Source organism: Anopheles bellator, chromosome 1 (assembly GCF_943735745.2).
Source record: "Anopheles bellator chromosome 1, idAnoBellAS_SP24_06.2, whole genome shotgun sequence".
NCBI classification, from domain to species: Eukaryota; Metazoa; Arthropoda; class Insecta; order Diptera; family Culicidae; genus Anopheles; species Anopheles bellator.
The window spans coordinates 36,320,312-36,392,400 of NC_071285.1; the positions used below are offsets into that span (position 1 = coordinate 36,320,312).

Genomic DNA, 72,089 nt, shown 5'->3' on the forward strand with positions numbered 1-72,089 from the left:
GCATACGCTCCATATGTCGCCCAATGTGCATTTTCTGTTTTGCCCTGTAAACACAGTACGGACACTGGAACTGTGGTTCCTTACCACATTCCCACTTCTGGTGGTTTCGCAGCGAAGATTTCAATTTGTACGTTCTACCACAGTCCGGACAAGCGAAACCATAACCGGTGAACTCGACAGGACAGTGAAGCGACGAGCCGCCGCTACTATGTCTACTGTTACCACCGCCGGTTGCACCGCTGCTGCCAATACCTGAACTACTGTCATTATTATTGTTGGTATTACTGTTGTTGTTATTGTTGTTGATGTTTCCAACAGTGAGTCCATTGTTGTTGACACCAGCACTGCCACCCCCACCAATGCCGGAAGACGACGATGACGTTAACGAGGCGCTCTTCACGTTCACCGGGCTAACCGAGAGGTCGCGAGGAAATATCAACGGATGATGTCCCTCGTGAAATGTCGTCACAAGAGGCAACGTGCCACGAGCTGCGTTGAGTAACGGTAACGAAAGGCGTGCATCCAACTGGTCCCAGGTCAATCCAGCCATTTTTGTGATGCTTAAATCTTCCGCTACATGTGCACCGCGTTTAATGGAAGGCAGTAGGGCCAACGATGGTGGCATCGAGTCCGGATGCGGACGCAAAACCGCACACACACACAAACACATACAAATAAAGGGTCCAGCGAAGAATTCGCATAGCCAAGCACAGTTTTAGGAAGTAATTCAAAGAAAACACAAAGGCGCAAACACATCACAGAAAAACAACATAAATCACATAACGAAATACACACACACACACAACGTATAAAAAATAAGAGAAAAAAGAAAAAAAACATCAATTAGAATACGACAAAATAAACGATCAGTGCTAAAGACTAGTATATAAAGGATAGATGAAAGGGGCAAAATATGACGAAAAGTACATCACAAGCACACAAACAATATCAACCGAATGCGATTGTGTTGAACAGCGTTCCATCTTATTTTCGACAAATTAAACAAAAAATAGAAATCAAACAAATAAACAAAGCAAATATTAGTGCCATCCTCTAAAAACCCTAAAAACCAATAACCAATCAATAGCAAGAAGAACAATAAGTATTGGTTTTGCATACTTCATCAGGAAAACTAATCCAAAAAGCTAACAATTATTGCTCTTGTACCAATTATCTTATGTTGTTGAGAGGTATCAATAACTTATGTCACGATAATTAGTTCTATAATCGATCAGCCACCATATGCTGAAAAGCTTTGTAAATACAGCGATGGATTAGTTTGCAGCTAACTTATCAAATAATCTGAAACAGAAACAGAGAGGAAGGTTTAGTTGTGAGCAAAAACAAATGCGGAAGCCACGTTCATGACAGAATGTATCTTATTGTGACCGTAAGCCTAAAGTGTATACACTGAAAACTTGAAAAGCATACAACAAAATTGTTATTTTTGGGTGATATTTTGATATTTTGTAGCGTTGTACACTGCACTTGGTACAGATACGTTTTATAAATGTTGCTCAAAAAGCTGCATTTAATAGAATCCTACAATACGTAAGCTTACAGATACTTTACTCTTTAAAATAACGACGACAATCAATGGGGGGTCCAACAAAGGTTTTGTAAATGTGCAACAGGAACCAAACCAAAGAAATCATCTTTGGCAAGTCATTTGACGTTACGATATCTTATGGAAAAGTATTTTCACTGCATTATGACAATTTCCAAAAGTATTGTAATAATTTAGCTTAATCATATTATTAAAATCAAACGCCCAGGAACTATCAAATTTTTAAAAGATGAATTATAGAATGATAAGTTTATATCATAATCTTAATTATAAGAAAACAACCAAACAAAACTACTAGCAATATACAGTATACAGTATATTGTATTGTTACATATTCCTTTTAATTTTATACTTTCTCAGTTAAAAAAATTACTTTTGCAGTGACTAAGGCACTAATTATTTTGAATAACTTTAGCCTAACCTTCAAATGCTTAAAGATATTGGTATAGCTTGTATGCTACAGCCACTATTTTGGCCTTTATCAGAAATATCGCTCGGCGGAGGTTTTCATTTCAATTCAATTTTTAATCAATGAGGCGCGACCCGCCATCAAGATCTGAATTGTTAGCCTTATCGTCTACAGTGCGGACTGATGTGCCACTACATCGCTACCGACCAGATTTTGATTGTCGTTCCGATTATCTTCCAGTTCTAATTGCACGAAACACTCTTCACCGTGTTTCAATCGGTTGTGCGTTTTTAGGTTGTGCTTGTATTTAGTAACGAAATCGCAATACGCACAACGATACTGTGGTGTAACGCCGCACTCTTTGCGCTCATGTCGTTTCCAGGTGTATTTAGTTCGATACATTTTGCCGCACTGACGACATCTGTACACCGTCACCTGAGATGATTGCTGTAGCGGTTGCTGTGAGCCGCGAATAGTTCTGCTGTCGCTGCCATCAACATGATCATCTTCTCTACCGCAAGCTTGATGGAATTCGGTTTCCAAAAATTTCCATAGAAGCCATGAGTCATCTGGAGCATCTTGAGTCCTGGACGAATCCTTATTATTTTTTTTGCTGAACTCATGGGACACATTAGAGGGAGGAACTGAAGCAGTAGCTGCAAAATTCGCGATCGCCGCCCGTGTTGATGGGATAAGGATACACAGGATTGTAGAATATAGTTGATTTGAGGACCAGGATGTAATGCGGACAAGAAAGTGGAACGTGGGATAAGGGAAGAAAAAGAAAAATTTTCTTTTAATTATATGACTTTCTTCTATTCTCATTCAGCAGGTGTTTGCTGTCATGATCCCAAGAACACAGTCAGCATTCACTGAATCCAAACACATCCATTTATAATAGCCATTCATGTGAATATTTTTGACTTCCAGACGGAGCATTTACCTGAAAAAGAAGAGAAAAGTTATGTTAGAAAAGCATAATAAGAGAAAAAACCCTTCCTAAAAGAATAAAACTGGATGATCTGAATGGTATTAGCATCAGGAAGGAGGAAATGGTAATTGTGAAATAAATGTGAATGGACCGATGGGCACACTAATAGCATGAAATCGACAATGAATGAGGCCATGAGACAGCACATCACAAACAATAATCACATCATCATAGTTTTATAACCATGTTTCTTCAGCACACACTCGACCGGGCTCGACACTTCTCTCTCCCTCTTTCTTTCAACACACACACATATCCTCTCAACACACTCACACACATTCTCTCACACACTTCTATTGTTCCAAACATTATAACACTTGTTCCTGTATTACCAGCGCACACATGTGATATTTCCCAACGTGTTCCCTTCGGTCAATGCATAAAAAAATCAGCATCAAATAAAAATAAACATCAATCCGTGGCTTGTTCTAATAACTCATTCTTCGTTTCCAAATGGGTGTGTGACTTATGCAAATATAGGTTTCTTGTTATTACTTTACTTCCACTACATAGATAGTTCTATACTTTTCGCTTCCGGGTGTTCCAACGATGTTTGTACACATTACAACTTACGCTTACATTTGTGAATTTATGCTTTTGTTTTCATAAGTGTATGTTAATCAAATAATGTTTTCTCTTTGCAATCTATCGCTTTTACCAAATTGTACATAGCAACGCGCATCGAAGTTGCCCAATATTTCAGATTTATAACAATAATCATTTAAAATATCTCTGTTTTTTGTGTTTGCATCTTTTTAACTATTAGCACATGTCTGCGTACTCCAATAATCAGAATTAAGCCATCTTTTTTTTTAGTTATTCACATCCACGTTATTTGGCTTCACTTTGCTGTTTATAGATAGTTATAGCATAGCATCGTAATGTAAAATGTGTGACAATCACTTTATACAAAAAATTATTATGCTCACTTACGCAATCCGAGACATAATTGCGCTGAAAAATCATATGAATCCTAAAATTACTTAATTCTAATGTTTGTACTCATCGAGCACATGACATTTGATTTTCGCTTTCCTTTTTTCCCCAGTTTCCAAACCATTGTGTGTTATTTTCACGTTTGTTTTTTTATTTGTTTTATATAGTTCCAAAGGTTGGTTCTAATTTTTTCTCTTTAGTTTTTTTCATGAAGTTTGCAAAACTACTCTCATCGTTTCTTCGTCACTTTCATTGTTTTGACTGTTTTTTGTTACGAAAGCGATCATTTGTTTAATCAGTGGTTCAATTTTTGTCAATTTTTTACCCTTAGCATTTGTGGCAAAACAAAGATTGTACATATTGAACGAAGAAATGATTTTTGTTATCGAACTTTTCTGTGGTGATATCCATAAAATCATTTCACAATCTACAATAAACTGTGCAGACGTTCCAATCATACACAGTATTGTAATGCGCACCAAATTAAAACTAAATTCCAGAGTATCAGAGTCGTTAAAAGTTCCAATAAAGTACATTGAGAAAACATCACCACTTCTTAATACCTTATGCCGGCTCTAGATACCAATAACCACACTGCATTTTAAACGTACAATTATTACAAATTTAATCTACAATTATTGCAGGTGCATCTGGTATGATGTGTATGTATCGTATAACGATAAGTAGATGATTATAAAAAAACAACTCACTTAAATGCTGTCTGTCACAAAGTATAATGTCCACCAAAGTATTGAAGAAAACGTCTGTAGTATACTAAAAATTAACTTATGCATGAAAAATCAGGCTTGACAAACTTCTAGAAGCATGAAAGCATGTGTTGCGTTTGCGTAGGATTACCACACCAAACAAAAGGAGAAGCTAACTAATTAGCTATTTACTAGAGCTAACGCAAGCCTGCACACAAAAACACTCACTTCTTATATGTATCATATATAGGTGGATTAATAGTAAAATACTTAATTCTTTTAAAGACTTAGACATTAGTTACACAGACAAAACGATTTAAAAATAATGCAACTTTTCAATCTCTTTCACTGAACAGGAGAGACGAATATTTGCATAAATTTGGCTCTCACGCTTGAAGAAACGCTTTAAATAAATGGCAATATCCTTCGGATACCTGAATCTGATACTAAAAACGGTTGCTTCAGCCAGTTCGCACAAGATCGATAGAAAATATGCAACATACGTCCATCAAAACCCAGGATAGGAAACTGACTCTGAAAAGTGCCACAACCTTAGAAACGGAAAATTACACGTTTCGAAATTAGGAACCCCCATAAGCTGTAGACAACTGTATGGCCGGGAACCAGAATTAGAATCAAAAACTATCGGCAAACCCGACATTTCTTGTATGAATTGTTTCTTCACTAACCTGCTGTGAGATGTAGCTTGAAGTTGCGTGTCAATAAAAGACAAATTTTAAAATTGGTCGTTCGATGAGTAAAACTTAATGTATCACTCAAATGACAGCCCTATCCTTAATAGTGGTCATGATCGCGCATGAGTAACCTAGAAAATCGGCACTCGATGAGATGATATACATACTGGATTTGTACATCAACATACTACCAACAACACCGCAACATGCTACAAAATCCGACAGGGAGAAGAGGTACACAGTGATGATTTGGCTTACATGGAGTCACGTGACTTGTTCGATCTACGGCGACTCTCGAGCTGAGGCATCTCAGCATGATGTTTACGTATGTGCACACCTAAATTACCCCGCTGTTTTGCCTTGTAGGTGCAATATGGACACTGGTGCGACGCTTCCTTGCCGCCACATTCAACGTTTTCGTGGCGACGCAAGGTCGATTTCCATCGATACCGCTTGCCACAATGCCGACAAATGTACTGTCTCACCTCGCCTTCATCGGTGTCGCTCACCAATGATGACTCGTTTACAGTGTACTCGAAACTTTTCATGATGTTTGTGTTTGCAAGTAAACCGTACTTGCTGTCGACCACGGTAGTGTTCAACAGTTTGCCGCCACTGTTATCCAATTTTCTGACCTTCATCACCTTCGACAAGCTCATGTTGTCCTCATCGTCTGGTTCCTGCAGAAGTCCATCTTCATCTTCGTCCATCAGGGGATCGTCACCGTCATCATCGCTCTGAGATCCATTATTTTCCATGTCCGATGACGCTTTGCTTGAGGCAACAGCGACAAGAGCCGGTGGTTGTGACTGCTGTTGGTGACTGACACTGATGTTCGTACTGGCCACAGCAACCGCGTTACTGAAATTGTTCTGAACCTCATCCGACAGATCAATATCGTCGATGACGGAATAGTCTAGCTCGTCTATCATCCCCGGTGGAAAGTCGGCACTGTGGGACGTGTTTGAACCCGAAGCTTCATACTCATTCACTGAGTAGCGAGTAACGGTACCGCCACCGACCGTTGCACCACCACCTGCTGTACCAGAACGCGAGCTCAAGGCAGGTGGCAAAGGAAGCTGATGCTGGATGGCATTGATCGTAGTTATGCCTGCCGCTCCGCTCGTGCCAGTAATTGTAACGTGCTGCTGTGGAGACTGAACAGTGCTCAGTTTGCGGGACAGTGAAAAGTTCAGCAGCGGTCGGTCGGTGACAGTGAGCGTCGAAGTCGTCGGAGCAGCTTCCTGTAGCTGGATAGTAGATGGAGTGACTGTTGGTATGCTTAAGATTGGAACAGTTACTGTGGACGAAAGCACGCCAGTTGCGGTCGCTGCTCCGCTGGAGGTGTAGGGATTTTTCGCACGTGAGTATTTGATTCGTGGATGACCGAATTTTGCGGTAGAACTAGCACCCATGGAGGGGCTGGTAATCTTTTTCACTGGTAGGTTAATACTTCCGACCCCACTGAGTTTAACTTCGTCGATATTGTTACCACCACCAGCTTTGGTGGTATCCAGCTTAACGATCGAAATGGTCGTTCCCGATCCACCACCACCGGTCGTATTTACTAGCGTTGCCCCACTAGCAGCGAGAGACGTGGAAGCATTACTATTGTTACTACTACTGCTGACGATCCGTTTGCCAACAATTCCCGGAGATACCGCAACAGCTGCCTTTTGCGTAGTGCTCGTTGTTTTGATGGGTAAGATATCTACACAGGAAACGCAAGCGAGTCACCAGGGACAAGGAGTCATTTTTTTAGGTGAAAAGAAAAAGAAAGAAATAGAAAAAGAACATGAGTATATTTAGTCACCCATTTCTGTCGCTCAGCATTCGAAAATGCTGGCAGCACCTGATGCACACAATCAGCAGCAAACACACACGCAATGTAAACATACGCTGCAACGTGATACCGTCCCTGCCCTTGCCGCAAAAATACCGACACAGTTCTTTATAGAGAACATTAACTGCCTTAATTTAGTGCAAATTGTACTCCAACTAAACTGGAATCGTAAGCGCATAGCCCGTGGAACGGGGTTGCCGCAATTGAAGGTTTGTTGCATATAATTAAACATACATCTTATAACCTCCACAACATTGGTAAAGACAAGGAAAGGCAGCACGCTGCAATACAATACTAGCATCTCTCATCATATCGCTACAATATAAAATCGCTGTCGTAAAAATATATGAAGAGATTGTAATTTGTAGAGTGTACTGTGCATGTAAGTGTGTAGTGTATTTTTTAACTGAACTGAACATTGTATGGTAAGATGAATAATGTGAAAAGAAAACTGTAATTCACATAAACATAAAGCGTTCACTTCTGAATGTCAACACCCAGTTTTTACGATACTGTTGTAAATTCATAACCCATACATCCTAAAACAGACTATCAATAGTAGTGTAGTGATCATAAATAGTGATAGTAATATCATTAGAACCAATTAATAATAACAATAAAAATCGGTAGTTGGTCAGGCGGGATGCATAACGGTAGCGGGTTATTACGCCTATATATGAAACAGATTTACCACACGAGCTCAGTTAATAAAATATAAACAGAGTTAAGAAAAGCAAACAAACACGCATCACACCAGAAAAAATTGAAATGAAGAAAACTACTTAAGTTTTATATTAGAGGTCTTATCAGCACGCATTAAAAATAGTTGTTGGCATAGAGACTACATCTCAAAGAAAGGTTTAAGAATGGCGAATGATGAAACTAGTGATATAGCGGAGATGATAAATGTATAAATGATAGTATGAAATTCATATAAACCAATTTATCTTAAGAGTAACCCAAGGTAGAAGAGTCTAGTCATAAGAACGCCACACCGCCGAAATTAACACCCGAAACGAAAAAGGAGAGAAAAATAAACAACAACCGGTCGGAGTCATGTTTTATTTTGTCACAGTCACGAAGTAAAAAAAATATAAGACACCACCATGTATTAGGAAGAAAATCGAGAGAAACAAATCTGGTTTATGTAAGAAATCACAGTAGTGGAAAAAAGAACGACAAGAGCGAAAACCGAGGAAACCACCAGAAATTAGTAATAAATAGAATGACGAATAAACATACGGTGTACCCCACACAATCCCTTTGGGACAGTCACGTTTCAAGTACATTCGTCGTACGAACATCATACTGCAAAAGATTATTTGATTTTTCACAATCTAAATGGTACCGTCACTTTTTGCTTAACCATCCCCATCCGTGAAACCATATTAATAAAATGATTAATTTTAACAGAAAGAAAAATGATTATTATAACCCAACGATTATCCGGTAACCAAATAGCATTGAATCATATCATACATCTAAAATATTGCACATCAACATCACTGTTCAAAGTAATTGGTTTCCATTAACTGAAGTGCTAGGCCGGAAACATTTGCTGACCACATTCACAAGAACGACAGCTTCAAAAGCAATCATTTCATGCTCCAACTTAAAAAAAGTTGGAACTATTAGGACAATTTAAAAAGAACGGTATTATGCATTAAAATATAAGATTGATATAAAAATGAAAACTAAATCAATTGAAATCATTATTGCTAAATTGAACTGATGCTTTATCATCATTTGCGATGATGGGTAAAAAATATAATGATGTGTGATGTAAGATGTGTGTTTTCAGTGTGTCGCGTGATTCCACCTATGGTGGAACCGATTATCGTGAATAATTACTTTCACTTGCATTTACCTTACCGCACACTGTGCGGTGCGTGTAAAGCACAAACGAACATTACACAAAATGCAACAGATTTATGTGTTGTGTAAAGAGTAGTGTGAAATTGTAAGCAGTGTGTTTTTCTGTTTTTGAGCAACCATTTTATGACCTGTCCGATCACAAAATTCAGATAGCGAAATAAGAAATGAGATTAGGAGATTCAGAGAAATTTCGTTTGCATTACCGCACTCATCGAATATGTACGTCGTAGCCGTGGTACCATCAGGGTGAAGTTCCGTTTGCTTGATAATTTTTTCCTTCTTCAGCAGATCCTCAATTCGCATCGTATCAATCACGGCAGTGGCGTTCGTGGTAGCGGTGGTCAACAAAGTTGCCGTTCCTGCCGATGTGTTTATCCGCCTCACCAAGGATCCCGACGCTGTTACCGTAGCCGTCGTTGATGCCGGCACGGACGATACGCTCGGTGACGCCGTGAAGAGGATGTAATTGTTATCCTTCTTCGTAACGACGATGTTTTTGCTTTCAAGTAAACAGTCGTTCAGTACGACAGGGGTAGCGTGGGTTAGGAGTGTTGTCGATACGTTTGTGCAATCATCTGTCGTAACGCCAGCAGTTTGAGATACGATATCCGGTGATACCATATGACCAGATTCATCCATCATAATCTGAGAAGTTGATGATGGGTGTTGCCTTTCTGCTTGGCTTTGACGGCATTGTTGTTGCTGATGATGAAGTTGTTGCTCGGTCGCACTAGGAATCTCATCCTCTTCCATCAACAATGCGGGCTCTGAGGTGGTTACCGTGATTGTTTTTATTTTCTTCCCGCCTGTAGGTGCTATGGCACCAAGTCCTCCGACAATCGTCGTTTTCGTGCCTAAGTTGGATCCGGTACGCTTTTGAGTTACTACAACAATTTTTCGTTTTCCTGCAACGAAACAGAAAAAATCAGGGCCCATTAGCGAATATGCATCTTGTAAAACACCAATACCTCACTACACAAATTATTACTACTTCGTAAAGTCTCCGTGATATGTGTATGCGTGAGTATGGATATCTTTTGCGGCCGTATAGGTAACTAGCACTACCCATAATTACACGCCACTGACGGCTCTTCAAAGTTACAGCTAAACTTATGCCATCGCATTGCCGAAATTACTTCAAATATGTCTAAGTACCTGCAGCATGGATGGTGAGTTTAGTGCGCAAATACAATTTTTGTAGAATGTACGATATTTTAATGTATTTTGTATTATTGAATTTTTAACTGTACATACAATTCATCAGCAAAGATGAAACTGGAATTCAGGAAGTGCAACACAGTTGAGACTTTGAACGAAAAATAACTTACAAAGTATATACAGTTACCAAATAGTATAAAAAGACGATAACATTGTAGAACATTCATATATACAGTGAACAGCGTTTGTTTGGAAGCCCGGAACGACAAAACAACACAACAAGAAGCTTCTTCGAAATGTTTTCTTTAAAAGATAATCAACCAAAATTAAAAGTAACAAACTTATGGCTTAACATGTGTAAACTAACTGTAGTTGCACCTATCAATAAGTAGTGCTGTGCTGATGATGAAGTTAAAAAATGGAAAAGTTAGACTAATTTTCTACAGCGTGTACATTGTGTTTAAACTGATACTATTTTCTGGGTTATTCAGTTTTTGCCAAACCAATGTCACTTAATTACTTATCAACTACGTCGCTAGAGTCCGTCAGTATATAATAAATTAGATGAGTAGCAAAAATATTATGCATAATACAACACTAGTATGGGATAGCAATTGAATATCGAGTATGGAGGATTGACCAAATGACACAAATTAACCGTAAATGAAACAGAGCAAAAAGAATACGATAACACGTCTGACACCAATATTAACGGCTGGTGTTGTGATCAGTAGCGCAACGATACAGAAGCAGTTTATGTTTTTTATGTGAAAAAATCATCGTCAGTGATCCTTGTGATCCTTAAAGCATAGGATAATGATACCCCTAAAAGCCAACCCCAGAAGTGAATATTTTCAATGTAATTTATTTTCGTTTCGAACGGAACACATACCCCGAAACATTACCGAAACAAGCCAAGCTGGACTCCTGATGACAAACTCTTCGCTTCATGCGACTTATGCTTGCCTGTTTACAAACGCATGCTACCCTTCGTTATATTTTTACGCTTTAACAGGATCTCCGAACAGGAGTTCCCACCACTCACACTACATCATAACTTCGTGATTTTGAAATTTAGGAACAATTTTCTGTTAGATAGTGCGCCCCTTGCCCTTGAATATTGAATCGATGGAGCAAACGAATGTGACGCTGCAAGTGATTGTTACGCTTAAACGGCCTGTGACAGTGTTGGCAGATGAACATCCGTTTTTGGCCACACTCGAGACGACAGTGGCGGCGCAAATTTCGAAGCTGAGAATATAGTTTTCCACAATTGTTGCACTCGTATGGCGAACCCTCAACATGACTTTTCGTAACCTCTCTTCCTTTTCCCACTGCGACAGCTGTGACGCTAGTTTGAAATACTTGTTCATCATCACCCATTTCGACGGTAGGCTCGATCAGCAGTTCTTTGTAGTCGCCCTTTACGGTATCGAAAGAAGAAGCCATCGGTGAAAGTTGATCACTCAAAACCAGATGTTCCTCAACTTCGTTTAAATATTTCAGCATACCAACGGAGGCCACTGACTGGTACTCGCCATCTTCTTGCACAATCACGAGCACATACGACCGGACGCCGCATCGGAAAAAAGAAAAGAAAACAAGAAAACGATATTACCGATTAGAACGATTATAAAGAAACCAGCATACGTTTAAGCGTCAAGCAGGTTTTTACTTAAGTAGCAGCAGTTGTAGAACGAACGAATACAAACCGTTACCAACACTGTCTACTGGCAGTCAGTGAATCGTTGTTGCTGATATTGGTAGTGAAAATAGATATAATGAGAAAAGCAGGAATTTTTCAGTTTGTAATAGAATCACACAAAAAGGACGAGTAAAAACTATCATGAGCTAGCTACAGTCCAGCTTACGCGATTTGACATATAATGAAATTAGAAAAGTTTTTAAAAATTCATCATGAACATTCGTTAAAAATTAAAAAATTCTAAATACACCATTTCAAAGGAAACTTGTTTCTTGTCTTGTCAGCTATTTCTGTATTCCTGTATTTTCCGTTCAGTACTATACACTCCATCACACTTCGTGTTTCACAATTTACAAAACGTTTATCGAATCAATTGTTTGATTACTCCGTTTTAATTTTTATTAGCTTCTTGTTGTTTTTTGTTTTTTTTTCTCTCTCTATCTCTCTTGCTCGTTGGAAGTCTAACCTATGTTTCAACTTTTCAAACACAACAATAACAACTAGGCACCAGACACGAATGCCTTGAGGTTTTGATAAATATCACACATTCTACTAGGTTATTATGTTTGGTCACGTGTAAGAATCGCCATCTGATGTTGCCTTTCCGAGGGATGGATAGCGGGACCACGTAAAACGCAATCAAACCCAGTAACAAACGCTACCATGAAGTGTATTTCAACAACAACCTACAAAAATCGGAACTATGTTGGCACCTCGGAGCGTGGTGGGGCTCATTGAAGTTTTCACTTATCGGCCTAGCCAGATCGTATTTTTACATCACATTACTATTGGTTGGTATCCGTGCACCGTTGGCTCTCTCGTCGTTTGAAAGCCAATTCGATTAAACAATAGTTAACAATAAATTTTGTTTTCAAATGATCTTTTGAATTTCCTGCTTACTCACCACCGCAGACGTGCCTTCGTTCTGAGAACCTAGTATCCGGTGGCCATTGTTGTGGAGCAAACCACAATCTTTGCCTATATTGCACCTTCACAGCTTACCACCGTTTATAGCACAGCGGGAAAATATGATATGCTGATACGGGGTGCAGGTATCTTCTATAAAAGCCAAACCCCAAACATATGCAATACTATACGAAACCGACGTTGCATTGTTACGTGCAGCTAACGCCGTGTTGTTACTGGCATATTTTGGTGCCGTATTACGTACACCACAGCATCAACAGTAACTAGCACACGATCAGTGCAACGTTTCGAAAGACAAATTCTAATAGTAACAGAATGGTTCCACCAAATCGAATTCAATTTGGTTCGGTGTACGTGTAACCATTTTTTAAGTATAGTTTACGGTAGCAATCCCCTTGGATCAATTCAACAGACTATCACGACAGCCATTACGACGGTCGTGAGTGTTATCACCATCGCAGCCAACCACCACCATCAACATGGTGTCGTTTATTATGCTGCTGTTTCGTTTGATGATGCTGCTAGAAATAGTATTTGATGCAAACTCCAGACTCTAGATGCCGTTTAAGGTGCGATCCTTGAGAGAAAGCCTTCCCGCACATGACGCACCGAAACTTTTTCATTCCTCCACATTCATATCTGTGGATTGAAGAGAAAAAAAAAGAACTGTGATCAAGTAAAATCGAAACAAACCCACCCGAGGGCGTAATGATCGCCGCAAGGGCGAAGCACTGGGTGTGGACAAAATCTGACGAAGTGCAAACGAAATAGTTCAAAATTAGCATTTCTTACCTGATATGCCGTTGCAGAGAGCTAGCGTCCTTGTAGTTCTTATCACAACTCCGCCGTGGACATTGGTATCGCCCATCAGCGTTGAGAAATTTAGACAGATCAGAGAACTTTACGTTGTACAGAAAATCGTTTAGCTGTATCAAACTTCGTCTTCCGCTGTCGATGTGCGTACCACTGCCACAACGAAAGCGACTGTTTGCAGGAGCACTGGCTACGGTTGATGCTGCTGCGGCAGCCACTATTGCCAGTTCCTCCGCCGTCCCGGATGATAGTACGGATGACAACGGTGCTGGTGACGGTGTTACCAAACTACCTGCATGAAAAAGGAATCCGGAGGAACCATTTTCAACGATAACCTTTTGCGCACAGTACACACAGACACAAACACAACGCAGGTAGTGCACATGGCGCTTAGAAACACTAAGGGCAAAGTAACGGAGGTAGTGAACACAACAATACACACACGCGCGCGCGCACACAACACAGCCAAAACATTATTAAAAGAACGTGAAATTATGAATTACTGGACTCTTCCGGTTCCGCTTCTTTAGTTTTTTTAATGAAATAATTTGCTATCGATAAAGCATTCGGGAAAAAAACTAATAATAACTTAAACAAACATTGACAATGAGTCACTATGACCGAACACGCACTCTACGACACAAGTATCTTTTGTTTAATGATGATTTTGTACGTGCAATGTTCCTCTAGGTGGCTGAGAATGTTTTGCTGTTGAACGCATAGTAAAGCACTAAGCAAACGTTTTTAGCTATAGCTTACGGGGCCTAGTATTTTGTTTATGTTTTCATCTAAAAGTGTAACAAGCGGTAGTGGCTCCGCTAGCGAACAAACAAATGAACTAAACACAATCAATCAAAAACACGCACGAAACAATCGCAAAAACGTAAAGTTACGGACGAAAACCACACGCCACCAACACACATCATGCGTGCGCACAGTACGCCTCTGGGCCCTTCTATTTTGAAAACGAAAACGGACACATACACTTTGAGAGACGGCGCACGGGAGCCCTTTAAAATGGTGTTTATGGTTTACAGATCACATGAGGTTTTAAAGTTCTAGCCACTATTAGCACTTCAATTTCGATCTCCGTTTGATTTAGTTAGCTTAACTCGTTATGAACTGATCAAGCGAGCTTGATCAATTCCGACACTGCGCTTGCCGACACTGTGTAGGAGATTATAAGGAAATGATGATGATCGAGAATGTACTGCTAAACGTAACACATGAATTAAATTGAAAGAAAAAACAATAGGCGTAGCTGAAAACGAAATAACTATGTTAATAAGGTCACTTGTTGGATGCAAGCCGTTCATGATTATTTGCCCCACACGAACAGAGACTAACGAACTCTTGTGGGTTCTCTTACTCAAAAACCCAGTATCGCAGAGACATTATACAATAATGCTCTCCTAGCGAATATGTAGCACGAATGGAAAATATTGACCGAAACTAGCAGATTACAATGAAAAGAGGTACAGGAACAAAATAAAAAGACTTTTTTGTGCTGACAATAATTACATTGGAATTTATCCATAAAATAATTTGGCTCATGTTTATTGGTATGGTTTCTCGTGTCCTGGGGCGCATTTTACGAACGGTACACACTATCCAGTTCCGTTACTTATCCGTTCCTACTAAGCACTAGCATCAATATTATTAAAACGCGGCCCAAGGGGAAAACACAGAAATTAGTCGCTCTATATAGCATCGAAACTTAGATCACTAACTGAAAGGTAAAACGAATGAAAAAAGATCGTGTTGTCGAGAGTACTCTGATAACTGACGACAGCGAATTCCGTAATCGGGGAGGTCTCTTGTTATGGTGGTGTTATGGTCGTGTTATGGATTCATATGTTCGATTAGTGTTGACAAAACTACAGCCGATCATCAGCATTTGCAAAAGACCATCTTCCCCATCGTTTTAAGCTTGCGGCTACACAATCGTTGAATGCCGTGTGCCGAGGCATATTCGAGAACCGCGTTAAATTTGAAAGAAATTATGTACTGTTGTCTAAGAAAACCCGAATTAATCACTAGAGAGGAATAAAACTCCACTAAAATATGGCATACTGTTTTCTCTGGCCGACTCGTCGACGCGTCGCAAACTAAAATCTACTTTAAATGGTTCGTTTGATGAAAAAATGTCCAAAAATATCAAAGTTTCATATACCAAAATACAACAAAGATCGCGCAGCGTAAGTACGCATGATCTTTGTCAGCCTCTCATTCGCGTCACCTTACTGAACCTTTTTTTTCGTCAAATTAAACCTACCATCCACAGTCAGACTTAAAGAAAATGGCATCTTTTTTAGTAATTTGGTATGGGTGTTGAACTGGCAGTAACGATGACCTCTGCTGCTGCGGTGGCAAAACTGCGCACATACTACTTATAGGTACAATTTGTTTTCAAGGCTCAACGAGCAATATTTGTACTAGACGCACACACACCACGTTGTGCACCTTGAGGTATTTGAATTTTTTATCACGTATTGTTGTTGCTCGAAATGATCGTACGAAACAAATGGGTTAAAGAAAATCCAAAGAAAATGCACAAAGCTTTTGGGGGGCACGATACCACACACTTGGAGAGTATTATGAAAATAACTTAGGACATTGCAAGACGTTTCGTTGTAAACGAACAAGTACAGATCACTGACCATCTTACACCCGCACCGTGTGTAATCTGATCAAACGATAAAATTCGCAAAAGAAAAACAAATCGTAGAGTGTAGTGATGTACGTATGAAAAGGGAGCTAGACCCAAAGGTGAGATCAAAAGGATGAAATCTCCCGTATCGCGGGTCGGGCGCAAAAACTTGAAAGCACTCGAACCGAGTACTTAGTCACCGCCACTCGCCCCAAAAAAGGCGGATGGGATCAACCATTAGTGTCATCTCACAGATGGCGCTCGGTGATGCTTTTACTGCATCGGTGCGGGGACATTTTTGAGCGCATAGTCGAAGAAGAGATTCTTAAAGTTTTGATAAATGGAAGATTGCGAGGTCACCTGTTCCATATCTTCCTGCTTCACCATGATTCCATCGACAGAGAATTTCCCATCTCCACTATCGGTAGTGCCTTCACCCCCGTTAGCGGCGGCGACGGCCGCAGCGGCCGCTGCAGCGGCGGCCGCCATCTGTGCTATGTCTCCGCTGCCAGCTTCTGCAGCCAGCTTGGCAATACTAATATCTTCGTTCTCCGTACCACTACCGGATCCGCCTCCGGCACCCCCTGGTTTGACCGGTCCCGGTTCCATCTGAATGCCGTGCTTGGACAACATGTGGCGCACTAGGTGATACTTGCGGCGAAATTTGGAATCACAGTGATCGCAATGGAACCGAGGCGGTATCCCAATGCATTCGTCGCGCATGTGTCGCTGCAGGTGCCGCTTACGAAGGTAGCTTTTGTCGCAGACCGAACAGCGGAACCGTTGTAAAGTCACGTCGAGAAAGCTACTGTACAGCAGACTAGCCGATGGTTTGAAATCTACAACACACGATGATGGTTGCGCGCACGTTCGTTCCGATGGTAGCGTTGTTGTCGATGATGATGATGATGATGATGATCATGATGATGACGATGATGATGATGGTGGTGGTGGTGAAGATCGTTTGGTGATCGTTATGATTTTTGCGAAATTCCAACGTGACCAAAATATTGTCCGTGGAAGGAAAGTTGCCCATAAGAACACAATAACCGAAATAGGAAAGGAAAGAGAAGAAAAAAAGAACAAACAAAATGATACCATCGATAAATGAATGAAAAGATAATGGAAGTAAGAACCACGTTTCTAGCGCGCCTAAACACACTTTCAGCAAAAGGGGTACGCCGAGAGTGTAACACACAGTTGGTGGTTCGTTACTATTCCCAAACAACCTACTATAGGAGGTCTCAAAAACTATCTCTCATCTGCTAACATTGCTTATACGCTTACTGCAGGCATCAAAGACTAGTTTTGATTATCGAGACACAAGGACTAAACAGTGTGTCCAGAGCTGAGACGACACATAATGCCCTACAGCACCGAATCCTAACTATACAGAATACGGATATGAAAATTAAGGGGAGGTAAAGAAAAAACAAACAGAACAAAATGTTTACAGTGATGAAAAATACGGAACTAAATCACTACCTACATTACATCTGTATTTTTTCTGACAACTAAAACACATATCATCTAGGCCTCTAGGGAGATCCGGAAGCATTTCTTTGAAATTGTTTCGTATCCCTCATCTAACAAACAATTACGGAAGATGCAAAACACGTATACTATGAGAGTAACACATTTGTATATTTAACCGTGCAAACAAAAGAAGCTACAGAGTAACGATCACAAATTATGAACGAATTCCGGTTCCACCGCTGTATTATTCTTCTATCATTGCTTCAGAGACAAGTGGACAAAAAAAAACAAGAAAAGCCAGGAGTGAAGATGAATGAGGATCATTATTATGTCTGTACTAATATACGTGGAGCAAATGTGTAATACTTTCTCATTTCGGCTTTATTTTTCTCATTTTTAAATGGACCGCCCATTCGTATATACAAAACGCACCTTCACGATAACATGACACGACATAACGACATTTGTTAATTCTGTTTCATTCTCTTAAAGCATCGTGGCGACATAACAAATAAGGCGAGAAATAAATCCCCTTTTCTCTAAATACACAAGCAGCAGGAGCTGCACCCATGGATGGGCACACACTTGTTATACACTTTTCTTGTGAATGCCATGTTTTTGCTTGAGATGAAGCTTCAAATCATACGGCCAAGAACAGGCAAACAGACAATACTCGCAACGAAAGAGTTTGCTACAATTTGCGCTCCGTCTCGACGAGCTGGACATTAGCAACCCGGATGCGACCGTTATCCGACCAGCAGTAATACCAACGGGCTTCTCCCTGCCTGTGATGCCACCGATTTCACATGTCCTTATGCGTAGGTCAGTTCTGTGACCGAAAGTGGGGTGCTGTTTTTGGGCACCATTACTGCCAGTGCTGGAACTGGTTGCGATCATTGAGTTGCTGTTTGCAACGACTGCCTGCGTACTACTACTACCGGCCGCAGCAAGGTTGAAAGAATCAGAGCTGCGACCATCGCCACCTCCTCTGGCGTGGCACACGCACACGTTTTGGGAAGCGGAATTGTTTTTCATAGAAGAAAAGGGGGACAGAGCCTGGGCCGAGCTGCAGTAGCATTTAGTATATCGTCGTTCTGCTGCCACCAATGCATCGCAGGATGAAGTAGTCAAGTGGGAGGACGAGGACCCAGTAGCGCCGCCACCACCACCATCGACGAGTGACGACACTGTCGGTGGGAATGATATTGGCTGCGATAAGGATGGTGGTGGCGATGGCAACGATAGCAACATAACCTCGGCGCCCATTGACTCTGGTAGCATCGGATAGGAGGCAGACATCATGCCGGCAATTGCACCTACCGGAGAGAAGAAGCAATGGAAAAACCCCGAAGGGCTTTGCGTAAGCAACATTACTTTTCGTTTGCAACAGTACACATTTCGAATTCGCCCTCCAAGCGAACTGTGAAGATGATTTTTGCTTATTCTGCAACAGCCAAACACTGTCGCATACATTTGTTTCTCTTTCTCAGTTTATCTTCCATCCATAATAATGTTAAAAACCAAGTTACCAAAAAGTGGACGCATGTTTTCAGAAAAAAGAATCTTAAGTAGAAATTTACTTCCTTCCAAAAGACACCAACACATTATAAACAAGATAAAAATAAACAGTGCAAATGACGAAAACGAATAATTAAAAAGAAAGCTCTCGATTTAGAAAAGATAAAAAAAACCATATATAAAACAACCTTATTATGCTTGTTTCTGCTTAGGGACACCGAGGCTACCCAGGATCAACTCAATACATTCGCGCCAGAAAACACCGTTTGCAAAGGAGGATGGTGTGTGTGTGTGTGTGTGTGTGTAAAGTTGTGAGTGTGTGAAGATGGTAAAGTTAAGGAACCACCACGATACTTTACAATACAATGTCACATTTATCTGGTAACTGCACATTTTCCGGCTGCTGTACATGAAAAACAATGACTTCGTTCTTAGCCTTTTCACGTCTTTCCGTTCCTCGTTCCTAGTTCTTCTAGTATAGTTTTGTACATGATAATACGATCCTCTTTCATAACCTTTTTAACACTAACGAAGCAAACAATAGATCAAAACTGTTGGAAGGAAATCAAAGTGAAAACACGTTTTTCGAGGTTTAACTTAAAAATGTTTTTATTCATTAATCAACGATTACATTTGTTTTGTTTTTGAACTAGTATTTAGGTGTGGTTAAACGATAATATAAACAGCCCCAAACACAAAACTTGTTTGCCTTGGAGGCTTCTATTCAGTCACAATCATCAGGAATATGGTATCGATTGGCATAAGCAAAAATATGAATATGCACAGTTCCCAGTTGTCATTATGTGTTTAACCCTTAATATTTTAAATTAAAAAGTAGGTCTCAAAAGTTTTTCCAAACAACCACTTTCCCTCGTTAGTCTCATGTTCGAGGAAATAAGCCTCTCTATTGCTCCCCCGGCGGACACATCAAGACCCCTGACAACACCCGGGCAATGGACCAGCGCTGCTGTACATTCAAAGGACACCCGGTGCGCCCGGTGCCCCAGGTACACCAAGAGCGGCGGCACAGTGCGACTTCGTGTTAAGTAGATGCGCTTTCAGAATGTCTTTGCGGGAAAAGCGCTTTCCGCACCGGAAACACCCAAACTGCTTGGCCACCCCGCACTCGTACTTCATGTGCCGTTCGAGTGTGTACGAAAGAGCATAGGCCCGCGGACACCGGGGACATTTATACGATGATCCGGTGGCGGTGGATGATGAAGAGGATGAGCCTAACGCTGTTGCCCGTGGACATAGCGCATTGGCATCTGCCGCCGCCGTTACTGAGGCGGCTGCCGCAGCTACGGCGACGCTACACACGCCGTTATTACTACAATCGTCGTTGTCGTTGTTGCCGGTACCGGTAATGTGCGTAGCTGCTGACGACGCTACCACTGCTGCAGCTGTCCGCAGTGTCGTGGTTAAAAGACGCTGGGTGCTGCCAGCCCGCGAACACACATTACTGAATCCACAGACTGGCGACATCATTAGGCAGGATGGCGCACGCTCCAAAACTGTAAATAGAAAGCAATCGACACGCACGATCGAAAGAGAAAAGAACGAAGCGGATATAGGCCTATAGTCACGAGATGCGAGCATGGAAATTCTCAAGGGGATACCAAAAGTAGAAAATCATACTAACGATGAACACAACAGAAAGCTGAGAACGGATTGGTTCGGGAGAAGAAACAGAAAAGCATGGACAACTGGCGCGACCCACAACGCATCGCGCAACCAATCGCGAAACAGATTTCTCGAAATCCTCCTAACCAAACGACGTCACTATCGTATCAAATCGTAAGAGTATCAAAACAAATTTTCCAATATAACCTTGACCTGAGGTTTAATCAATTTTAAATTAACAGCTTCATATTATCACGAAACATACAAACGTCGAATACAATCAAGCATATTGGCGCCGTTTTTTTCTTGTGCAAAGGTCAATAGTTAATACGCCACCCAACTAACGATCGATAAGATCAGTCTGATCAAATTATCAAGGTGTGCATCGGGATCCTGATAAAAATAATGAAAAAGACCTTCACCAGGACTTAACTAGCCAGAGAGCACGATATGGTAAGTGTCCCGACCAAACAGAAAGGAGTAAAGCAATGGGGTAGATTTTATACAAATACATAGGTGGGCGCGCACGCTACCTGTCTCTCCATGGGTGGTGGGTGGAATGAACGCTTTCGAAAGCATGATGGGGTTTATGAAAACAACAATGACTCTGTTGTGAGATATTTTCACAAAAAATATGCACCACAAAAATGAACGCAGCAAACAATTTATGAACGCACGTTAACTTCTACAGTATTCTTATGCAACTAAAACTTTCGTCCGTTATCAGAATAAAGCAATGGAACTAATCCACCAAAAATAAGTTATCAATGGCTTTTGAAAGAGACTAACATAGGACGTCGATTTTCAATGTGATATTTACATAGCGTTTCCATTTTATCCAACTAACGCCGTTTGTTGTTTCGGTTTGTTCAATATTGCTTTTTTATTCACCGTAAAATTTTCATAAACAGCTTGGTTCAACTTGAAACAATTTTAAAGAGTTTATCTGAAGTATACCGAGAATTGCGCATCAATAACGCGATGACCCCTCGATCGATCAAGCTTTTTCGAACAAACACTATCTCTAACTTTACATTAAAAAATCCGAAACCTAAAAAATAATTGACGTATTAGAGATGACAAACAAAATACAATCTATATCAGACAGTGTGCTGCTGTTTTCCGAAAAGGGTATTTTAATTATACCAAAAAAAAACGTTATAGCAAGAAAGGAACTGGCAGGAAAATCTCAACTAACAAACAAAAAGTCTGACGCGAGCATACTGTCGTTGTACGGGCAGAGAAATGAATATGCCGATACACGCAAAAATGCGAAACTTACTATTGCAATAATACTCCTCTCCCAGGGACACTTGACAGTAATATCAAAATTATGTAAAAACATCTAAATAGGTTTATGAGCGAAGGATTTTCCAATTATCCTCAGCCCACGGATTTAAGACATCGTTAACCGCAAATGCAAATGCCCGTACCCAACTAAGCCTGGCGCAAACGATTCACATTCGCGGGGCTTGGCACAAGCTAATGATCAATAAATATCAGCTTCATTTGATGCAAAAGCTTGACGCAACAATTGGAGACATATCTTACGCGGGAACGACTCCCCCACTGATGCGTTGCTCGTTGTTTAATGAACATTCCATTCCGATCCCTCCTTTGCAAAAAGGGCACACTTCCATATGATCACATATTGAAAGTTGGCTTGATTTGCACGAATAATGCTAATAGTCCTCACTAATTTATGTTCAATATTAGCATACACTTTCTCAAAAGCACTAGCGGATCAACGCTGTACACTGTTGATTTCGTCGTAAATAAATTGGACCATACGCAGATGCCGCCACTTCGGCCTTAATTCGCGGCGTGTAGATAGATAGGAGGGAAACTTTGGTATGCAGAGTTAATAATACAACCGAAATAACAAACTACACGCACAACTGAATATGTTCCTCCAAACAAAGTGGTGTCAATAGTTCCATTCCGTCACAAAAATCTAAAATCAATTTAGTGCACATTAAGCATATTACAAAAATGAGAACAAACGAATAAAGCATAAAACATTGCATGAAATATTCATTATGCTGAGCAACAACAAATGTTACTTTGCAACTTATCTTCAATGATTTGAGAAGCCTAGTTTTTGAAAAACACAAATACTCAACATTAAAAACAGACTATTTTTTAACATTTTTGAACAAATTTAAAACGATTAATTGTTTTTTTTCCAATTTATGCAAAAGATGAACATTTGCAACAATCATAACTAAATGTTTTATCATATCCAATATGGGAGGGATACACATTTTAACATACATGTACAACAACTTCAATGAAACAATTGAATTCCCATATTAAACCATTCAAAATCTCTCTGACGGCTATCGGTATTACTCCGTTTCTTATTACATCGACATTTACCCATGGATTCTTGAAGCAAATAGTATGAAGAACCAATATACTTACACTGTTTTGTTTCATTGCCGGAAAATGTATCTTCCAGAACCAAAACTTCCCAGGAAAAGCCAACGAAGATGTTGAAATTACTTGCAATTAACTGGTCTCACAACACATTCTTTGTCCACTCATTATTCGCATACTCTCGAGCTCTCACTCTCATTCACACGGAAAGCCCTTCAAAAGTGCAATATTCATAATCACGCATCGTCACACACAGCAAATTCATTCATTCAGATACATCATAGCTATGGGCAGATGCTTGGGGGATGGATTTTAGTATCATTCAATCGGCAGAATCATAGAATCATTCATTCTGGGGTGTAGCTACAACAAAACGCCCTGAAGAAAACACTAATCGAATTGAGCTCAAATCTGGGATCGATATTGCTACCATTTCTTACGAAAATAAAGTATGCAAAGTAAGACCATCGGGTAAATGTGTCTTACGTTAAACAATGCAATGGTCACAATGCAACTAGATAGATCTAGAGCGTGAGTGAGTGCCACTCATTCTTCAAAATAAAATATCGCTCCACGTGAATTGGCAATTTTTTAAGACAACGAATCGAAAAAGATGGAGCTCAACTGATAGTTTGGAAGCTTAACTTTGCTACGGGTCCAATGGAAACACGTGTGAAAATTATAGTGATTTGATGTCGGATTCTAGGAATGAAGGATGCTTATGCTGGGATATTTACGATGAAATAAAACACTATATACTAAACTTAAATTTACTATGTCGGAAAAACCTCTCTCCCAATGCAACGATACTATTGCAGGGAAAGAACTACTTACCTGCCAACATACTACCCCACCGCCAGCAAACCAACACACAAAGCGCACAATAAACGAAGAATCAGCATCTCTCGCATGGCAGCATATATTACCAAGTCACTGAGTTCTGCCTGTGTTGCCACTGACAGACGCAACGCTTTGCTCTTCTCCTCAGCAACGGAGATCCGCCATAAATGGAAATGGTGTAAAAGAAGCAAGAAACACAAAGTTACATTCTCTACCTTTTCGTGACCATGAAACGGTGTGGCATATTTTCGAGATACTCGAGTTACAGAAATTTACAAGAAGTGAGTCGGCTTTCGTGTAGACTCACGTTCAAGTAATAAGAACAATTGATATTTTATGCGGAAGACTATTGAAAAAGATACATGTTCTTCACAACAAGTCATTTCGCCACTGCAAGGTTTCTTGATAAGTGTGTGTTTTAATATATTTTGTAGTATTTAATAAACTCTGACAAGATTAAACAATGGTATGCCTCGTTCTGTTCAACACCGTCCTTTTAAACCTATCCAAAAACGATCATGAACGATCGAGTCGCGTATGTGTTCTCCGAAAATGTAAAGAATGTACACCCTTCTTCTTGCAAGTATGAGAGTCCTGCCCCCTGTTTGTGGTACACCATTTGCATTCTAAAGCTTACCGTGATTTTGTGGCGCTTCCGTTGCTGATCGACAGAGCGATTGCGCCCGAGATTACCTCACTGCAAATTGATCACAATTTGCAGCTACAACCAACTTGGGAAACAGGCATACCATATTTTGACGATGCTGATGACGACGAAAACGATGGTGATGCTGAAGATGGCGAGGATGATTATACTGGTTCTGCGACGACGACTGCACGCATATATCCGAAACGATGGATTTTGGCGCCAATGTGTTGGACGGACAGGTGAACGACCTCACACAAAACTGGATAACTAATCACTACCACCGTTTCACCAAACACACTCTTTAGGCACACGGAAAAAGATCACTTTGACTCGCGCTTCAATAATTCACCTTCATATTGCACACCAACACACACATACAACCAAACACGTCCGCTGCACATTTGGACTGGAATTGACAGAGACTCGCGACAGGCTTCCGGCAGGGACCAAGAGTGTGCATTTGATTCCAGCCACTCCATCACGTTCTCCTCTGCCGTGCATGAGAGGATGTTGTGCGGTTGGGCGTGGTGAAGGGCAAAAGGATTCATTTGCATACTCTCCCGACACCCGACCGGAACACCGGTATATTGACAGCGATGATCGACACGCGAAAACGACCGTTCGTCTTACGGCGAGGTATAGACACGAAAGTAGGAAACAAATCTTATCGACAGCACTCACGCAGCGCACGCGAAAAACCGGTTTCGTCTTGTCCCGAAATTATTTTGACCGAACGTCCGACCGAACGACCCACTCTTGACATTTTGACAGATTTGACAGCTACACACCCGGTTAACGATTCCCTTGCGAAGTGGATAGATACAGAGAAGAGAATATGCATGTAAAACGAACGACATGGAGGCGCTGCTACTCAATTGCACCGCGTGTGGAAAGACAACAGGTAAACAGTCAACGAAAGGTAGAGGAAAACCAACATTAATGAAACACTGGAACGAAGAAGAAAGCAATCATATTATTTTCTGGGCCACAACATTACCCTTTTGGTGCTAAACTTTCAACACTCATTTTTGCACCTTTCTGTAGTACTTGCTTTGATAGTCTATTCCTTTTTCTGCCCGTTAAGTTATAACATCGAAACAGAGGTAGAGAAATGCATTAGGGCTTTTTCCGAAAAATCTTGGATTACAAACACGAGTAGTGGACAACAACAGCCACCAATGATAGAGCATCGCATTCAATACAAGTAAAGAACGTCCCCCAGATGCCCAAACAAGCGACACAAGGTCAACTCCTGTCACAAGGTACACTATGTCCTCAAGAAGGAGAACCCAGGAAAGAAAACATGAATCGAAAAAGGTCTTTGGATACATTAATATTGTGGGAGTGGAACAGCAATAGTTATCACAAACACTGCACAAAGTGTTTTATGAACTGGAGAGCCGGTTGTGACATGGCTTTTTAGTGTAATTTAAGTAATTCAAATTTTGTTATTCCTGTGTAAATACAGTCGAGTAAGAAATAGCACGCAAAGAGACAATGGAAATGGTAATAAAAAAGCGTAGTGAATGATTTTTTGGGCAAAGGTGTTCATAAACAAAATACCAATCAGTATTTTTTTTGATAAATATGTTAACAAATTGATGCAAAACAGTGTGGCGCATGCAACAATAAAATATTTAAAAAATAAACAAAAAATATCGCAATAATACGGTTTTGTTTCGTGTAACTTAAAACTAAAGTGTTAAAAGCAAGGACGGTAAGAAATAGGGGGTCAGGGCAAGGGTTTATATCAGGTTAGAATAGTCTCAGGGCTTCGCTATCGGAACCAGACTCCATCGAACATAATGAGGCCCTGTGGGTTGTTTCGGAATCGTTTCACTCAGGTTCCGTGCACGCAATTTCCATATTGTTGTTGGTATGACATTTTAGTCTTTCTCCACAAACGAACACAAGCAAGTGATCACCTTTCTAGGTGACGCACAGGTTCGCGCTGTGGTTTTTATAACGATGTAAGTGGTAAAATCAAACAAACTAATAAAACAAATGGCCGACGATGAATGAATGGATATGACACGACAGAGTGGAGAGAAAGGCACGCGGGCGCACCCACACACACACACGCGCGTTAAGAACACAAGGAAAATCCTAAACAAGTGTGGCTTTGAAAATTACACATTGGTGAAAAAATATTATGTTTCTTTCGAGTCAATTTATATCTACGACGGTATTTTAAGGTGCGACATACCTTCACAAAGCATGATAGGAATTCTACGTGGGATGAACAACGACGACGAAGACAGCGACACACGACGATACAATTACGACGACAAACCCCGCTTTTTCCTTCACCATATTTGGAATGCAACAGGCATAGTAATAAATACGACAACTACCCAAAACCGCCACCTCACATGACAAAATACATATCTATGCAAAAGCAGCTAAACCAAGGCAGCGCGCGCTGCCCGTGAGAAAGGTTTGTGCGTCTTGAAAAGCATCGTCTATTGACCCCGATTGAGATTGAGCGGCACACACCGTTGGTTTTCGGCCACCAGTGACAATCTTCTTTCAGCAAACAAATCGGAGTGGAGTGTGTGTCGATGATAGAGACGTAGGTTAGGAAGAGTTTAATAGCGCATAGAAAACAAAAGATAGGGAAGCGATGTCAGAGAGAAAAACAGGAGCATAGAGGAGAGCTGCATAGGAATTATTTTGGGGAGTTACGGGACACGGGAATAAGAGAGGAAAATCTTGAAGCGTGTGTGAGGTGAGAGGTGATCCTTCACAAAACACGATAAGTTCACAATTAAACTAAACAATACGTTAATGAGATAAAAAAAACTAAATCTTATTACTAAACTAATCATAATTCTAGAGCAATACTGCAAACACAAAAGAAAAATAAGTTACACAACACTACACAATCACCAAATATAGCAATAATAGGTAAAATTTAACACGGTAAAAATAAATGAAAAATACAATCGCCGAAAAGCAATTAAGTACTTCGATAACACAGCAGATAGAGAGCCCTGCACACTGAATGGTTGAGTGAAATGTCTGCTTATCATGTAAACTTCTTTAGCCGCCCAGAAAGCCGCATTTTATTATATACGTTTGTTATGAAAAATAGTTCTAAATTTGATTTCGTAGATAGACATTTTACTCACCATTCAATGTAAGTTTGACTAGCAAAGTAGGTAAATATATGGAGTGGAAGTGAAAAACAAAAATTAACAAACAACCTACATTTAGACGCGGTTTAAAAAACTTCTTGCGCGAATGGCATATTTTTGATGGCAATTTTATAGCGCAACACAGTATTGAGGACGAAAAAAGCAAGAGAAAAAACAATTGCAGCTAAATATGACCACAGCTAGTCTATTATCGTTTAGCTTAAAAAGATCATTGTTTCCTAAACTTGTTGTTCCTAAACTTGAAGCACCAGCTAGCACCCGGCGGCTTCGACTTCCTCCATTGGACCGATGATGCGATGAATCAACCTGTGATTGACACACACGATCGTTCTTTTTCCTTTTTTCTTTTGAGCGTTTGATTAAAACTTTGCCTGATGCAAAACATTGATTTCAAAACCATCAATTTAAAATTCATTTCAAAAGCATCAACTTAAAGAACCGGGGGAAGCTCATAAAGTCGCGCCACAGGAAATTAGCACTAGGCCGCCGCGAGAGAGCTCGCTCCAATCCTATTTTGTAACTAACCTGATTATTTCATGGCATGTATTGAACATCACAAAAAAACGCCAACTCTCTCGAAGACATTATTAGTGGCGCTACAGTAAACATAGCCTCACAAAGAATAGGAGAGTGCATCGTGTACCACAGAAAAACAAACTACCATCACGGCATCTTCTGTACACCCGCCGCACACTATCACATTTTGCGCGCATTTAGCATCAGAGCATCCCGCATGGAGCAATAAAAATAAATACCCCAAGTGCAAAAAAGGACAACGAGCAGTAGAACCCAACCCTTAAAAAATCAGGCAGCAGCCATCGCAAACCATTGCGGAGGCGTAAAATCCGAAGGAAATGGAGAAAAAACAGTACACCAGTGCACCGGTCATCCCCGCGCACACGGTCCGCGCCACAGCGACCGAGCAACAAGATGAACAAGACCCGGATTGGGCGCGACGTTGCTGCTAGTGGATGGATTATAAAATAAGAAAAGCATGTTTCAAGGGAACAAGAAACGCAGCTCGTAAATGTCACAAAAGAGCATACACCAAGAGAAGGACCCTGGTGTGTTGTCTGTTGTCGCGCCCACGCGCGTAAGTAATACACGCGGCGGGACGGACACACGAAAGCGTCAAGGCAAGTTCAAGACTCATGATTTAGCTCTGCCGATGTAGCACAGGAAGCGGGAGAAGCGATCGCGAGCGGAGGGACACGAATGTGACCTGCGCGATACGTCAAGTATGGCGAAACACAAAATCACCCACACATTTGCAGCCCTAGGCGTCGCACACGATGGCGCGCAGAGCGTACGAAATTCGCGCGTTGCATCTCCATCTCACCACAGCGACGCACAATGCAACTTGCTGTTCAACAACTGCAGCAAACAACCCCTGCCCACCATGGTCGTCTTGAGTGACTTTAGTGAAGGTTATTAACACCGATCATTTATTCTGCGCGCCCTGCCGATGCTTCTCCCCAATTCTTCCCTCACTAACACACTAAGTGCGCCCTCTCTACTTCGTCGTCTTGGTTTTTACCCCGCAGCTCACGTCCATTTGCGTTCCATTTTGGTCAAGGTGGTGTGTCTTTGCAGCCGTTGACAAGACCGACTGCTCACTGGGTGTTCGAAATGGAACACGAGAATGTGATCATAATACACAAAACATGCAAATGGGAACTAAGAGATAACTCTAAAGTACTGCATTTATCTACTTCCAGAGGATGGAGATGAACTATTTTTTAAACATGAACTTTGCCGTATCGAAGGTGGACACTAAGGACAAGCTCCTGTCACATGACAGAGATCCGAAATCAAATTTGGATAGCATACTGCTGTCTGCGTATTTCGTGGGTTTATGAACCTAGAGAGGGTTGGCCGTTTGATTGTTTTTCTGAAAATGTACAATTGATTTTCTCTTGCTTTTCTGCTACCACACTACATTGCGCTCCTCCACTGCTACGCACACTCAACTCGCAGTGACCTAAGCTTCGTCAACAAAGTATCGTTGTTATTAGTTTTTATTATTATGTGCATAGCCTCTTCATGTTGGTTATCAAGAACAACCGCACGGACGGGTGTGTAGATATATAGTTAAATCTATAAAGGGATATTGCTTTTTGTATTTTTCGCTTGTGTTGCATGTGACTATACTTTTTAATAATATTCAATTTTGCAAGTTATAATAATCAGAATTAAAAAAAACAAACAAACAAACTATGAGAGATAGAGAAAGAGATAACAAATTTACATATTTTGGAAAGACATACGATCCATAAAACACTATCCGAGAGAGATTTCTGTTAGAAGTTGACACTTCTCCGCGAAGAGTGTCGTGGTCAAGGGAATGCGCGCGCAATTACCGTATGTTATGTGTAATAAAATAACTCTCAACCGCAAAAAGGGGACAACTACTACGCCTTCAGTTTGCTCGCTAAAGGGGGCCCTATGCATTAACAATCGAGCGCCGCGCGTGTGTAATGAGCTGCGCGCGCGAACGCGCACTCGATGCTTGAGAGGTACACACCACGCCACAAAGAAGCATGATGATTATTGGTTTTGTTTCTTTTTAGAGGGCGAATTATTCGCGAATCATTAAGCGATTTGCATTTCAACCGTCTGCTTATTATCATCTATCTCTCGTCGTTCCAAGCGTATGTGCGGGCGATAGTTGGCGTTTTATGCATCGTAAATCTTGACCAATTTGAAAAAACGGAAAAGCTCGCTTACCTTGTGCGTCTCGATGTTGTCCACCAGCAGCGTCTTGAGCGGCAATAAACGCTTCGTTCTGCTCACGTTCCAACGGCCATTGTGCATACCCTGTTGGAGGTGCATTTTTGTGCAAACGCAGAAACGGTTACGCGACCATTAAAAGTGCCGCAGCAGGATGTGATGTGTTACAATAAACGGTCGTACGTAGCGCCGCGACATCGGATTTCGAAAAAGAGAGAACCATAAAATGTAAGATTAGTTTCCCTTCGTCAGTGCGTATTCAGAGGTTATGGTGTGTGGTGCAACATAAACCCACGTTCGGAGACGCTAAAAAATGAAAATAATCACACTACCTTGACTAGATACATCGCCACCGTGGCTGGGTCCGGGTTGGTCCAATTCGTCCAGCAGCTCTTCATCGTCGAGCGTTAGATCTTCAACATTCTCATCTTGTACGTCGTCATACTCGTTTTTCGGCTCGATCAACAGTTCACCAACAGATGAGGTGGAGGTCTTGTGGCCACCCCCGCCATCTGCTGCCTCTCGGTGGTGATGGCGGGAGGATTTCACCGAAGAAGCACCGTCTCCGTCATGTTCGTTGTCCGTTCCGTCATCGTGCTCGGTTGCAGCATTGCTGGCTGGGCCGCCGCATCGTTCGTCATCGTCGGAAGACTGTGAGGCTGCTGCAGCGGCAGCGGCAGCGGCTGCGGCTGCTGCCTGTTGCTTCTGTAGCTGCAACTTGAGCACCTCGGCGGCCTTTCCTTGTTGAACGGTTTCAGTCTTTTTCATAGCGGCGGCTACAGCCACTGCGGCGGCTGAGAGCATGTTTGCGCTGCTATTGCTGCTCGCGGCTCCGACCGACGACGTAGTTCCAGTGGCTGCGGCGGACGCACCGGAGGCACCGCTGGTGACCGCAGCATTCGTGCCAGACGCCGTGTGAATTGAATGTGATGAGGAATTCGAATGCTGATCATGATTATCTATGGAACAATTGACCGATAAAAATGTTAGAATAAAACCATTCTTTGCACATAATATTTATGAAAATAATAAACATATTTATTTGAAAATTGATTCTGCCAAAAGTTAGTTCTTATCATACATGTTTCCTCACACTTTACACGATCGATAGAGGCAACGACACAAAAGCGCGCGGTAATCAGTCAAACAATGACACTACGTCATCTTATTTTGCTTATTTTCAAAACACTGAAAACGGAATGAGAGGTGATAATAGCATAATCTGAGCACACATAAAAAAAGATAAAGATATCAAGTTGTTGCTCAAGGTCCACACGTCATGAGATATTCGTTGGTGAACACCTTTATAGGCGCTACTCGATCACTTATACTCGCGTCAAACCTTCTGTGGAATTTGCAGCAGTAGAATATCAGCGCAATACAACGAAATAGCGCCCAAAATGCCAACCATCCGGTCTGATAAGCAGTGGAGGGGTTGGTTAAAAGGAAAACCAATGTTCGTGATTCGACAAAAAGCCAATCGAGACCCCAAAAAACGATGAGCCACCAGAGGGCTCCCTAAGACATAAACCACGCTCTATGCTGCGCTTAATAGTGCGAGCGCGCAACTCTATGATGAGCAAAGCCGACAGGGATGAGGAGGAGCATAGGCCATATATTTACCACCCTATCACCTACATAATAGAGAAACACGTTTGATAACGATGATGGATTTTCAATTGAACAAATGCTTCCTCCTCGTCGGAAGAAATTTCTCGCACGTAGCTCAAAAATAAACGAATGCTTCTCGTTTGTTGGTTTTTTTGCGATCGCTCGTTTGATGGGTTTATGGTGAGAGCGTCGTGTGCTCGGATCCCCAGGCGAGGGATCACTGATTAGATAGCGTCACAAAACGACCATTCATTTCGTATGTGGTAGTAAGTTAGGAAAGAAACCCTCCTCAACTTACCTATTAGTACGCTGTTGGTATCGAGTACACTCCTTCTGCGCACTTTTTTACGCTTTCTCGATGTAGGACTAGTAGAGCCTTCCCGCGAACCAGACACATCCGAATCCAGCAATTCCGACTTTAAAGGTCGTTTGTTTTCAATCGTCAGACCTGATGCCTGCAGCACAAGAAAAGCGAAACGTCAATTAGTAAAGCAGAACGGGAGATAGAGAACACGACGGCGGCAAAATAGAACGGCGTTTTGCCACAACTGTACCTTGTTTGCAGGTACGGGTGGCTGTAGCGTTTTCGCCGTGGAACCCTCGTTCTGTTGCTTCTGCTGTTGTTGGTGCAGCCCTCCCGCGGTAGCCGACGAGGAAGCAGAGCTACGATTGTCGGACAGTCCCTTGATCTGCAGGGATTCGGCCGCTTTGAGCAGGGCTGCTAGCTGATCTTGGGAAATGTTCACCTCTCCGCGGTACATGTAGTCCATCATGGCGCGAAGCTCTTGAAATTTCACATCTTTGAGTATGAAGATTGGATGTTTGTCGTACTGTTGTGAGAGTAGGGTCTATTTTTTGAAGAAAAAAAATCAGACAAATATAACGTTATTCAGTGCACCGGGACCAAAGTATGGTTATCGCAGGGCGCTGTAAAAACTCGACTTACCGCAAAGTAGGGACTGCAGGCCGAGAGAACAACTTTGTGTGCCTTCAGGAACTTTCCTTCGGCCGCCAATGTGCAATCGACCAGAGTGCCATTCTCCAGCAGTGTGTCGAACACCGAGATGAGTGTGCTCTGGTGATTGTTCCATCGGAGACAGAACTGCTGATCATCGTCCATGGTGTGGTTCTTGCCTGCCGAGGACTATTTTGTGGTGGTTTTTGTTGTCTTGTTTATTCGTGTCGGTTCTGTAATAGAAAATTATAAAAAAACACATGTTTAAGGTGAATGCCGAATACAGATAAATCAATCGTACAAGTGACGTTTGTTTTTTGGGTACATTTGATTTCTGACCGTTTAAAGCTAGTGTAAATGGAGACTGTGGCTGCGGCCCACAGTTGTGGCTAAACAAATGACATTAGTCATCCTTCAACACCATTGCGGTGGCTTCATTTTCCTTTCCCTAAAACTGATGTAAAGCGAGGCCTGACATAGGCCAGACGCGGAATGGCGACAGAAGCCTACGACGACGATGACGACAAGTCTACACAACTCATATACGGGAGACTTTTGAAAATAATTGGAAACCATCGCGCGTGCGAACGAACTTGACGGCCCACTGCCGCCAGCGGCCCAGGCCATTGCCGCCGCCATTTGTACAGATATTATGCGCGAAGAAACCTCTCTCTCTCTCTATCTCTCTCTCTCGTGACCCCCACGCGGGAAAGGTGGTATTTCCGATCGCCGTTTCCCCTTTCTTTAGCATCTTTTGGTGGTGTGCGTGGCAAGAAAGCTTAAAATATTTACGTGTGACCCACATAAAGGTATTTGATCCGCGACGGAGCAACACCCATCATCATCGTCATCAAGTGACGACGAACACAAATATGGCGCGACACCTTCCTTTTGCCTTCTCCGGAATGGTCCCGGAGCCGCGGCCACCGCCCGCCCGCTCGACGATGACGACGACGACAACAATCACACAATAATCAAAGCCCAACACCATTTGCGATAAACTGCCGGCCCATTCCTACGGTCCAGCCGCACACACATTTAAAGCGAAAAAACAAAAGTTAATAGTGGTGTAACGATCGATGATTGTGACCAACGAATCCGTTTATGAAAAACCAAAAGAAGTACACACAAGGGAATTTGCTTTTCTAACGACGATCATCTGTCAAAACAACGATACTTTGACAGCTCTAGTGTCTGATTCATTGTCAGTCAATTGACATTTTCCTTTACATAAATTCAATATAAAAGCCAGTACAATGAATCGCCATTCTCTAAAGAAATGTAGCTGACCGATCGATTCAACAGAATTTCCAATAAATAAATGAATTCATAAATGTCGCCCCACACAGCACAAGTTTATTGAGAACAGGAAAAGCTTGGGGGTGCTCGATCGACCTCCAATCGCATATCTGAGAGATACTTGAGTCGGAAAACGATTCAACGCCTCGCATATGACCGAGGGGAAACCCCAGTGAAGAAAATGGCGACCCACTTTAATAAAGGGGGAAAAAATCCGAGGCAAACAAGGCACACAGGAGACCGTTTTCCATTCTCAGCGTGTATGCACCGCACGCATACAAACCCACAGCAGTTGCATGGCTGACGATAACACCACACCGGAGACGACTCCTTCGTAACCCATTCGCAGGCTAACACGGCTGTGTGGCTGTTGTTTGTTGCTGTGCTTTGATTCGAGAATGGAAGTGATATGCGTAGCGAACCTCGCCGATCGGCGCCGATGGTGGTGTGTGTCGCGCTGTAGAAGGTTCTTGTGGTTATTCCTTTTTCCCTTTGTTTTCTATAGCACAAAGCAACATAAAAAAGGACACGTGCACCGTCCTCCACAAGGGGTTGCTGTGAAACGGAAACGTTCATCCTACAAATCATATCTCGCGTTCATTGGGTGGTGTCGACCGATCCCTCTCTTTTCGATAATGTTCAAGCGCTCGCACACAACACAAGCAAAATCGACGTCGCTACCGAGCACGTTACAACTTGCAAAGCGCCCAACACCATTCCCCTTTGGTGACAGCGGATGTCAAAAAGCCAATCAACAACGTTCAACGTGTTCTTGGAGTCAGTATCCGTTCTGCTCCTGTTGATGATTTTTGTGAAGATACTTCTTTCGCTGGACACATAGTTTACTCCGCACATAAACAGTGTGCATCCTCGACAATTGACAATCAGCCAAACTCTATTAAACAGACGAATGCAAATAGTGGCCGGCAGTAGACGTCCTGTTGCCTGCTCGATATCTGATTAAAAGGAGAAGAAAATTCTTCCCAAAAGTGATGAAATTCAGTCTTTTAAATGATAGTAGTATTTAATAACAAGAATCCGACAAAACCTGTATGTGGTGACTAACTGCCTGCCTCTCAGGACACTCTTGAGGAAAATTGCGGGTGCTCTAAGGAGAGTTCGAAGCAGCAACGCACGATCTTAGGAAGACTCCCTCTTACTTCCGTACACCTACGAGACACACAGAAAACAACTTGGAAGTCTTTTTGTTGGGGGGTGCTCTCCTCATCCACTGCTTCCGCCCGCTACATACGATTCACTTTAACCCCCTCAAGCTCTCTCTCTCTAACACAGCCCGGCGACAAAGCGAAACCCCCCGCACAGCAAGAGAGATCGATCGCGGCTCAGAAAACGAAGCGAGAGTCCCGCCGATCCCGGAGAAAAAACAATAAATGAAAGGGAAAGAAAGAGAGGGAGGGATCGGTAGAACGAGAGGGCGCGAACAAATGACGCACAGGCAGCTCCTTTGGCTTCGCTCTCTACACCTCTTTTAGTGCTTTCCACATCACCCCACACACATAGCCATCGCACAGCACAGCACAGCGCAGCAAGCAAAAGCTGATTGTTCTCTTGAAAATTTGCTGGCAGACGGAGGGAGCCAAAGGACGGCTCAACATGTGACCGTGTCTCTCTTTTCCACCACCACCACCACCGCACGATCGCCACCCCGTTAGCCAGTCCGCGTTCTGAAACTTCCCCGCCGCTATGGACGGACAGTGTTCGCACACGCATACACTACACACCTCTTCACCTCAGCACAACCCCCTTGCGGCCCATCAACGACATTTCGCAGCGGGCGGCACACACAACACACAGTCAGCACCAACCCTTGCGGTGGCTTTGCAACGCGCGCTAACGACGAGACGACGGGTCTCAGAACACGAAGGACGGGTGGTGTGTAGTAGCCCAAAATAAATTCTCAATGGAGTAAGTGAGAGGCACGAGCGGTTTCTAGACTGTTCCCCCCGACCGTTGGGAGCGCGCATTCTGCCTTTCCATCGTAAAACACAGTCGTCATCGCCGCCAGGCTATAGGCTATAGGCTGCGAGAGAGAACTTTTCCCCGATGTAGATAACAACACGGCTATTCCCACATCTACTAATACTACTACTACCACAGTACACCACCATCCGTCACACTTCATATGCTCGATCTGCTGCCGCTAGTCCGACGCCTAACTCTTCCATGCGGTGGTGGAGATGATAAAGGCGAACAACACAATGGCCGGCACACAAAAATGGGTAATCACCACGCATACACAACAATCGTGAGCTCACGCACTGTTCGTTTTAGGGGTTCATATCAAAGGCGAACTCTTGCAACCAAAAAAACCATCCAAAAATTAATGCCCCCCTTGGAGCACCAGCCACAATCCACGAGAGCGCGATCGATCGACAGGCGACGACCGCAGAAAATGCAACAAAACCGATCATCGATCATTTATTACCTTCCACGTTGAAATCGCATGCGAGCCGCTCGCGGTTGGCTCGTCGGAGTCGGAAAATCAGCTTCCACCGAACTTTTGTGGCACTCCACACACAGAGGGGCAGCAGCGCACTGTCTCTCTTTCGGCGTGGCTTCGTTACTCTCTCGCTCTCCCTTCAAGATGTGCGCCACTTGACGCCGCTCCCGAGCGACCGTTCAGCGCGGAGCCAACAAGCGACACGATTTAATGGCGACCCGATGGCAACTGAGGGCAAGCCACCGAAAACTCCACGGAAAACCCTGCACGGAGCCAACGGGCGCACGCACACCAACAACGGACTGTGCGAGAGCTACTCACACTCCCCGCGGCGGCGAGAGAGAGAGAACGCGAGATAGAGAAAAGAGGAGAGTGACAAATGGCGCGCGCGAAGCACACGCACACACCGCTGTACGTTGAGCTCGCTACCGTTCCCTCCTGCCCTTCCCTCACCAGCCGCCACCGGCGACCGATGCTACGAAAACACAACGCACGCTCTTCTCTGTGTGCGATGCACACGTCGCCCCAGCTCTCGGCTTGCAACGAGAGCTGCTTACTAAATGCTCACCGCGACTCACACGCTGCCACAGGAGGAGCAAATATTCAAGCTCGAGAATATAGTCAATCATGCGAGCAGCAGCCTTCCCCACACACCTCATCCGGCGCGGTATGACGACCTCGACCGCCGGACGCACGCAGAGAGCAGGAGTGTGCTTGATCGCGGGCGTCTCCGAAAAATGTTCGAAGAAAAGCGAATGAAAACTAAAATATGATCCGCAGCAAAAAAAAAAAAGGAAACGGGGAAACGAAAAGGGCGAGAGAGTGTACCGGAAAAAGAAAAGCACACACGGTTGGTTCTCGATCGTCCTCCGTCGGTGGAGCTGGGCTCAAGTTACACGACGAAGAAAAAAGGTGCTGATCGCCCTCTCTCGAGGAGTGTACGGGAAGAGAGCCACAAAAAAAGCGTGCGTTGCGTGCTTTATTGAAGCGACGACTACGGCGGGGGGGAGGGTTACACTCACCACCCCATCCCATCATCTTTTGCACCGTCATTCGCGTCATCCGTTTTCCGTTGTGTGTACGGTGCGCGGCTCACAGACAGGCTGACAAAAGTTTTAACTCGGAACGGACGACAACGACGCGCCGCCAATCGTGCACGGAGAAGCTTCGCAATACACTCGTATACGCCACACTTACAGTGGTGGTGTATGTGTTTGTGTTCAACATGATCTTCTCGCGGAGCGAACGAAAAATACCCTTCGGCCCTTTTCCGGCCGAATACCGCACATCCCGCGCGCTCAGTAGTGTCCGTTTCAAACTTTTTGAGGACACTACACTTTTGTCCCGCGTTGCGCTCTTTCCCCGCAAAAACGCGCGCGTTGGGAAAGGCGTTCGCGTTCACGGGATGTAGTGTCCATTAAAGTAAAAAAGGGAAATTTCGGAAAACTATCGGCACTCGAGAAGGTGCATGATATGCAATATTTTGATCGGGATAAATCGAATGTGGGATGAAGTACCAGCCCGTGTCCAAAAAAAAAACATGTGCTTGCGACAGGGAAAGGAAGCTTTCATCACACGCAACAACAGACATGCTCCCTGGCTCACCAAGTTTCTCGGCTCGAACAGGCGGGCATTTTCTGTGCGAGAAAAATGGCGAGCTGCTGGCGACGTGGGTACGCGTACGTGACCTGAGAGGGGATCTCGTTTTCAACATTGTGAACAATTCCCGTCGTTTCCTGTCGTTTCCTGTCGTTTCCAGAACCGATGGACAGGAAACACGGTACCGAGTGCAGCGACCCGATCCTTTTTGTGCCTCCGTTTTCACATCGCTTTTCCTCACACACGCAACCAGCAGCCGCAACCCCCGGCCCCGGGGAAGTGCGTCACATTTTTGTTGGACGGACATTTTCTTTTCGGAACACGTTCCTTCCACTACTGGAGCCCACTAATACTACTGTGCGCGGATAGCTCCTTTCATTACTACCACACTAGCAACAAGCAAAAAGCCCCTTCGCGTTCGCAGAAGAAAGAGGCGAACGCACTACGAATGAGGTGAAGAGAGAGACAGATCGAAGGGGATCTCGAAGGGTGCTTTACAAAGTGGCCGAGACACTACACAATATAATAAAATCTCTCGAACCCGTGGGGAGGAACGCGCACACCTGGGGTGACACAGAGAGAGAGAGGCAGGCAAGTGAGATAAACGGGGAAAAAAAAAAACAAACAAAAAGCCACAGATTTATTTCTTTTTCCCGTGTGGCGCGCGACTTGGATCAATGTGGTGCGTGGGATGATGTTGAGCGCGATCGCACATTCCTTGCCCTGTGCCTGTGCAAAATTGTCTTTCTAGCGCCTGACTGTCCCCCGGGGGCAAGATGTGGCACAACAACACACCCATATAAAGAAAGTGGTCCTTTTAGAGAGTTCTAAGCCAATAACGGGAGTTGACAGCCACCCACCGGAGCCACAAATGACAACCGGATCAAAGAGCTTCGATATGCCGGATATCTACACGCGATTAGTATGTGTCATCAACTCAACATCCGCATTCTTAAGCCGAGAGTTGTATTTCATGTCCCTGTGACGAGACACACTTCCATCTCGAGCCACTTTGTGAAACCCCCCAAAAAAAGATCAAATGAAGGCAAAAGAAAGTTTTCTCGGCTCGTGGTTTACAACTTTTAAGTATGCAAAAAAGCGAGAAAAAAATGAGACGGATCGCGCTGAGCAGCATCACAAACATTCATTTATCTACCTGCCTGTTGGTGGAGAAAGGAAAATTCTTCCTCCAAAGGCAAAGAGCGACCGACCGACGGACGAACACCGAAAAAGGGAGAAAAGAGAGAACTGGACGAAGAAGCGAAACACGAAATCTCGAGATGCTTTTCGTGGAAAGACGACGGTGATGGAAAACAACCGACGACGAAAGACGAAAACGGATGGCGGTGATGATGATGCTATTCCGCTGTGTAGTAGACGACCCACAAAGGCACGGGATGGATGATTGGGTGGCAGACAAAACGAAGAAACCAACAAAAACATACGAGAAACCAACAAATTAAAAGACTCCACACGCACACATACAGAATGTCATCGCGGTGACAGGGATCAACCCCACCACCGCCGCACCACACCACGGCAACAGAGCACACGAAAATCCTTTCCTCTCTTCCTTTATCTCGGTCTCTCTCTCCCTTTGTCGCCACAGACGAATGGAAAAGAAATGCGAAATTCGAGACGCAACAACGACGCCGCCGCTCTCCACCATTCGGTGGATTGGCTAGGGGGCAAGGGGGCAACCTCAGCAGCATCCTCTTCGCAATCGGCCACTCAACAAAAAAAAAAGGTAACCGACGACGAAGACGACGATCTTCGGAGCCTGCCTGGAAAAGAGGAAGTCGTCCGGGGCCATGGTTGGGAACGGGCGAGAGAAATGGAAAACATTAACCGAAGGGTCCCTCCACGCACACAGCCACACAAACAATCGGCAGCCGAAAGCTGAAAGCAGCAATCAACGAAAAGCTGCAAAGGAGATGAAAAAACATCCCGACGACTGGCCAACTTGATCGTCGCAAGGAAAGCGAAAAAGAAACGGCAGAAAGGCGAAGAAAAAGAGTGGAAGAAATGGAAATCGGAAGGCAGCTGTGGCGGCGATGGGACGCGATAAACAGGAACACCGCACAGACAACACACGAAAGGTGCGCCAAACGAAGAAAGGCCAGGCAAAAAAGTGTTTCACAGTGAAGTCACCAGAAAGCACAAAACGCGACCTCCCAAACTCGGGGCGACGACAACGGCCTGCCAGGTCAAAAGCATCGGGGGGTGGCTGGCCACTACTCCACACCCCTTAAGGTGACAGCAGAGCTACCAGCGCGGCCACACAAATTTGGGCATGAAACTCAAAAGCGACCGAAGCGAGGCAACATAATAATGCAAAGTTTTTTGTTGTGCTTTTTATTTAAAGGTGCTGGCTGGCCCGGTTGGGGCTGTGTGTGGGTTGATCTGCTCCCTTCAGACGAGGGACAGAGAGAGAGATCGATCGATCGGTGCGCGCCTGCCTCCCCCGCCGCTAGGAGTTACCGTGGGGCGGTGTAGTTTGTGGTTTCGGCGGCTTCCACCGAAATTCCTTGCACGAAAAATGATTTATCTTTCCCTTGTCGCCCAACCCTTTGCCAATCCAGCGGGCTAAGAGAAGCCCGCTAAGAGATCATTCGCCTTTGGGGCATGATTCCTTACCACAGCCAGCCTTCTCCCGTCGTCTTTGGAGCCACCACACACGACGGTGGAAGGTTTTGGCAACTGTCCGCAATCGCCGCCGGGCGCTAGGGTGGCTACTAAAGAAGTTGTCGCCCAAAGAAGGGAGCACCAATTGGCGGTGTGTGGTAAAAGAGAAAACACCTCACCCAAGCACACAACCCGCCAATCCCGGGGGGAACCGGGGATTGTTTCGCGTATTTCATTTATGATTTTTGTCCATTTTCACCACCCGCACCGCGGAGTGTGAGGCCTTGTAACGTGAATGAGGCACACTCCGAATACGGGGACGGATTTCGCAAAACAAAGATCGTAGTCGCAAAAAGGATGCGCCGTCCAAAAAAGGGTGATAATTGGTGGAAAAGCGATGAGCGCGTGGCCGCCACCTTCCTAGCATTGCTTTCGAGCATCATCAAGTGGTGAGCGTTGGTGACGCAAAAACATTACACGGCGGCGTTCCTGATGAAGGGGGAAAGTGTCGTCTTGCGACGGAAATAATAAAACAACAAACAACAACAGATCGTCACAAGTCCATTTCTGCTGCGCATAAAATCCTCATCCTTCTCCAACACAACGCAACACAACCAACCAATCCATCATCCGGACGAGATCTCGCCACTGGTGGTGGTGTGTACGGGTACCGCGGGGCACCCCTCTGCCTGCCTGCCTGCCTCCATGACCCTGTTCCCTTTCGGTGCTTTGAGGGTAATTTCCTGCGAAACGCTTTTGGGACACACTCCCGCCATGGCACGTTCGCCCCGTCGTGCAGCACATTTTCTCCTGCGCATGAGCATCGCGCGGCGGTGGCGGCGGCACCCCAATCGGTCGGTCGTGTGATGGTAGTGTGCGTGCAGATCCTCCTTCCAACACAAACGCCCAGCGAACGAGCACACCAGACCGGGGACCAGCGGAGAGCCGCCAGATGTTGGCTTCGCGAAATGGAAAGCTTCCCCCGAAAACCGACCTTTGGCTTTTCACCGACCATTTTCCGATACACCACCCCTCTTGCTGCTATTAAGTACTGCGTCAATTCGCCGTAACCCTCTCTGTGCCAACATCGTGATCGGTTCCCGGAGTTTTCCTAAAAGAAACAAATGACGGCCGCTCGACGACGCCAATTCAGTAGTGTCCCTTCTAGCTGCACAGGAGACAGAGGGCCGCGCCACGCGGCGAACAACAAAATGGTCGTCGTCTCGAGGCTGGCGCAACCAACATTGAGGAGGAAAACCCCCTAACATCGAGGGGTTCCGGTGGTGGTTTGGTTGTGTGCGCCGCCCATGGGGGGTTCGCGATCTCGAGTATGCTGGGGTGAAACCGACACACACCCACACAGACAGCCATCCAAGCAACAGAGGCGTTCGCCATATAGATCCACACCATTGCCACAGCCGCGGAGAGAGCTCGAGGGTGATCCCCATCGGTGATTCAACATGCGCAGCACACCCGGCACGCGGCACAACTACCTGCAACGGGAGAGGGATAATACACACGCATACCAAGCACACCGGTGTGGACACACAGACACTATGGAAGAGGAGGGTCCTGCGCCACATCGCACACACAGCCAGAAAAAGGAGCGCACACGGGGTAACGCTCGAAAAGATCCACAGGATCCTCGTCCTTCCCGTTTACCAGTTTTCCTCCTGTTCCAGTGTGTGCGGCGCACACAACCACAGGCACCGCTGAGTAGCGTTTGGCAACTGCGCCGTGACCGGGAGAACTAGGGGAGGAAAGTGATATTATGTCCCCCTTGCAGCAATCCGTGGTGTTCACAGCAACGTCGACGAGCGAAAAGGATATTTTCTGCCAGCCCATCGCGACGTGAGAAAAGGTACAGTACTGGCAAAGAGCGTTGCTGTTCATGCTTTTCTCTACCCCAAGCGGCCCGCCGCAACATCAAATCCCCTCTCGCAGCACGTGGCTCTTCTGGTGGCCCTGGGGTGGTGTGCTAATACTACCACCCGACCCGACCGACCCGACCCGACCAGCGATAGATCCCTTCTGGCGATGTGCGCGCGAGAGGGAGAAGGATCAATCGTTTTGTCGCGGCGCGTATCTTTGCGCGATCGGAGATTTCCTCGGTGGGAAAGCCGAACAGAGCTGGTGGAAATGTGGCATGAACTTCTCCTTCCCATCGGCCCATGCATTGCTATTGCTGTTGCTGTTTCAATATCGATCGAAGAGAGAAATGTTCCGCGAGAATCCCGCAAAGCTAGGATCGGGACGGTTTGCTACTGTGCGGATTCCCCGCATCTGGGGATCCTTAGATTCATTGGAGTGGACTTTTGTATTTTCTTCAAATGTTATATCCTTTTTGGTCCTCTGTCTAGCTCCACTTATTGCCGGGCTTTCATCAACATTATGCTGCGTGTGCTCATTTCCTTTGAAGCTAGAGATTTGGCTTCGCTGTTTGAAAAAATGCGTAGTTAGCATTTTTAACATTATCCTTGATGTGCTCGGCCAGAAGCAGCCTATGGTATCTGCGGAGTGCGTACAAACATACACATAGAAGCACCGCACACCAAACCGGTTCACTAGCGAGCAATCAGCTCCAGGAACAGATTGCGGCTTTCGCTGTGCTGGTGGTGATCCCTAGAGGGAAGTGTCCTTTCTGTAGAGGAGGAGGCCCACATCCGGACAGAGGAGAAGGGTCTTACGGGACACGAAAGTATTGCGCTGTTCATTTTACAGTTCCAATCAACAAGGGCGATCGTCTTGTTGTATCCAACGAACTCAACACACACACCAAACCATCCAAAGGTAGACCCTTTTTGGGGTACACTCACACAAACACCCGCCCGAGAAGGTTTATAACCGGCGTTGCCGTCGTTCAAGGTAACAGAAAATCGTGTGCCACCCCTAAATGGCCCAAATGTAAAAGAAAAAAACCGAAACGCTGCAAACCAGCGACAGGATCTTGCTCGGTTCGAGGGGGAAAACGAACGCTGAAAATGTGCACCCCAAAAAGCCCAACGGACCCAGGGAACGAACGGAAGAGCATCATCGCTTCAGAATGGAATCAGGAAAATGGGCACAGAACGAGCGAGCGAGCGAGAGACAAGAGGGCAAAAGAAAGAAGAGCCAAGGCCAAGGGAACCGACGACCGATGTTTCCTCCCCGTGTGGCCACCGCCGGCGGGCGGACACAGGAAAACGGTGGTGGTATATGGTGATGGCCGTCCATTTTTGGGTGCTTTGTTTCGCGCTGCGTTTCGTGTCCTATCCGATCTTCGTTGGTTCCTCTTTCTACTACCCCTGGGCACGGGCACGGCGATGGCGGCGGCGGCGCTGAACCCCACAATAAATCCCTCGGCTGCACACGTTTAGTGTGTCCCAGTCGTCGTCGCTACCTTCGGCTTTACCCATCGATAACAACATCCCCCGTGCGGTGCCAACAACCCCTAAAAAGGGACGCGCTGCTGCCGGTCCCGGTCGGTAACAACCTTAACAGCATCCCGGGGTTTACCCGGAGGAGAGCTTCAGACAACCCCGAACCACACACACTCACGCACCACAACCGAGCAGACGGCGACGCCGACGCCACCAAGCACCCGCGTCCGTGGGCCCCTCGCGCGTCCTTTAAACATACTCCTGGCGTTCTATCCACAACCTTTCTCTCGGGGCCTACCCCGTCCGGACCTTCGCAACTTGATTTTACTTTTTCAATCACCGCACACAAGGGTGCTGGGCTGTGCTGGGCTGGGCTGGCTGGCTGGTTGCTGCTCCAAGCCGGGTGTGGCCGTACATTCATCCCTCCATCGACCCACACCCCTAAAAAGGAACCCCGCCAGTCAAACAACGGCCGCCGCGTCGACCGCGATCCAAGTAGAACACCTCTCGTTCTGGCGCGGGCTGGTTGCGCCGAGCCCGGTACGAGCATCGAGCGGATGTCCCTTCTTCACGCTTCACACAACGCACACCCCGCCGGGTGGGTACGCCAGAGGATGCATATGCGTTGCCGCGCGCCACACAACAATAGCGAACAGATGGCCAGGTTTTCCACGCGCAGCGCGCCACCGTCCGGTATCCCTTTTTTCCACCGAAGAGGATCAAAAACATAAGGGGGACCCATGGTGGTGGTGATGATGGTGGCCAACTTGCGTGCGGGCGCCCATGCAAAAAAAAACGGAGTAAAGAAAATGCATGAAGCATATTATTCACGGAGCACACGAATCGTGGCAGCTGCGCCGCTGGGTCCCCGGTAGTTAGGGAGACCACCGCACGGCGTAGCGCGCCGCCGCCGCCGTATGGATGCATTTTCAACAACGTAGCAAGCAGTTCCCCCCTCGGTGGACACACAGAGGGCTACGATCCAGCCGGGGGTTCCTCGCTTGGTGCGCACAAATAAGGTTCTCCCTTAGGCGCTGGCGTTCTCTCTCCCGGTGGGGTCCACATCACCAGTATTTTCCACTCCTAGCTTCCTTTCCCCTGCTGTCGATTGAATGGCTGTTTTCGGGGTTCTTGGCGCCCCTTTAGAAGAGGGACACTAAAACGGAATACTACTGTGGGCTAAAATGGAACGGGAAACAGTTTTAATTATCGTGGTGTGGTGGCCACGAATAAATTCCCTGTAAATGGCCAAACTACTGTCAACAAAGTATACTATATGGGTGTTCTACGTCATTTGCGTAATGTTACGCGTAAAAAAGATCGGATTTGTGAAGAGACAATTTTTGTTTCATCTTCCTCGTGATGTTTCTGCATCACATTTCTGAGATCAGTTCGTGATGTGACTTCTGGTTGCTCGCTAATCGCAAGGGGCCGCGCTCTATGAACACCTTTTACAGTCAATAGTTGAGATAGGAGCCTAAAAGGAAAGCCTAAATCCTAGAGATTATATTAGAGATTGAAGTTGATGACAGAGAATTAGAACAATGATTTTTCGAGTTATGAGCAAATGCCCGATATTTTTTGGTCGGCCCATGGGCTACAAATTAGATGCCAACATACCAAAGATGAAGACACTCGAAAAGTGTTAACGCTCTGTTTGAACGGGAATGCCAAACATTGTCACATTTGAAGCATAATCGCATTTTTCTTTCGGTCCACTTAGTGCCTGCCGTTCCTCACCGGGAAAACGGGTTATCTGATTTTATTTTTCACTGTGTTTGTGGAATATATTAGTTCTACATTTTCGACACACATCGTCGAAGGTGAACCGAACACACCATACCAAGTGAATTGAAGGTAAATTATGTAAAAAAAAGGTCAATTGTACAAAGCGCGACGAAGGCCATTCTCCGGGGCGGTAGGGAGGGCTCAGTTATGATGCACAGCGCGCGCGCTAAGCCACGCTAATAACAACGCAATGTGCGCTACACACTAGAAAATGCTTCACGCTTAACGAACTGATATGCGTAGTTAACGCGTGAGCACCAGCAGGAAAAAATGTGTCATTAGCATTCGCTGCCACCACACAGCAAAGCAACAACAACGAACGGTGCGCGGTGCTGCTCGTGTGGTACGTGGCACGAAGCACACACACACAGCAAAGAAGAAGCTGTGGCGTTTTTCCTGGAAGGTTTTCAAGGGAGTCTATCTCCTAAAACCTCGACCTCGGGTTGGAGATGCTGCAAAACTCCGACACACAACAAATACATAATCACCTTTTGCCACACACATACACGGGGGCCACACCGTTTCATAGGCGAACATCAACATAATATGCCTGGCGAAGGTCACCCATGGGCTGTGAGACGGAGACCCCGACCACTAACCAACAACTAACCATTTAGCCTTAGCCCTGAGACACACTGCTTAGAGACATGTGTGGCTCTCGTTCAACATGCCTCCAATTAGCCTGTTTATGACGCCCTGCTCGAAGCGGAGTCTGGGCGGGCGCGGGTACAAAACAAGACAACTCTATGATAAATGTACTCGGGCCCGGCACAGAGCACTCCATCTCCGTCGCAACCGCCGCCGAACGGCACAGCGAGGGGAAAATAGTGTGTTGAGAGTATCTGTCGGCGCCGTGTACTCAGAGAGAAGTGTAACTTCCTCTAAAGGAGTGTACCTTCCCACATATGCCGTGTTTGTCATCGTCGTTCGTTCGTTCAATTTTCCATACATCGATTGATACCACCACATTGGCTCATAGGCTCCGTGTCGTGGGTCTGAAAGGGTATATTGGGTTCATTAAATCATGTTTGACATTTGAGGCATATTTTTACATGCCCAATTAAACACACACAGACCGACACAATGAGTTTGGGAAGGGTTCTTCTCTTCCGCAAAAAACAAGGCACCTTTTCTTTTCCACTCAAAAGTACAACAACACACGTGTTGGAAAAAGATCTATGCGATCGACGAGGTTGAGGTGTAGGAGGTGAAGGGCGCCACCGCGCGGACAAGTGACTGGTCTGGGCTGCTGCTGTGCGATAGAGAGAGTGAGATCATGTAAAATAATCATAAATATAACATGCAAACAACAACTATACATCTCAAGGTCAACCTCCTTGGACGCTTCTCAACCAACGCCGCGAGCGACAACGGCGACGGAGAGCGAAGCTTGGAAGTGACGCGCCAAGTTCTATGTTTGAATGTATGTTAGTAGGCAGGCAGGCTGGCCAGGGCTGGCCACGAGTGAGAGAGAGAGGGAGCACGGTCGGTGGCGGCGTGTGCAAATATCACGTCCAATGCCGGATGACGCGCCCGGGAAAGGGAAATGAATGTTGCGCGGAAAGTAGCCGCCAGACACCGACCAACACACACCCCAACGAGACCGCGCGTTGCGCGGATGCTGATGGTGGAAAGCGGGGCCGGGAGGGATTTCTGATTAGTTAGTTGAATTAGGAATTGACCGAGGCGGGGCGCCCTGCCGACGGATGCAGTGTAGTCTCTGCACCCCACAGCGACGACAACGATTAATGTGACAACCACCACCGACGAACCGAACACATACACCGAGAAACGCGCAGCCAGAACTCAAAAACTCTTGCCCACTATATTTCTGGTGCCTTGCAACTACGCGGAGATTAATGTTACACTGCGCTGCCAATACGACGACGACGACGACGGAAACAGGTATTCTTCGTGCGCACGGAAAGACCCTGAAAACATGACATATCAAGCCAGGGGGGATGGGGGGAGCTAACCTCCGCCCGCCATTGAAAACTCTTTGTGCGTGGTGTGGCCTGCGCTTTGCACAGTAACGATCACCACCACCACACATCACGAGATGCATAAAACTGATGTGGATTTTTGGGAAGCAAAAAAAAATGGCGCGCATACTAACCCTTGTATCGCAAGACCTACACCATCATTAGGCGCGCGATTATTCGCTGACATTGGAACGCGAGCGGGCACGCGAAAACTAACTTCAACCGCATATATAGGGCTCGCCGCAGAGTTATGAGCAGAGGCGCTACTAAACGGCAGCACACACGTCAGAGAGCGAGGGTCGAAAGTAATAATGTAGACCCCCCTCAACGGAGCCAGGCGGCAGTTGGCGACACAGAAGGGAGGGAGCGAGCGAGAGATCCCGTGTGCTTCATTAATTGGTAAATCCAATATTTGCTGCCTTCAGGCACGCAGCACGAGCTAGCACGGCAGAGATTGTTTCCCTAAGGTCGGGGGCACAGCATAAGCATAGCGCGTCAATGCTAATGGCTTATGCAAATTCCACACAGACCCCGCCGCGCCGCATTTCTTTCCGATTTCTTTTCGACGGCACATTCTACCTGCACGCGCCACCCGTTTTCTGGGACACGGAATTGAGGTTTCTCCAAAAAGGCTCTATCGTCTGGAAAATTTGCACCTAAAGTTAGTAGTGAGCTTTCAGATGAGCTTCAAAGAAGTTATGCTGCTGTCCCAACTTTTAACAACTATTTTCTCTTAGGAAAAGGAAATCGAAACACGCGCAAAGGACAAATTTGGAAGTGGCTAGTAGAGGAGCACATGGCGACCGTTATCGTCGGGGGGAAATTCGAAGAAATTTAAGTCGGCCCGGGGGGAGTGCTTTTCCTTTCTGCTATTTCCAGAAGCATCATAATTTGGTCGCACGGCGAACGGTGTTGGAACGGAAGACGGCCGTGGCCACAGCTCGTGCAGCATGTGCGTAGTAGCACCGCGGCACGATCGGTTGGCGTGCGCGCGCGCCTCATGATTTTCTACCCACCGCGGGGGGGCTAAGGCTGCGGCCAGCGCGCGCAGTAGTGTGAGTGTGGAAAGCACTTATGGGCTCAGTGTGTGTGCGTGCGTAGTGCTGCGTTCGAAAAATATTCGAGAAGGAAACTCAGTCATCCATTAAATGTGCGCGGCCTACTTAAGGAAGGTGCTTTTTCAGTTAATGCGCGCCTTCGCCGATGGCGGCGCTTCCTCTCTCTCTCCCCACGGGGCGGAGGGACGAGAGCCACCACACGCCACACATCTCTCGGATCGCGCGCCCGTCTCTAAAATACTATGTTTTTTACCCTCACGACAAAATGTAGTCGACGCGAAGGAGAGCACGCGCGAGCGCGCGCAGCTGCACTACCTCCTCCTTTGTGGCTGGTGGGTTCCGCTGCCAACCCTTCTTTTCCTGCTCTAGTGGCCACCCGGTTACAGCTTGCGGACTGCGCGGCGCGAGAGTGAGATAGTCTCGCTCGACCCTTCCTGCTACTACCTGCGCCACACGATCCCTTTCCCTGGGGCACCCATACACAGAGGCATGTTTATGCATACATATCAGGCACGGGCGTATGAGAGGCACACAACATTATTAACATACATGTGCGCACAAAGGTAGTGAACGGCTGCGACGGACGACGTCGTTCTGCCATTTATGTTCCTTCCGTCTTTCCGTGACCGCCCACCCCGCGGCGCACCGTGAGGCTTCGCCAGTAACCTCCACCACCCCGACCCACTACTGTGGCCGCACACATCTACACAAAAAGCGATGCGAATTCCATTGCGACATACACGCCCCGCACGCCTCGCGATCACGCGGCTCAGCATAGACACAGGCTGTGGCGCGTCGGATCTGAGTGTACGTCGTCGTCAACCCACGCGCGTTGTATGTAGGTGGAAGAAGAACACACCCGAAACCCGCACAGCAGCCCGCCGCGCTACGGCAGGAGAAGGACTTGGCGAGGCGTAGTGTTTTAATATCGCCGTGAATCCATACACACATCCATCGGGCGCACCGCCCTTGCTCGTCATTGCACGACGCTCGTGGGCCAAGTTTTAGTCAACCCCTTTCCTCACACACAACATCGTCGCGGTGTGCGCAGCAAGCCTCCAGCCGCAAACCCCACGGGCAGAAAAACGGAGCGGGGAGCGTAGCATAGCGGGAACCCCTTTAAGCGGGTTTGTTTTTTTTCGGTTCGCTCGACTCCGAAAAAACCCTCGGGGCGGCAACGACCACGGTATGCTGTGCGCGCGCGCTCGTACCGACTATGGAAGAGGATGACATCATCGACCAGCCAGCCATCCATCCTTCCATCGGATCCCCGGGGGCCCAAAGCATATTGCGAGGCCCACGGGTCGAACTTGATGATCCGCCTCCTCTCCGAAGAAAGTGATTTATCTCCATCGATGGGGTACGCGGACGGCAGAGACCAACCGCACACTCTAGAGACCCATCATCATCATCATCATGAACGTCAGGCGCAACACAAACTACTTTTTTGCTGTAACGCCTCGGTGAGCGGCCTTCTGTGCTGCCGCTGGACATTGGAGCGCGTGCGATCGTGTCGAGGATGGAGTCTTCTTTTCTAAAAAAAGAATATTCTGTGAATCGAAAGAAAACCCTCCGAAACCCGAGAAGAAAATGGTATACCACCAGCATCACCACCACCGTCCGACGTGGCCTCCTTCCTGCGGTGGGGAAAAATTCCCATTTTGGGCTGACCCCGACCGGCGACTCTCTTTGGGTTTGTCCGCACTCTCTCTCTCTCACTCTCTCCCGACAGAAAGGAACAAGCGCGTTCGAGTTTTCAGTCCCCGTGTGGCTACTAGAGATCTCTACCGTCGTGTTTCCCGCATGAAGCCTCAACCCTGCTTTCTGTCTCGCTCTGACCGATAAACCCTCGCTTTCGTTGAGCTATTCGCAGAATCTAACGATCCTCGAACACACTGACCGGTGGCGGCAGCGGCCGTGGTGGTGTAAGCAGGCCGATGATACTCTGTTCAAGGGCTGCGGATGCTAAGTGGATAGGAGAAGCCTTCGAACGATGTTGTCCCCACCGTGATGAGAGTGTGTGCGGGTCGAGCATGCGCACAACGCGCCTGACAGGGGTCTCTCCGCATATCGCTCGATGTGTAGGACCGGGGCCACAGCGCCGAGGCGTGGGTTATCTATTTTCTGATCGTTCGTCGTTCCAAAAAATAATGCTCTTCCAGGCACAGTACACAACCGCAGCCGCGCTCTAATCCGGACAGGGCACGCGCGCCGCGCACACCTCACGCATACACTCCCCGGTGACAGTAGTGTGCGTTTAACAGGCGCATCGAGCTTTTCTTTGTGTAGAAAAGAAAAATGATCCTTGATTTGCCACTTTTGTCGACCGGATGTACTCCTCTCTCCCTCTCTTCACTGTAGTCTCCTACTCTACGCCCTGCCGATAAGCGTCATCATCGATCGTACTGTAACGTGGTTGGAATTTCAAGCCGCGTAGCAGAAGCAAAAAGGGTTTTACATTTCACTTAAACCAATTGATGGTGGATAAAGTAAAAATATGGCGATTGACATTTGGCGAATTTTGGCGTCATTGTATGCAACAAGTTGATTTGAAAATATGCCTTAGGAAATTCAATTAGTTTTTGTTTTGGTTGAGATTTGATCGTTGAATTATGTTACAGGTTCTACACGCGCAGCATCAGATATCTATGCAATGTTTCATGTTAAGCCCAGCCCATTCCAAAAGCACACCTCGCGAGCAATTTAGAACAAATCGACATAGTGGTGCTTGAGAGACGAAGACCAACGACGAAGGCAACGGCGCACGGCGAACGTATACTCTGTGTGCGCGCGCGTTCGCCATGTATTCCTTTTGTTAGTATTCTCCGCTTTTATTGCATCTCACACTACGGCGCTGTAAACCTTTGAGCCATTATCGTCGGGCCAGCATACAGGCTCTTGCCGCACGAAGGAGACAGGAGCGGGCGGCCGGGGCACACAGCACCGCGCACACAATCCCGATCATCAACATTTATTATGCCGCACTTAGTAATTCTATCCTCTCGCTTCACGCAGCCTACTATGAAAAAATGATCCCCGTTGCCCACACTCGGGGAAACCTTTTCCAAATGTGCTACTCACTGGGCACCCATACATCGAACCGTGGCTCTCGGTGGCTAGTGGAACCCACACACGTCGTACAGGCGGCGACGGCGGCGGTGAAGTTTTGCGGCCAACAGAAATAAAATCAGCATTACGCACGCATACACACGCGACCGCTTCCATTTGTCACTCGCTGTCTCTTTCTACCGTCCGAAAAGCCCAACCCCATCATATTACAAATCCTGTGGCAGCAGTAGCAGACTACGCATACATCGGCACATCTTACGCGCTCAACACGCGCCGCTACCTCGGCGACGTCGCCGCCGAGCCGTCGTGATGGCTGATTTTCCGAAAATGAACAAAGCCAGCATAATACAAAATGGCGGACGGACGGGGCACTTGTTTTCCAGCTTCGTTTTCTACGCAACCGAAACAATCGTTCTGACGACGACTACGCGTTTCCTCCGATGGCTAAAATGGTTTCAAAAACGTTCTAACGTCACACAACGTCACGGAAAACGTGAAAAATCGGAATTTCCGAATCGTTACCCGCTGTGCTCGGGCTCCACTGAGTAGCGCCCCGCTCCGAGTGTTCTAACCTAGCAGAGGCGCAAAATATCGACCAACGAAAATACCGGATGGAGGAGCACGGGGCTTTGATTAAATCAACAACCCTTTCTATGCTCGCAGCAGGGGGCCTATGATGCGGGCTACAGCAAAATTGCGCCGTACCATATTCCGCACCGATGACACATTAACCAACGCATAGCCCAGGGAAAAGATGTGCGTTGTGCAGAGAATCCGGCATTATCATCCGGTCTGGCTGAACTTTTTGCACTGCCACTTTTGGGGACTGAACGGACACGGATCCTACCGCGCGAACCGTTTCTCATTTACGAACCAACTCGGCGCACAACGGATTGCAGTGACGCTTTCCGGCCAAAATGTCCAGTTCCTTCTTAACCACAGCCAGCCATTTTCCTCATCGCCACACACCGCACTGTTTCGGGCGAGACACACGACCCCTTTCACGATTAACCGGCAGGCAATAAGACGAATCGCTTACGAACGCTAATAAAGTGCACAAAACGCTTACCTTAAATAGCACAGTCTTCATTTAATATCACAAAGTTTAATACTACACACTCTGCAGAACTGTATTTTTTCTCAACGATTTCACAATGGCGTCCAGTTTGTTCTCCTTCCCAACTCACTTTGATTCGTGAGCGACGATCGTCACCCCGAGCGGGTCCGCTCTGCAACGAGTGGATCGCCCACCAACACCAGCGTGCGCCGAGCGTGTACGGACAGGGGCACCTCGCACTGACACTACCGCAAAGCGACTACGGACGCTGGAAAGCATGAGAGTGTATTGGAATAGGCATGAATGACAGCAGGGCCGCTTTCCAACCTGCCTAATTTTGGCAACCGCACCGAAAAACCGTTCACTTCGTATATTATGTTTAGCCTGCGTCCTGCAGGATCCAAAAATTACGTTATTTTTCTCGGGCGTTCGCTCCGTTGCGAAAAATACTCACCCTGTCCACTGTCAAATCGTAAACATCGCCGCTAGGCGATGTTTTATGATTTCACGGGATGAGATATAAAGTCAGGAAAGGGCTTTTTTCCGCTACAGAACAACGGAGCGAATGGCCGAGAAACATAAAATAATTTTTTGTTCCCGCAGACGTACAAATGTCCGAATGCCCGACGATCCCATTCTGTTTATGCGTTCAAATGACCACTTCAAATGAAATGTTGCGCTGAAATATTTCTTCCACCGATCAGACCCGTGCTTGCGTTTATGCCCCGCACTTGAGTTCTTCTCATGCATCGAATTTCGCCACAAAACTCGGTTTGTGGTTGCCGAGCCACAAAAATGGCAATCAATCTTTATGTTTCATCAGCACAGGGTGCGTACTTTGGGCGGAACAATTACTATTGTTTCCAACCCTTTCAGCAGGCACGAAGATAGAAATCAAAGAGAAAAAATCAAAACAAAAAAATTCCATTACCAATACCAATGCAACGGGGCTCGCACATGCACACAAGCTCACACGACAGTCGTTGGGTCGGCCAGTGTAAACAACATAAAAAAGCAACACACACTGGTGCGCGCGTCCACATCCGACAACCTGCAAAAAATAGAATCGTCGAAGAAAAGTAAAACGCCGAACGCCGAGCCGCGAAAGGAGACGGAAAACAGGCACGCGCGCACGGCGCTTTTCCTTTCTCTCTCTCTCGGTTTTATCTCCCACACACCCCGACTCGTTATGCTGTTGGCATACTTTGCTCTTCCGTTCCGAAGAGTCTCTCGCGGCCACTTCTCTCTCTCTCTCTCCCCGATCTTTCTAGCGCACCGCACAGAGAGAGAGAGCGAGAGAGCCGTTGTGTGGTGTTTGCTTTACGTTCGTCATTCGCCTTCGACGACGGAGAAACAGCAGCAGCAGCAGCAGCAACGTCTCTAGGCGAATTTATTTCATCTAATCAGCAAGTCTCGTGGCCCCGTCGCCAGCCAGCGGAGCGCGTGCTGTGTTGCGCCGTGAGCAGTTCGGCTTTCGCCTTGGTCTAGGAACAACAACAGCGCGGCAGCAGCAGCCGCCGTGGCGGGCGCACCACTCCAGAGGAACCAGAGTGTACGCAGGGAAAACGGGGGAAAACACAACAAAATAGCACACCTAGAAATAGACAAACCCCGAGTGAAGGAAAGCGAAACCGTGGTGGCCGCCGCGGTTCTCACCGCGTTTCTTTTGATTTATTTTCATTCTTCGCGCACACAATGTGCTGCTGCTGCGTATCCGCCGCCCCATTGCGCAAACCGTAGGTCACCACGCGGCCGAAGCGAGAGAGCCGATCCGAGTGGGGCCGAAAATCGAAGGGGTTCAGTGTGCGGGAAAAGCGGAGACAAAGTGTCGTCGTCGTCGTCGTCGCGGCCGGAGTGTGCGGTGTTTGCGTTCTCCAGAGAAGCAGTTCATTCCGCTGCCCACCACCATCAGGTTACGTGTTTGCGCCGCAGCATGTGACAGGTGCATGTGTGTCGCGCTCTATTGTTTGCCATGCTGTTGAGCCATGCGCCGGCATTGTGAGAGGCACCCCGAGCCCGTTGTGCGCTGTGATTTGTGGCGCGCGGCCTTGCGTCTGCTTTTGCGTTGTTTCGCCCAAGCGTGTGATTGCTGATGAAGCGAATCGTCTAATCGCTATCACTTCCTGATTCGCTGTTTGTGTTGGTGCGGCCTGTTAGCACAACAACAACGTGTCGGGTTGAGAATGAAGTAGGCAAATAAATATCGACACCAAGAGTCAAGTGGACTATTGAGACCACTGTCGATTGTTTTCAGCAGGGACCCCTGTGTGATGGTCAATCAAGTGTTAGTGCGCGAGTGTTCATCTTGCAGCATACATTCGTGTGTACGCCGCGCCGTGTAGGTGATCAGATAAGCGGGCGGAGCGGCTATTTTCTAAACACTGGCCAGTGGTCAGAACAGGAGATAACGATTTCTCTCTCTCCCCGGCAGCGATCCCTTTCAGCATCCGTGTGTTGTTCCGTGCAAAAAGCGTGCGTGACGCGTTTGTGTTTGCGTTTAGTGTGTGTTACGGAATGTGCAAAAGTGAATGAGCCAAAATTATGCCGATGCCTCTTCGCCGTGCCAGCGCCAGCGACTACAAAGTAACCGAGGACCGCGCTTTCGCTATCACGCATTCGACCATTGTGGGCCGCCATCGTGAAATTGGCCACTCTTTGTTGTTGATTGTATCGCTTTGTGTTGCCTCAAAGTAGCGTTGTGGGGTGTTTTTCCTTTCGCGCCACAAAACTAGGCCAACACTGCTGCGTGGCTGGCTTCCCGGATTCGGTGTGCGCGTGAAGGTGCGTTTAGTGTGTGCGCGCGCGTGCGTTCTAGAGTTGCGTGACGTAACACGTGCGAAAATGCATTGAGCGAGAGCGAGAGCGAAACAGCGCTGCTGCGGCTGTCACTGTCCTTCTAGCGCTCTATCGGGTGCGCCTGAAATCGAAACCGCGCCAAACGACTAGCCCACTACTACCAGTACTACTACTGCAACTACTACAATCCACTGAGTAGGTGAGCGGCTTTAGGGAAGCTGAATCGAGCTGGGATTCGTATGAAGAAAAGGTGAGCAGATCGTCTTTCGGTCAGGCACTTGGTGCAAGGCTCCTGTGCTCCTCTAAGCGCACAGTAAACACACGCGGTGCGGATGCGCGCACGCCACGTTTTAATCGCTGTTGCGCTGCTGTTTACTGGATTGGGCAAACAACGCGCTCGCTCTGGTTGGCGCACACCCCGGGGCGAGAATTTTCTGGACCTTCCACTAGGGTCCCTTTTCATCAACAAAATCCTTGCCGTAAAACCATTTTTCCCACTTTATAGGCCCACCACCCAGCTATTTGCTGTTTCGGTGGGAAATGTTTAGTGTAGTGCTCGGGCTTCGGGCTTTGCGTTCGTTCGCTCTGTCTGTCTCTCTCTCTTGAATTGCGCCCGGCATTACATACCTGTTTTATGTGTGCACCGACCAGCGAGGACATCGAGTGTGTTTTAGCAGCGCCCGCGGAGGAGCCCTGAATAAAACAACTTTCATACCCGAAGTAACGTCGACGTTTGCGGGAAGAAAGTTTGCGTGTGCCGGTGGAGAGAACCGGTGCCCCACCGAGAGCGAGAGAGAGAGAGAGAGCACGCGCGAAAGAAAGCATTAGAAGCGGGCGCGTGTGGCGCAAGAGAGCGGGAACCGGTAAATAGATAGCTGAAGGGAAATAGAAGGAGGAAAACAAGCACACAAAAATCGATATTTTATGGAATACACACGCCCCCCGTGGAGGTGGACTGAAAATCCTCCCGAATGGCCGACCGGAGCGGGGCCGAATGGTGGGACAAGGAATTGAAGGATTTCCCATTTCCATTTCTCCTGTCCCCTGACCCGTGCGGCCGCGACCGTAGATCATTGTGTTTTCCCTGCTCCTGCTTCTCTGGCATCGATTGTTGCCCGGCACACGGCGTCGCGCGCGTCGGAAAAGGGCTTAAAAAGGGCGAGATAGAAGTGCCGGAAGGACGAAAGCGGGGGGGTGGTTGCATCAATAGGAGGTGGAAATTGTGCCCTCATGTCTGAGGAGGACCTGACTGTGTGTGCACTGACGGACCCCGGGTATATACTACTACTTTCGGGCGCGAAAGATGGAAAAACGAACAACGGGAGAATACGGAAAATAGTGCGCGGCTTGTGATGGCCGAACACACACACATTCGAGCCACGGCTTTTATCCACTCCACACTCGGGCGAAGTGAGTGTCGATCGACGGGATGGTGGAGCGCGGGGGGGGGGGACATAAAGAAGGAAGGACCAACCGAAGGATTGCGTCAAACGCGCGAAGAGCAACAGCGCGCGACAGTCGTCGTGTGGTGGTGGACGGAAAACGGCGGGGCCTCGATAACTTCGATCGGAAGTAAACGGAACTGCGTGGTGGGGAGGGTGGCTAGAAGCGGAAGCAAGGATGGACCGGCAAAAGGGAGGCAGCGCCAAATTGCAGAAACGGAAAATGAAGGCAACAATGTTTGCGCACAGCCAGTGCCCGATTTTGGCAACCGCTGCTCGGTGGATGCGGATTGGCTGAAGTGTGCTTTCCAAATCCAAAACCACTTCCGCTTCCGATGCCTCGCATTCGCACTCCTGTGGAATGAAGTGGGCTGATTGACCACTTACGGGACCGAGTTAGAACTAATCGGATCAATAGTAACAACTGGCGAAACGAACACAAAAGAAGGTAAAACAGTGAATTAAGAGAAGATACTTAAACATATCAGTTTACTATGAAGGCATTAAAGCAAACCCATCGCGACACTAATGAAAAGGCATATTAAAGCCAAGACGTCCTCGATGTGCAGAAGCCGATGAAAAAATTTAATTGAGCCGCGAAAGTTTTTAAATGCGAAAACGGCTCAAGTGATCGTAGCCCAAGTAGAGGGCAACACGCTTTATACTGAGGTAATCGATCAACGGGGTCGAAGGACTAGACCGAATCATCCGTGACTCCTGGAGCGGAGATCCTTGCCTATGATGATGACATAAACATGGAAAGGTCGAAGACCCGCCGTTGTAGCTCAGACTTGCATCGGTATTGAGCTAGCTACAGGCGATCAAGTAATAAGTCTTTCGAATTCGAAGGCGTCTCGAGGTTCACCCATCTAGGTTATGAATTTGATGAAGATATTTCGCTCACATCTCGTATCAAAACGGTCATACGTTCATAATCCCAGTACTCACATACGCATCTCAGACATGGACTCTGCCCAAAACTGAACCATTCAAATACGATTACAACAGTGAGCTGTAGGCGCTTAATATCGTGCAGTGTTTACGCCTCGCCAGGGCCTGGTGGGCTGGTCATGTCATGAGAATGACATGACTTCTTAGCCGTCTTCTTAGCCGACTTAGTCGACTGCGATGCTAGAGTGGCCGGGATAACAGAATGGAGGAAGAAGGCGCGAGTAAAGGAAGGAATCAATCAATCAATCAACGAAAGATTCAACGTAACACTTCCGTTAACTACCAGTGGTTATACCATCTTCTACACACGTTAAACATTAATTGAACTCTGTCTTCTGTTGATAGATCAAAAATTGCTGATGAGAGTGCATCTTATTCCAAATGGATCTCGGACATCGATATCGACATGATGTTTTGATCGAATTAGAACGCAAAGCTAATTGATAACTACCCGGCAAACAAAAAATTGCCTAGCCCCTGCTTCCTTGTTGATCTTCCATGATCCTGATCTTCCACATTGTTAATCGATTCCCGTTCCAGTGACATTTTGAGCTTCGAAAAAGAGCTATTTTTGTGCGTTGATGCTCTCTGCTTGCTCCCTACCTGATGCCACGTGGGACCCAGTGATTCAACGTTGATTCGTTCACTTCCTAGCGCCAAAAACGGTAGGGCACTGTGTGCCCCAAGAACCGTAATGGCCGCGCCTGCCGTGCCGCGATGGTACGCCGCCGTTTTGAGTGCTTAAGAAACGAGAGAAGCAAACTGTGTTTTCCTTTCGCGCAAACGAGCATTTTCCGCCGTCGACACCGCCGACGGACCAATTTTCCCAACCGAACCAACCGATAGACAGAGAACGCCACAGAGAAAGGAGACCCCCCCCCCGCCCGAAAAAAGAGGAGACGCTACCGAAGACGAAGAAGAAAATTAGGAAATACACATTTTCATTTGCCGCCTTTTGTCCTTCCCGCCTTCCCGGTCACTCCACCCAGGGTCCGAGGTGTATCTTCTTCCGCGCGCGCCATCGAAATAAAATTCCGCTTTTCCCGTGGCCCGGCGCGCGCTTTTCCGCGCCCACGCGATCCTCCGCTTTCTTGCGTTTTATCATTGGGGGGCCCCGCGCGCCTCATGGACCGCTTTTATGTGTGTTCTTTCTTCGTGCGCCCGCCGTCGCCGCCTGAACCCGCCTTTTCTCGTTGTCGCGGGTAGCCCCCCCGCGGGTGGGAGTTGTTGTTTGCTTGGTCGGGATATCGGGTGGTGGCTGGCCATAACAGCATCGCTTTTCTTTTCTTTCTTGCGCTTCTCTTTCGTGTGCGCTCGCGCCGGCGTGTGTGAATGCGATGTAGTAGCTAGGCCACGTTTTTGCTCCTTTCTTAACGTCCTCAGTCACCACCCACCCACGCATGTTCTTTGTTTGTGCTTCGGTGTTCTCGGTTCTTCTGCTTGCGGTGTCTTCTTTTTCGCAATCTGCAACATCGCGCTCCCGCTTTTGTCGTTCGCTGGGCAGTCTTTCTGGTTCTTCGCCGTCCATTGTTTTCGTTTGCTTCACGTTACCTCTTCAGTTTATCCGGGGCCGTTACTTGACTCACTTGGGATGCTGCTGACTCTTTTGATATGTAACTTACCGTTTGATACGAAAATTTATGAGTTGTTGTTCAACATTCAACTGTCAGTTCGAATTAGGATATCGGCATCGGATCGCCAATTGTAGCGCGCATGAGGAAAATATATTCATAATTCCTGACCAGCATAGCGAATACCGCTGGGCCCTTTCCCAGCGAAAACACATTGATCGATCGGAATCGGAAAGGGCACCCGCGCTGCAACTAGAATGCAGTCTGACCGCAACAGCAGCAGCAACTATTCGGGGGAGAAACAACCCAACGCAGGCGGACCCTCGCACACACATGTGCATCGCATCTCGGCGAAGATGGTTGCCGTATCCGTTTGTTCCGTGGCATTAGAAGTGGCCCCAAACGGGGCCCACTCTGGGCGTAGACAACGATTTGTTGCCTCTCCACTGCACCTTTGCCTCTAGTTCAGCGCGTTTTGCCCGGCCATCCGTCGCCGCGGTCTTTACTAGATGCAATGCGTTTCGCATTCCTTCCGCTGTCTCTCTTTCTCTCTTTCGTTCCCTCTCTCTCTGTCTCTCACACACTGGCTGCTTCTCCCGTTTCTCTTTACTGCTCTCTTTCTCGTTCGTTCTCCCTCTCTCTCTCTCTGTTTCTCTTTCCTGGGGCCCTTTTCTAGTAGAGTATTGCGTACGGCAGCGGGGTCCACGGCGCGAATCGCGAAAATACCACCCCTACCGGACTGCGGTGCAGGATCCGGTGCGGTGCGGGGATTGTCTTTGTGCGCCCCCCGAAGGTGGTAGGTAGGTGGCAATCCGTCGTCCCACTCTGGCCAAGGTTTCGGTCCGGTCCGCAAAAAGGATCCCGTGTGTGGCTGAGAGTTGTTTAAAAACCGACTGAACGGTTGAAAAACAGTCGCGCGCGCGTCTGTGCAAAAGTGCAAAGAAACGTGCCTATGTGTGGGTTTTGGGGGGTCCAGGAGGAAATGTTATGTGTATGGGCCCGAGGACGACCACACGGCCGGTCCGGTGGAGCTACTGCCTGCTGCTGCTGCTGTTGCGAGTGTATCGGATTTTGGGACGTTTTCCACCGTACGAAAGCCTCTACAGAGCGTGTTTCGGGCATGAACATTTCTCAAATCCCACCAACTCTACAGCCTAGAGTGGAATTCCTCGGCCCCACCGAGAGGGCACTGTAAAAGGATTGTGCTACGTGCTCTATTTATGTTGTTGGAGGTAACCAAAACTGGTCGCCATTTCGAAACACCATTTTCACCATCGGTGGGGGAACAATAAACGAAGCAATATTTCAATTCAGGATTCCGAAAGGACGACGTGGCAGCTCTGGTGCTTGGTGCTTTGCATAAACAAAAAATCTCAGAATGTTATCTTTCTCAAAGCCTTTCCCGAAATCAAATGACATTCCATTGCAACAAACTCATCAGCGATTTAACTTTTGCCCTCGAATTACAGGAGCAAACTGTTGAATATCCAGTCAAAAGCGGCTCGCGATTCGTAGCCCTTTCTATTGGCTCCCTTATTAAATGTTGAGCTTCGCCAACATATTTTTGGCGTGATTTAATGCATCAACCAATTGTGCAATCGTTTGCCATCTGCCCGTGTGACAGAAGTCCAAGTTCCGCTCCGGTGCAAAAGGCGCGCGCTCGCTTCGTCCGCATTATTGGAAAGAGGTAACCGCTCGAACTCGCCGTGGCCGTAAGCGGTAAAAAAATATAAACACGCGGAATGTCACGGCAAAAACAATATTGAAGTAACAAAACAACGGAGCAGAAAAAAGGACCATTGCCATCATAACCTACATGCACACATACAAACACAGCGCATTGCGTGGAGCAGAAATGAAAGTGTCGAGAAAAAAACACAATTTCCCGAACACACCCAGGCCACGGGGCCCCACCAACCATCTGACACAACGCGGCCCCATCGTCGTCATCGTGCCGCGCCGCGCTAAACGATGGATGGAACGGAATATATTATCAGTTTTGTTTTTATTCGCATGTTTATTTATTCGTTTCTGTTCGCACACGGGCCTTGGCGCCGGTGTATTGGTGGTGGTGAGGTGTGCGAGCGAGCATCTGTTTTTCCGCCGTTGCCTATCATGCGCACGTCGCGATTATGTGTTTTTTTCCTCGCTTTTAGTTTTTTCCCTTTTTGATCCGAGCCAAAGTGTGCCGTGGCAAAGGGCGCCCACATTGCGCCACATCATTCATCTGACAGCAGCACCGGCTGCGTGTGTGCGTGTCGCTAGACGAGCGACGCTTGTATGCGTGAGTCAATTGGGTGTTGTTTTTTATGCTCGCTTCTCTCTCTCTCTCCCCGGGTGTGTTTCTCTCTCGTACTCTCTCTCTACGATTCGGGTGATAAAATTTATCTCCACACGATGAGCGCGGGGTTTTATTGTTTTTGGTTTTTCATAAATTGAGACCAAAAAATTAAACAAGAATTGGCGTAGAGAATGCGTTGGCTCTCTTTCCGAAAAGGGGACACCAAAGGAATCACCATGAGAGATGAAAAGGACGAAAGAGAGTTCGCGTGTAAGGAACTTTTGGAATGGATGTTAGAAATGGGACCATCGCACAAGTGTCCTTACGAAAAGAGCGCGCACTGAGTGAGGATGGCTTGCCCGGGAGCGAGAGGAAAAAAGAGAACAAAGGCGTCAGCGATACCGAACTTGCCGCCATCCCGATAAGATAACAAACCTTTTGCTTTTCATCACGCTCCCCCAGAGAGAGAGAGAGAGAGTGAGCGGAACCGACCCCGTTCGGTGGAACAAAAACTAGGATCAGCAAAAAAGGAAGCAAAGGAAGAGCGATGAATTTGGTTAAAAATGAATAGCGGAAAACACATTCCGTTTGCCGGCCACCGCATGGCCGACGGTTGTTGTTTTTTTTTTCGCTGTCATTCGAGCGAATGGCCAGCGAGTGTGTCTGTGTGCGTGCGAGAATTATCGAGCTCTCTCGAGGTTTGTTGTTTACGGTGAAAGACAGATCGCGACGAGATACGCCGCCACGGGCCGGAGCGATGGAGAGTTGGCGGCGGCCAACCCGAATGGAATGTGGCTACGAGTGGGTGATGCTGCTGTTCTAGATTTTCGTTTCCGCGAGGAAAAGAGACACCACACACGGACTCGTTGCGACACCAACATTCGTGCGCGGAGTTGATCTTCTCCTTTTTTTTAGATCTTCGGTGACAACCGCGCACTTTCTATTGCTGCCAGTGTGACGTCCGACATGGCGACAAGCAAAACATTCGTTCAACGATCGTCCCAAGGTGGGCCGGTTGGGGTTTGTTCCCTTTTTTGCCACCCTCTCATCCCAACACATTTGCATTGGTGTTGGTTGCAGTTTGGTTGCTGGAGGCGATAGAAAAAAACTGGGGAAACACTCGGTGAGGCGCTTCTCCTCCCGATGGCAAATAGTAATAGAAGACGGGGCACTCCTGCGCCGCACCGGACCGTGTTGTCGGTTAAGCGCTAGTCGCGAGGGCCCTCTGTGTTTGCATTGGCACTTCAAGGCCTCGCCGGGCCTATGCGCCGCGCGGCCGGAGCTAGTTACACTTTACGGTTTACTATTTCATTGCTGTGTTTGCCTTAGTGTGCCGGCGCCGTCGAGAAAAACGAGGGGCCCGGTCGAGCGAAACACTTCGTCTTCATTTATCGAAACGATGAGACTAACTCCACGGTTGGCTCCACTAATAGGGAATTCCAACGTCAATGTAATGGACGGTGAAGGATGAGATACTCTTGACACTCTTGGGGAACCGTGGCTTCCGTTTATGCGAAATGGCATTTCGTACTTTTGAACTTGCGATTCCATTGAACCTCGGCTAATGTTTCTTAATCATTTCTCGTTCCAGACGCTCTGCAAATTATTAGTCGCGCAACACACGCTGGAGTCTGCTCCAAAGTCACCACACCCCGCCTGTGTGGATGTGGATTACCATTTTAGTCAATCGAAGCCATTCAATCAGTTAGTCAAATCATTAGTCAACACCCCCGCCCCACCCCCCGTATAGAAAGACGACCAGTCTGTTAAGGAACTACTTAAGCAAGGATTGCATAGCTAATCGGAAACGGAAACCAAAACGTAACGCGTAAGCCGAGTAGTAACGAGCAAGTGCCGAGACAACGTACCGAAAATCATGGATACCAAAGCGACGTCCAACGCGGGCCCCACGGCAACGCACCTCCCGTCGGCCACTTACCCGGCGACCTCTCCGTACGCGAAGGCGGGCCGTTCTTCGCATCAGTATTTTAGTTTAAGATGGAACAACTATCAGTCGAACATGACGTCCGTGTTTCACGAGCTGCTCGAGTCGCAGTCGTTCGTCGACGTGACGCTGGCCTGTGAATATAATTCACTGAAGGCGCACAAGGTACGACCGAACGCCTGGTGTCACCTCGATCCGTCGCTCTAACCCGAATCACTCTCCCCTCAACAGGTGGTTTTGTCTGCATGTTCGGCGTATTTTCAAAAAATACTGCTCGACAACCCGTGCAAACATCCCACGATCATCCTGCCGGCGGACATCTGTTTCTCCGATCTGCAGTTCATCATAGAGTTCGTGTATCGCGGCGAGATCGACGTGTCGGAGGCGGAACTGCAGGTGAGTGGTTAGAGTGTGCCGTTTGGGCGACACTTGTTGCTTGTTGCTAAAGATTGATTAAACAAACATTAGGGACGAATCATACGTCGGCCAGAGTTACGCCAGCTTCCGGGGGCGTAAGCGAAAGTGAGAGCGAGACTGAGTGAGAGTGGGACTAAAAATCAGTCATTAAACAATAGTCAGCGCGAAAACGGCGGATCGTAATATTTCATTGACCCGTATTAAACCGTTCATGAATGTGCTTTGCGAATGCACCGCAAGCCAAAAGAGCAACGCGCGGAACTTGTATTTTCGTGCTCCGATTGCAACAGCGAAGCATTGCTCCGCGCTAGAGAGCGAGAGGGCGCCAAGCAGGGGTCCCTTTCTTTGGTGTTCTGACTAGGACCTCGATATCAGTCGCCTGACATCCAGTCCTTTCAGGATAAAATTAAAAAGAGTCACTTTTCGTACTTCAACCGTGCGGAGTGTCGGAACGGCCCTTCCCTTATCCCACAGACCCGTTGTGCTTGCGAAACGTAGGCAAACAGCGTTGAGCCCCGCTCGCAGTGCTTGTTGTTTTCGGGGCCACGGAACACCTGGTGGAAACATGTGTAGCGCTCTAGAAGCGATCGAGCTTTTCGAGGCACAACAAACTTCCTTGATGAGCTTGAGTTGGTGGTTCGAAACTTAGCTTCAGCGCGCTCGATAGGTGGCGCTGCAGGCCATCGTCTCAAGCAACGTGAAAAGTTTCATCGGTCTTGATTTCGGATGAAATCATTTCACGTGCATCCTTGCGAAGAATGCGAACGTATGTGTCAATTAATTGGAAATAACTACCAAATGGATCATTACGACACCAATCTATCATTCGAGTCGGAACGTCCTGTTTACATCAAAATGTTTCCTGCTAGCTTTACAAGATATTCGGCAGGCCAAGCATTATTATTGTCCTTCGATGGTGGCCACCCGCCCGCAGCGTGTGTCTCACACACCGATGGCGGGCGCCATGCGCCTCATTGAGTTAAGGTTCGAGTAGCTCGCATTTTTTTTTATTCCGTTCTCTCGAATTCTTTTTTCCCCTCGTTTGTATAATTTTTATCGACCCGCGCACCCATACACCGACGCCGGCCGCCGGCTATTTCTCGCGCGCAGGCAAATGCGCGCTCTTTCGTCCCTTTCCGGGGGGCCACGCTCTTGCCGTCTCTGTTCCACGGCACGGCCCACGATGGTGGCACCCAAGGGGGGGCGGCGGGTGACCACTGGATTTTTAATTCGCCATTGTTATGTACTTGACGCGCTCTGGTTTCTTTTTTTCCCATCGGCCGCGTACATACGCCCTCCATCACAACACCACTTCTGGTCTAGTTAATGTTGGGTGTTTTTTTTTCTCTCGTTTCGCTTTTCATTGGAGTTCCCATTTATGCTGGCGCTGGCGTGAGCTTTTTTAATCTTTTATTTACAGAGTATTTGCATTGAAAATAGCAAAAAGAATACCAATATATCCCATCATCCGTGCACGGTGTGTAAAAAAGCTGCACGACGGACGGCACGGTGTTGTGAATGCAGCCAGTGAACGGTGAAAAAAAGGCACACAAAAAAGTCGGACGGAAAATGAATAAATAAATACTCGAGCCCCGGACATTATATATGATTTCGCAGCCAATAGCTGCCACCGGTTTGGGTGCTGCTGCCATTGGGTGCTGCCCGGGAGCAGGATGGCCATCGAGGGGAGGCTAGCAAATCGGGCTCTACCCCCCCACCCGAAAAGACATGACCTGGGAGGGCAAGCGGAACGCGGGGCACCCAATTCGCACCGCTTTTCATGTGTAACAACAGCCCACTTCTCGATCCGGAGGTGCATTACTGGACGTGAGGAATGGAGAGAACTGGTCGAAATTAAAATTATTTTAATAGTACGATAACGAAAAGTGCTCTATTTGGAGCCTTTACACGGTAACAGTATCTTTGTGGACCAAGGCCTCGAATTTTTAAAAGGCTCAGCGTAGTCCATTCCCTGTTGCTGGCCTCAACAAGAATTACCCGAATCCAGCAGCGCAGGTGTGTGGTGGCAGGAACAGGATCGGCCGCGTTGCGTTGTCCCATAAATCTGCCCACCGCAAATTCTCGCTTCCAAAGTTCTATTCGCCCATTAAAAATTCGTACTACGTCTGCTGTCTCCGGACACACCCGGCGGGTGGCGTCCGCCGTGCAGCGGTATAATGAAGGTGTCATTGACATCCAGCAACGCCGAGTGGCACAAGTCAGGGGTTCCCGCATGCCATAACGAATAAAATCGGCCAAAATATCCGACGACGGTCAGAATAACAAACTCCACTCACAAACCCCCCGCCCGGTTCGCCGCGTTGTTTGCGCCCGGAAGACACGAACGTCGATCGGGCTTCGACGCAACAACAAATCTTCAGCTCCATGCGGTTTCTAGTGCCACGCGCGCCTGTGTATGTGAGACTCCTGGGGTCTCGGGGCCCCACCATGCGTTGTTGTGTTTGTGTGGTTGTTGATTCGCGACACGCCGCCTCGCGTACTATATACGCAGCAGCAGCGCGGTTGGTCCCGTAGAGCAGATGTTTCTTCGAATCTCCAGGCCGCTTCTCTTATGCTGCAAATCCTTCCATAATGTTGTAATTTTTCTGCGACCAGTCCCTATAGTGACTAATGACAGACAGATAACTAATGATTAACCCACACGCCGACGCCGATTTCAGGCGTCTGATCAATCACTGCTGCTGCTGCTGCTGGGGGAGTGAATCCAGGTCGAATCCCCGGGATCCTGGTCCTGGTCCATTCCAGGAGCTGCTATCGATAACCGATGTCGCAAATAGGCGGGCTCGTCTCCCCTGGACTGGGGGGTTCCTCATTACACTCGCTGGGCGATTTGCCACGAAGAAAACCAATGGAGCGCAGCTCGACGGGGCACAATGGGGCACGAGGGGGCTTTCTATCTTCTATCACCCTCGCCGTTGGTTTTTTTTTGTTATCGTCCACTTCTTTAATTGTTGTGCTGCACTTGACTCACACTTCAGCCACCGCCCGAGCAGAGTGTTGGCACCGGCTCCAGTCAACCGGCGCATAGCTGGTGCTAACCCGCTAGCGCGTGTTGTGCGTCGTTATTTATTTGATCAAAGCAATCGGGGCGCCGCAGACAGTCAGCAGCATACCGATGCATTATCATCATCGCAGTCAGCTAGACGAGGGAGAGAAAACGGGAGAGAATAAAAATCGGAAGACAAGAAAAATTCTCGCACATTATGTGGTGGTAAATAAGGTTTCTTGATCGCGTCAAGTCCTGCTGTCCGGGGAGACGTCTCCTGCTCGAAATGCGTTCGAGCAGTCGCCCGGTTGACTGACTGATGGTGATTGAGCGGAGTGTGTTGCACATGTGTGTGTGCATGTTGCGGTTGGATGCGCACGCTCCCTCTCTCTCTCTCTCACCATTGTGGTCACGCTCGCTCGTGGTTTCGTCGAAAAGCTCACATGGCGACCAGCGAGATGCTGCACACGTGTACGTGTGTTTGTGTAGGATTACTTCCCCTACTCGGCGGGGAAGGTGCATCATGGGCCGCTCTCGCTCTCGCTCTTTGTGACTCTATCTCTTTCACTCACCACCGGTGGCATTCCATTCATCGAATTCGCTGCACTTCCGCTGCTGCCAGAGAGATGAAGAAATGTAGCGAAATGTGGCATAATGGACTTGGTGGCTGCGCTGGACTTGATAACGCACGACGATTGCCGGTTGCCGCTACTCGACCGGGCAGCTGCTCGAATCGGAATGCCCGCGGATGATGCGAGCTGCTCGAAAGTCTTCGTCGGGCCGCGTCTACGGTGGCCCGCTGGTGCATTGTACGTTTGACCACGTTTCACAGTAGAGGCTCCGTTCCCGGCGTCCGGCGACGATCAGGTTCTCGCAATCAATTCATTTCGCCAATTCGCACTCCAGAGAAAGGAAAAAGAGAGAGGGATAGCCAGTGTGTCTGTGAATTGATTCCACGGGTTTGTTTCGATCCAACAGGAATCGAAGTCCTTGCTTCCAAGTAGAATATTTTGCTGCTGCTTCATCGATTCCGATAAGAATATAGGGCAACCGCCGTCCTGAGATACTCTCGATGTTGGCATCAATTGAAAGATTTCACATCACAGCATCGCTGGTCATGTGACTCATTTTTTGCGGGGGTCCCATCTTGGGTTGAACTGTTTTTTGGAGTTCCAGACACAAAGTTAAGTTAGGTTAGGCTGGGCTGGGACTAGGCTTTAGCTCGCGTCGCGCCGACTTTGGTCAGGTAAGATGTGTTGAGGATCGAGAACTAAGGGTGTCCGGGTTCGAAAGTCTCCAGAGTTTGCGTCGAGTGCAGAGTTTGTGGAACGTCATCTGTCAAGTGCACCGCGGACTTCCGGAGCCTGTGCAAATCCTCACTACGCGTGTGCCGGTGCGTGCTGATCGCGAAAGAGGGACTCTCTCTCTCTCTGGTGATCTCGCTCCCCGATCGGTGGCCGGATTTTTTGGCCAGCCCTTCCGTGTGTTCGTGTAGAGCCGCCCCGTACGGCAGGCACGATCGCGTCAAGGTGTTTGTGAGTGTGCCACCTGGCGGCCTGGCAGGTGCGAGAAGCGAAAACTATTGTGCTCCTCCGTCGTGTGGTGTGTGATCCGGTGCCGGTGAAGGCCCCCTCTCTGAACCAATCGTAAAGAAAGCTAGTTCCCGGTGACGTCTTACTGCAAAACCCAATCGTACATCGTGCAAGGTAAATAATAATAAAACAACTGCCATCATAATGTAGTAGCTCCCACTAAGACCCCACAATAATAACTCAACCCATAAGCTCGAGCGTGATTGTCGAATTCAAAATGGCGATCTTGTGCGCCGGGACGCGCCGAACGTGATCAAACCCAGCATAAAACTTTTGGGAACCCCCAACCACCAGTCCGCCACCGGTTGCCGTAGTCCCGAAACCCTGCTCAATGTATGTGTGCGCGTCGAGAATCGTCAGCAGCAGCTTGTCGCTGCGCACCTCCCGTGCCCCTTGAGAATCTGTGATTCCGTCTCTTGCCCTCTCTCTTTCTCATTTGGCTCCTGCTGGCCGGTCTTGCCAGCTCGATCACGTTTCGGTCTTCAGCGTCTTTTGGAGCTTTTTTTTCTCAAGTTTGGAGCAACACTTTCGTTCCTTCATCGCGTGTCCCGCAGTGTTGTTCACGTTTCGTGCAAACCCCCGTGTTTCGCGACACGCCAGACACAAAAAGGCACACACAACCGGACCTTAAAAAAATGCTATAGATGGCTTCCTGACCTGTCTGGACTTCAAGGCCCAGGGGATCGTGTCCAGGTAGCAAAACCCAGCACACCCAGCCATTGATGGCGGTCGGGGACGGATTTTAAACGGTCCTTCCGCGAGGGCTTCCCAGGTACAGACATCAGCCTGAGGTTTTGGTCAACAGCGGTCACATCGAAAATGAAGAATTTTTGGAACCTAAGATGTTCTGTGGGCGAAGGTGCGTTGTCTCCAACTCTGGCTGGCTGGGGGGGACTCTTGATGAGGTCGGGCGGGCGAAAGAGCGAAACAGACAGATAGGAGTAGGTTTGCTGGGGCTCGTGATGTGTCCGCCTGCACTTGTCAAGCTTGGCTGCTGCCTGGCTGGCTTTCTGGTCCGTCTCCAGCGTGTGCTCTAAGAGTCCGGGCTACCGTGTATGTTGGGCTTGACCGGACCGCAGGTAAGAAGGGGCCTCTTCTCGCGAGCTTCTTCCCATTTCTGGCTTCGCTCGGGTACACCTGAACAACGGGGTCCAGACTTTTCCCGACTAGTGCGTAGAACTGTCTGTGTGTCTGTGTGTAGAAAGCGGCACGAAAAGTGCAATCGAGTGCCGTGGTTGAGTTGAGCTGGCCAATACACGCACACACACCCATCCGCAACATCGGTAGGTCGGCCGTGAAGGAGACAGGTACCGGAGCTCTGGTCGATGTCGGTGGCCGCCGCCGCCGAGCATATGGTACGACGGTGGCCAGGTTGCCGCTGCCGTGCCTTCTTCGAAAGCCACCTCATCTTTCGATCCGATCCCCGATCAGCCAATCAGCGGCGCAGGTGTTTTCCACTTGCCCGACCCGCTGCAGCTGAGCCAGGCAGGCAGGTAGGTTGGTTATGTTCCAATTGCTGGTGCCCAGGGTTCACCCTGGGGGCCACGGTCGACCGGTGCCATAAAACAATATTTGACTTACACCCGAGAAAGGGGTCGGCCAGAAATCAACCGATTTCGCCCAATTCCGGCTCGATTTGTGTTGCAAAGCACGGAGCCGACTTTTTTGGGGGTTGTAGAGACAACGTTCCGTTTGAAGTTTTGAGGTGCTTTCAAGCGTAAAACTCTCACCACAACGAGGAGGGAATTTTGGGCGAAGTAAAAGTTTTATTTTTAGTTAATTTCTTGTTGATTTTTTTTGTGGGGCACATACGAAGAATTGGAACATCATCCATCCATTGTGCCATCAGATGAAGCATGGTTCCGGTAGAACCACGCGCTGCACTTCACGACGACGACGTTTCCATACTTTCGCTCTCGCTCGAAGCGCTTCTTCTGGGGCGGCGAATTTAATGTTATGAATGAACCTCTCGACGTGTAGCGACCGGTAGCCGGTGGTAGACAAATCGATAAAACCAAGCATGGAAAAGGATCTTGCGATAATGCTGCTCTTCCGCGGGCACAACACAGACCTCAAGAAAGCGCAGAGCGAAAACGGAACAAGAGCCGTGGCGCGAACGGTGGCGTGGCTGCCACCATAAATGCACACACAGTGAGTCACATCTGCGACCGCGAAACGCTGTGGGGGAAGGATAGAAAACCCGGCCACAAGAGGAGCATACATTTTCAATCTTTTCGCGGGACCATCGCCGACAGCTTCTGCTCGTCGTCGAAAGATTTTGTTTTGCTTGCCTTATTTCTTTTCGCTGCCCCTACACGTTCTCGGTGCTGACGAAAGCTGCAGCAGCAAGTGTGCAACGCGGGCAACGAAACGCCCTAAGGAGGTCACATAATCGTAAAACCGTAATAAACGTAATCGCCCGTTGCCTTGTGCCTGTGCACAGGATCGGTGCTTAAAGAAACATGCCGATAGGGGTAAAGCCATCGCCTGAAGGTGTGCTGCCGATCGCTGACAACACGCTGCATACAACATAAATCACTTGTCCCATAAACGCGGCGTAACCGACAAAATACAG

General features: G+C 47.0%; 2 protein-coding genes across 4 annotated transcripts in view; one reads left to right on the plus strand and one right to left on the minus strand.

Annotated features, from left to right (window-relative positions):
- Window positions 1-3,394: 3,394 nt before the first annotated feature.
- LOC131210635 (longitudinals lacking protein, isoforms F/I/K/T-like) lies at window positions 3,395-53,636 on the minus strand. 3 transcript variants are annotated; one of them, XM_058203914.1, is made up of 8 exons: window positions 53,525-53,636; window positions 33,207-33,448; window positions 32,815-33,108; window positions 32,559-32,715; window positions 30,982-31,608; window positions 30,647-30,736; window positions 9,227-9,928; window positions 3,395-7,016 (listed from the first exon to the last, which is right to left on the minus strand). In XM_058203914.1, exons 2-8 carry the CDS (start codon window positions 33,378-33,380, stop codon window positions 5,560-5,562), a joined length of 3,501 nt encoding a protein of 1,166 aa, XP_058059897.1. In that variant the 5' UTR covers window positions 33,381-33,448; window positions 53,525-53,636; the 3' UTR covers window positions 3,395-5,559. The 3 variants fall into 3 exon arrangements, with proteins under 3 accessions (XP_058059897.1, XP_058059905.1, XP_058059913.1); XM_058203922.1 differs by lacking the exon at window positions 53,525-53,636 and adding an exon at window positions 36,961-37,180; XM_058203930.1 differs by lacking the exon at window positions 9,227-9,928.
- Window positions 53,637-64,429: 10,793 nt separating this feature from the next.
- Window positions 64,430-72,089, plus strand: part of LOC131205499 (AF4/FMR2 family member lilli) — a 57,218-nt gene continuing 49,558 nt past the window's right edge. Inside the window, exons 1-2 of the mRNA XM_058197618.1 lie at window positions 64,430-64,663; window positions 64,730-64,894. Coding sequence (XP_058053601.1) covers window positions 64,430-64,663; window positions 64,730-64,894 — 399 coding nt within the window. The remainder of the gene's footprint in view (window positions 64,664-64,729; window positions 64,895-72,089) is intronic.

Bases quoted from the DNA above. Each gene is read 5' to 3' on its own strand.
- LOC131210635 (XM_058203914.1), bottom strand. From the start codon at position 33,380: ATGGACGATGATCAGCAGTTCTGTCTCCGATGGAACAATCACCAGAGC. The intron at 33,109-33,206 runs GTAAGTCGAGTT...TTCAAAAAATAG, and splicing joins CCTGCAGTCCCTACTTTGCG to ACCCTACTCTCACAACAGTA. The intron at 30,737-30,981 runs GTAGTGTGATTA...CACCTCCAACAG, and splicing joins TGGCGATGTATCTAGTCAAG to GGTATGCACAATGGCCGTTG.